Consider the following 72,089-nt stretch of genomic DNA (forward strand, 5'->3'; position numbering starts at 1 on the left):
CGATAATCCGGTCCTGCTAAAGCTATACTACTGTTCGATAGGTACACTTGCCTTCATCGTGATAATAGTTAGTTTCAAGAACGATTCATTATAAATACTTAAACCTATCACGAATATCATGTATCAAGTTTTTGGCGTCGTTGTCGAGGATCTAAGATATTAGGAACACTCGATTTTTATTACTTTAGCCATTTACTTTTATTGCAATTTAAATTTTATTCTAATTTTTATTACTAATTCTTCTTTTTCCCTTTTTCTAGCAGGTTCTTATAGTTTATTACTTGAAGAAACCCGTCCAGACCATTACTTTTTGACAGTGAGATCGATCGCACAGTTTGTAGGAACCAAAGAGAAATAAGGCGAAGTTTAAGATACACAGAGAACGGGTAAGAGGATGATATTCAAACCACAACCAAGGAGATGGTTGAAAATCAGGAAAACCTGATACCTCCGCGCACTATGTATGATTATGCTAAACCTTCTTTAACAGGAACTGAATCGAGCATAGTTAGATCGGTTGTTGCTGCAAATAATTTTGAACTGAAACCTAACACAATATAAATGATACAGCAGTTTGTTCAGTTTGATGTTTTAAAGGACGAGGATCCCAACACTCACTTGGCAAATTTCCTAGAATTTTGCAATACCTTTAAAATTAATGGTGTTTCTGATGACGCCATTCGCCTTCGGTTGTTTCCCTTTTCGTTAAAGAATAAGGCTAAACAATGGTTGAACTCGTTACCACAAGGGTCAATCACTACTTGGGAACAAATGATCGAAAATTTTTTATTAAAATATTTTCCACCGGCTAAAACAACCAAATTACGTAATGATATCTCTTCTTTTGTGCAGATGGATTTAGAAACACTCTACGATACATGGGAGAGATACAAGGACCTTTTGAGAAGGTGCCCTAATCATGGGTTACCGCTTTGGCTATAGGTTCAAACGTTCCATAATGGCCTGAATCCTTCGACTTGGCAAATGGTTGACGCAGCTGCTGGCGGAACCATCAATAATAAAACACATGAAGATGCCTATGAATTTATAGAGGAGATGTCACTGAATAAATATCAGTGGCAAGTCATGAGGACAAAGCCAACGAAAACAGCCAGTGTTTATAACATCGATTCTATCACCATGCTCTCTAATCAGGTAGAACTCTTGAATAAGAAAATTGATGGTTTTTTTAGTTCTTCACAAGTTCACCCAGTAATGCAGTACGAAGCAAATGGAGGTGGATCGAGCAATTTAGAATTCCCACATTTTGGCCACAACATGGAGAATGAGGAGTTAAATTACATGGGTAATAATCCTCGATCTCAAAACAATCCTTATAGCAATACTTACAATGCAGGTTGGAGGAATCACCCAAATTTTTCATGGGGAGGCCAAGGAAATCAGAAACCACCACCCCCTCCAGGCTTTCAGCAACCACCATACCAACAGGAGAAAAAGCAGAGCCTTGAGGAGATGCTAACCAAATTCATCTCGGTGTCAGAGATTCGTTTTCAGAATATCGAGACGGCACTCAAAAATCAACAAGTATTGATCCAAGGGCTCGAAACTCAAATTGGATAGCTGGCTAAGATGATTTCTGAAAGAGCACCAGGAAATCTACCTAGTAACACCGAACCCAATCCAAAAGCACATGTAAAAGCAATTACACTAAAGAGTGGGAAAGTGTTAGCTGAATCGGAAAGGAAGCCACAACAAGAAGCTGACAGAAGTAAAAGAGAGGAGGTAAAACCCGAAAGCAATTACAATCCAATGCCGAAGGAATATAAACCACCAATTCCATACCCAAAAAAGTTGAACAAAGACTGCATGGATTCACAATTCGGTAAATTCCTTGAACTTTTTAAACAACTACATATTAACTTACCTTTTGTTGAAGCTATATCGCAGATGCCTACATACGCAAAAATTTTAAAAGAGCTCCTAACAAACAAAACGAAATTTGAAGACTTATCTATAATGGAACTTAACGAGGAATGCTCGGCTATACTCCAAAACAAACTGCCAACCAAACTAAAAGATCCAGGAAGTCTTACTATACCCTGCTTAATTGGTAGTTTTAACGTTGATAAGGCACTAGCTGATTTAGGTGCTAGCGTTAATGTGATGCTATATAAAACGTTTAAACAACTTGGTCTTAGAGAACCTAAACCCACTAGGATGAGTATTCAACTAGCTGATAGATCTGTTAAATATCCTAGGGATATTACAGAGGACATACTTGTAAAAGTAAATAAATTTATATTCCCTATTGACTTCGTTGTGCTTGATATGGATGAAGATGTTGAAGTGCCTTTAATCTTAGGGCATCTATTTTTAGCCATTGCTAGGGCTATTATTGATGTGGGTGATGGTAAAATGGTACTTAGAGTAGGTGACGAAAAAATCATTTTTAAAATTTATGATGCCATGAGATTTTCTAGGGAACAGGATGACTCATGTTATTTTATTGACTCTATTGATCATGCTGCTCAAGATTCTTTTCAGGAAATCATACATAAGATAACGTTGAAACTATGCCATGCCCAATGAGAGGAGATAGATGACGATGATTCCGAGACAGGTAAAATAAAAGCTAAACTGAACATCAATGAATCTTCCTAAAGACAAGCAGAATATGAGGACATTAAATGGAACGATAATTTTAAGCAAAAACCCTCTATTGAAGAACCTCCTAAACTAGAACTCAAACAATTACCAAATCACTTGGAAATAATTCTATATTACCAGTTATTATTGCATCTAACTTGCAACCCAAGGAGAAAGAGGAATTAATCCAAGTATTAAAAGAACATAAAAATGCCATAGCTTAGAAAATTTTTGACATTAAAGGGATCAGCCCTTCTTTTTGGACCCACAAAATTTTAATGGAAGATTAATATAAACCATGTGTGCAAGCTCAAAGACGACTGAACCCCAACATGAAGGAAGTTTTTAAAGCCGAGGTAATTAAACTTCTAGATGCTGGAATTAGTTATCCTATTTCTGACAGTTATTGGGCAAGTCCAGTGCAGGTTGTTCCTAAGAAAGGAGGCATGATTGTGGTAGCCAATGAGAAGAATGAACTAATTCCAACTAGGACAACCACAGGTTGGAGAGTTTGCATTGACTATAGAAAGCTAAATGATGCCACGAGAAAAGATCACTTCCCCTTGCCATTCATTGACCAAATGTTGGAAAGACTATCAGGGCACATGTACTACTGCTTCTTAGACGGACTATCTGGCTATTTTCAAATCCCAATAGCTCCTGAAGACAAGGAAAAAATGACATTCACATTTCCATACGGTACATTTGCTTATCGAAGAATGCCCTCTGGATTATGTAATGCTCCTGCTACGTTCCAGCGCTACATGATGGCCATCTTTGACGAACTCGTAGAAGATATCATGGAGGTATTTATGAATGATTTCTCAGTATTTGGTAACTTTTTCCATCTTTTCCTTAAAAATTTAAAACGATTTTTAATAAGATGTGAGGAAACAAACCTTGTACTTAACTGGGAAAAATGTCACTTTATGGTTCAAGAAGGTATTGTGCTAGGACATAAAATTTCTAGTAAAGGGATTGAGGTTGATAAATTTAAAGTTGAAATCATTGAAAAATTACCTCCTCTTAGTTCGGTTAAGGCTATTAGAAGTTTTCTAGGACATGCTAGGTTTTATAGAAGATTTATTAAAGATTTTTCTAAAATAGCTAAGTCTTTGACCAAATTACTAGAAAAAGATATGCACTTTAATTTTGATCATAAATGTTTAGAAGCATTTAATACTCTAAAGGATAAATTGATTAATGTTCCAATTATAATAGCACCTGATTGGAATTTACCTTTTGAACTAATGTGTGATGTGAGTGACTTTGCAGTAAGTGCAGTTTTGGGACAGCAAAGGGACAAGCACTTTCAACCTATTTATTATGCTAGCAAAACTTTGACAGCCGCATAGGAGAACTACACCACCATGGAGAAAGAATTGTTAGTTGTGGTTTTTGCATTCGATAAATTTAGGCCATATCTAATATTGTCTAAATTTGTCGTTTATACTAACCATTCTGCCCTTCGCTACCTGTTAACTAAGACTGATGCAAAACCTTGACTTATTCGATGGATTTTGTTATTGCAGGAATTCGACTTGGAAATACAAGATAAGAAATGAGCAGAAAATCTTGCAGCTGATCATTTATCCAAGCTTGAAAATTCAAATACTAAAGAGCTAGATGAAGTGGAAATAAATGATTTGTTCCCTGAAGAACAATTTTTTGCTATTTCTGACTTGGAGGTACCTTAGTTTGCAGACATCGCGAATTTTTTAGCCACTAACGTTATCCCAAAAGGGTTGACACATCAGCAAAAAAAACGATTCTTTACTGATGTGAAAAATTACTTTTGGGAAGATCCTTTTCTTTTCTATATATGTGCAAATCAAGTCATTCGTCGATGCGTTACAAGAACAGAAGCACTAAAAATCTTAGAACATTGCCACTCAGGGCCAGCTGGAGGACATTACGGTGGAAATAAGACCGCGCATAAAATACTTGAATCAGGTTTTTTTTGGCCCACCTTATTCAAAGATGCCAACAAGTATGTTATTTCTTGTGACAAATGCCAAAGGACATGTAATATCTCTAACCGTGATGAAATGCCTTAGACATATATGCTTTCATGTGAAATATTTGATGTTTGGGGTATCGACTTCATGGGTCCATTCCCTAGTTCATTTGTAAATAAATACATCTTAGTAGCTGTCGATTATATGTCTAAATGGGTTGAAGTCCAAGCTCTGCCTACAAATGATGCTAGAGTAGTGGTACGTTTCCTTAAAAAACATTTCTCTTGATTTGGAACACCTAGATTAATTATCAGCGATAGGGGGACTCATTTCTGTAATGCCCAATTTGAAAAGACCCTCAAGAAATATAGAGTTTACCACCGAACAGCTACCTCTTACCACTTTCAAACTAGTGGCCAAGTCGAAGTGGCAAATCAAGAACTTAAATGTATCCTAGAAAAGACGGTAGGATAAAACAAGAAAGATTAGGCAATGAAAGTAGATGTCGCATTATGGGCTTATAGAACTGCTTTTAAAACCCCCATAGGAACATCACCATACAAACTCGTTTATGGAAAAAGTTGTCATCTACCATTTGAGTTAGAATACAAAGAATTCTAGGCTATAAAATTTCTAAACTTTGATCCCAAACTTGCAGGTGAAAACAGGTTGATGCAGTTAAACGAGTTAGACGAATGGCGAACCTATGCATATGAAAATTTAAGACTATACAAGGAAGCAACGAAACGATGCCACGATGCTCGGTTAAAACAAAATAAACAATTTGAAGTTGGAGATCTTGTCCTATTATATAACTCGAAACTCAAATTGTTCCCTGGGAAGCTTAAATCACGATGGTCAGGTTCGTTCGTAGTCAAAACAGTTTTCCCATACGGTACCGTAGAAATAAGTCACCCATCGCAAGGTACTTTCAAAGTAAATGGACATCGCCTCAAACCTTACAACAGTAAGAAATTTAAAGATGATAGGGAGGATTTACGGCTCCATGAATCTCCTTAAGTATACTCACACGGTAAAGTCTAGCTTAGACTTTAAATAAGTGCTTCTCGGGAGGCAACCTGAGCACTAACAATATTACTTCTTCTAAATTTTAGTTTTTAAAATCTAACATACTAACCAAATCATTGAACACAGGCTTTTCAGAACCACACGGCCAAGTACACGGGAGTGTCGTAGCCCGCGCACATACCACGGGATGCAACAAGGTCGTGTGATACGGCCGTGTAAAAATAGGGCAAATTTTTTTCCTAAACACGGGATGCGATAAGTAGCCACGGCCGTGCGACATAGCCGTGGGCGAAACTGCCAAAATAACACGGGCGTGCAACATGCCCGTGTTTTGAAACCGTGGGTAAACCTGTTAATTTAACATGGGCGTGCGCCTGTATACACGGGTGTGGGAGAATCGAACGAAGATCGATACGGCCGTGCAACATGGACATGTACACCAATACGCCTAATTTCAAAAATTACGAAACGCACGGGCTGAGCTTAGAGCACACGGGCGTGCCCTACAGCCGTGTGCCCCAATTTTTTTATAAACACCCACTATTTATTTTATTTTATTTTTATCTCTATATTTTGAAATTATTATTTTTTATTTCCTTTTAATACTATTTCATCCTGAGTTTTTACAATTTTTATTCTTTGGCTATTTCATTACAAGTAATTATGCTTCAGTATACCTCTTAAAGAGTTCCTGATTTTATCACAGTCAGAAAGAGCTCCAAAGCTCATCCTCGCATAGGAACTAAAAACTCTACCGGGAAAGGTTCTCCACGACTGCCATGTCCTGCTCGACCACAACCATAGCTACCACCAGATATAATATTCTTTTGGCACAATACTTATGGACTAATGAACCTCTACTACCACCGGAGTATCCTCCTCCACTTTCACGCTGATTATCCTCCAAAATTCCAGTTCAAGGAATTCATTCATCATTCAAGAAGTTTCACTTCTCTCCCTATCTTATGATTATGAATCTATCATTTTCAATATATCTATCTTTGTACATTAAGGGCAATGTACATCTTAAGTGTGGGGGGTCTTTTATATTAGAAAAATCCCTGAATTTTGTTTTATTCTCATACGATCTTCTCATATCATTATTAGAATAAATTCCAATTAGTCTATAATGTTTATTGATATATCTTGAATTAAAACATAGGCATTTATGCATTGATTGTTTAAACTTTAAGAAATTAGGGAATTAAGCATGATAAGTTGATTTTTGAAAAATTAAAAAATTTTAGGTTATTTCCCTAAGTTTAGGTATTATTTTAAGTTGGAATTCACAAGTTTAAACATCAAAAAGCCATAATTTTTGTGAGATCTTGAGCCTTTAGAGCATCTATTATTTCTTTCATGCTCACTTTCATTATGAGTGCGTCAGTATTGAATTGTTATTCTAGAACTTGCTTGATTATGCATGTCAAGACCACACCATTTGATTTGATATGTCAAAATGATAAAGGCATTTAGGTTTAACCCACTAACTCCATAAAAAGCCTACATTCACAATTAACCCTTAGAGAACCCCCTTGAGCCTAACAACTCATTCATTAATTTACCCTCAATATTAAGCCATAACTCATTATTGTTGAAATCCCCTAAATTAATTTGATCCCTATTTTTGTCGAGATTTGAGTTGGAATAGTTACTTAGCTATGTTTTATTCTATTTTGTAATTTGACTTGTTCCTAAATATATATGTATATATATACATGAATACATATTAGTAGTAGTGATCTTTTGAGCTAAAGAAGTTAAATTCCATATTCTGAGAAAAAGCTCTTTTGTACGCAATTGATGACTAGTCATTTTTCTAGTTAGACAATTTTTCAATTCAATCTCGATTCTAACCCTTTCTTTCAGCTTGTAACACACCCTCTAACCAAAGCCACGTTACAACCTTCTAAAGACCTTTTGATTGATATTTCATCTCAATTTATAGTGGTGGAGATTTGATTTTCATGCAAGCCTATGGTAGTGACTTTTCATTAGTGACTATTGAGTGCTTCATTTATTGTCCTTAAACACCTCGAGTGATTTGAGTGAATCTTTAGTGAGAATGTGAAACTCTGTGATATTTTGAATCAAAGGTAATTACTTAGATGAGGGGAGACACCTATGTTTTCATAATAAAATGCTCAACTTGGAATGTTTGAAACTTTGATGTTCTTTCAGTTGAATTTTCAATGTATGATTACCTATGAATTATTTTGAGATATTATCGATTGAAATTATAAGTTGAGAAGAATTTATTTTGATTATGAGTTGAGGATTTTGCTTGAGGACAAGCAAATGCTTAAGTGTAGGGGTATTTGATAAACCATAATTTATACATATTTCTATCCCATGCTTAGCACATTTTATGGATAATTTTTCCTTAAAATTGGTGAATTTGATGCTCCTAATGCCTTAATTTCATGTTTTATACTTAGGTGACCATAAGAGAGTGAAAGGAACGAGAAACGGGCCAAAAACATAGAAAATGGGCCAACGTACGAAATTAACACGGCATGGACTTCCTCACACAGGCAGACCACACGCCTATGTCCCTTTGGCAAGGTCAAAGCACGATTTACACTGGTAAACCACACGCCCGTGCCCATTTAACAGCATTAACCACGGCCTTAAGCAATTGCACACGGACGTGTCACACAGGCGTGTCCCTACCAAGCCCAAGTTTAGTCTAATCCTGAAAAGGCTAATTTTGAGGGCTCTTAGGCATTCCAAAGCCTATAAATACACCCTAGAAGAGGAGAAGAGGGGGACGCACAGGAGGGAGCAAGGAATTGCTCAAGAAAAGCCGATCGATCCATCTCAGAAGGCAGATTCACCATCAAGATTGAAGATCTCCTTTCAAATTCCCTCAGGAGTTTTGGGTTTTCTTATGTTTTGTTATTTTTATTCTTTTGAGATGTTTTATTACATTAGTATGAACTAAAACCCCTAAATACCTAAGGGGAATGAAACCTAAGGGATCTTGTTATTATTATCTGAATTGTATGATAAATATTTGACTTGTTCTTAATTCTTGTTTTGATATTCTAGGATATTGATTCAAGTTAAGCTTTTATTCAGAGGAGGAATAGACCCTGTCTAAGAGTAAATTTGTCATAATTAAGCGGAGTTGATTACGCGCCTAGAGATAGGGTGACAAGATTTTGCTGATTAGGGTGAAACCTAATAAGGGGATCCATAGATAGAGTTAATGCAACCCTAGGGCGTTAATTAGAAAGAGATTTCAATTATTCAATCTAGGGTTAGACGTTGTTAGTCTCAAGAGAGATAATAATATAACTTAGGGATCTCTACGGAACAAGTTGAATGAATAAATCATCCGATTCAGAGTCAAATAACAAGTGAAGTCTAGGTGGATTTTTCCTTAGGTATTGTCTTAATCAATCGAGTTTTCCAAAAAGTATTTTCCCCAAATTTCTTTGCTGTGATTTCTTAGTTTAATTAATTAGTTAAATAAACAAAACCCTTTTTATTTTTTTTAGGCTAGATAATAAAAAGAAAGTTGATACTAGTACTTTTAGTTCCTTTGGGTTCGATAATCCAGTCCTACTAAAGCTATACTACTGGTCGATAGGTACACTTGCCTTCATCGTGATAATAGTTAGTTTCAAGAACGATTCATTATAAATATTTAAAACCTATCACGAATATCACGTATCAACTGCCCAACTTATCTCTTAAAGACTCTTCAAATAAAGAACAAAAAAAGTAGGTGGAGCTTCATATTTATCTAGTATCTACAACAAAGTCGACTAGTCAAGTTAGTACAAAAATTCAAAACAAAGTCACTTCTTCGCCATAATATTCTATTACTAAAAATAAAACTAAAAGAGAAATTAAACCTCCAAATAAGTATGTTGAGGCTAATCTAGTTTCTTATACTTTAAATATGGTTGAAGATATAGATGCAAATCAAGAGCCATCTACTTATTTTAAGGTAGTTAGATTGTGAAGATTCAGAAAAGTGGATGTTTTTCATGTAAAAAGAGATAGAATCACTCCACAAGTATAGAACATGAGATCTTGTGAAGCTTCCTAAATGTTAGAAGGTTGTTTGTTGTAAATGGGTGTTCAAGAGGAAAGAATAGACTTCAGGAGTTGAAGAACCCAAATATAAAGCAAGACTTGTTGAAAAGGGTCACAGTCAGATTCTAGGTGTGGACTTTACAGATGTGTTTTCTCTAATTGTGAAGCACAATTTGATTTGAGCCTTACTTGGTATTGTGGCCATGTATGATTTGGACCTTGTACAGTTAGATGTAAAAATAATGTTCTTGCATGGAGAACTTGATGAAGATATTTACATGCAACAACTAGAGGGGTTTATAGTCTCAGAAAAAAAAGACTATGTTTGCTTGCTGAAAAAATCCCTTTATTGCTAAAAAAGTCTTTTTATGGGTTGAAACAGTCACTGGGGTAGTGGTACAAGAGGTTTGATTATTTTATGACTACTCATGATTTTAAAAAAAGTAGCTTTGACAGTTGTGTTTATTTTAAGAAAAACTGTGATGGTTCTTTTGTGTATCTACTCCTTTATGTTGATGACACGTTGATAGTAACCAAAGATAAATGAGAGATAAAAATGTCAAAGCCAGTTTAGTAAAGAATTTTATATAAAGGATTTGGGAGCAACAAAGAATATACTTGGGATAGAGATTCTCAGATATGGAAAAGCATGTAAATTGTACCTAAGTCAGAAAGTGTACATTAAGAAAGTTCTTTGTAGGTTCCATATGCAGAATGTCAAGCCTGTTGTACTCCATTAGTAGCCCACTTCAGACTTTCATCGACTTTGTCTCTGCAATCAGATGATGAGATTGACTACATGTCACGTATTCCATATTCTAGTGCAGTGGGATCTCTTTTGTATGCTACGGTTTGTTCACATCAAATTTATCATATTTAGTCAGTACAATTAGTAAATACATGGAAAATCCCGGTAAAGAATACTGGAAAGTAGTTCAATGGATTTTGAAATACTTATGAGGTACTACTGATGTTTGCTTATAGTTTGGAAGAAATAGAGATGGAGCCATTGGGTATGTTGATGCTGATTTTTTTGGAGGCCTTGATAAAAGAAGATCTCTTACATGTTATATCTTTACAATTGGGGGTTGTACAATTAGTTGGAAAGCCACTTTGCAAACTACCATCATTTTGTCTACCACTGAAGCTGAGTACATGGAAATTACTAAGACTTGTAAAGAAGCTATTTTGTTAAAGGGGCTCTTTAGTAAACTCAATGAAGACCTTCAAATTAGTACAATATTTTGTGACAGTCAAAGTGACATCTTCCTTACAAAGGATCAATTGTTTCATGAGAGAACAAAGCAAATTGATTTTCTGTATTATTTTATTCGTGATATTCTTACTTGTAGTGATATTGTTGTGAGCAAAAATAGTACTCATGATAATCCTACAGATATGATGACTAAGCCATTTCCTATAACCTAGTTTGAGATTGCTTAGACTTGGTTGGTGTTCATTGTTGAAGATAAACCTTTAAAGGATTTCATGGAAGAGGTGGTGAACTTTTTCGTTGAGAATTCGAGACAAGGTGGAGATTGTTAGAAGTTGTGTGACCAAAATTCCTTTTAAAAATAATATACAAGTGACAAGATAGGGAGATCTCTAGGGAGAAGGCCGCAGCCCATCATAGATCCCCAATAAGCAAAATACTGGACTGAGGTCGCAACCGGAGGCCTCTGACCCCCGCGATACAGTACAGGCTACACAAGCAAAATCCTTATAGAAGTTTACTTCCTCTATTTGATGTTGATTAGAATAAAGTATTTTAATCTTATTGCATTACTTCTATTTGAATTTGATTAGAATAAGGTTTTTAAACCTATAAATAGACATAATCGTCTTTCTGCTTGTAATCATTCGAATTCGACATAGTGAATTTTCTTTTCCTTTGCCCGTGTTTTTTTTCCCGAAAGGGTTTCTACGTAAAATTTTGTGTGTTCTATTTTTTTTCTTTTCTTTATGATACATTGCCATTATCGATGTTCAATTTCTCACATTTTCAAGCAGCCAAACAGGCAACACCATACCCAAAACTATTGTCGTGGATGGAAACCACCACCATTGATTATCTCCTTCCATGGTAGTCACTTAGGTCTACTGCTTCTTTTTCTCTGTTCAAATTCCAAATCAATAGCCCATTCTTAAAATCGCCATCAAGCCATCGCGTCGAGCACTATTGTTGGTATCCACTAGTGAACAACTATTGTTGGTGTTTGATGGTTTTGTTGCATGTTAAATGAGAGTATGCTAAAGTTTGATTTGAGTTTACGATGATGAGGGTGGATCCCGGTTGAACTAAGGGCTTGTGGTGATGGTGTTCTTCGGGTGTTGTTGATAGTAAGTGATGGTTGTTGGATGTCAATTTTCATAAAAAAAAATGTCAAGTTTTTTAGCAAATAATTTGTTTCATTGTGTTCATGGATGTCAAAGGTAGAATAGAGAGTATTATAATCTGATTTTAATATATTTTAAAAGTTTTCTCAATGATGGAAAAGATAGATATGCTTACTTTGAAGAACATTGCTACAGTTGAATGGCAAATAGATTAGATTTTTAGGCAAAGAACATAGTGGTTTTGGGGTTTTGGAATGTGTAGATTCAAATAAGTTACTGAAAAATACTTGTTCTTTATGCTTAAATTTTTAAGTTTGTGATTAAATCAGTGATTTGATTTTTACTGGGTTCTAATTTTGCATTTTGTTTTGTTATTGTTTAATTATTTTGTTCAATCTTGTATGGGGGTTGTTCAATTACTTTGTTTATTATATTAAATTTTAGGCTTTAGAAATTAAATGGTAAAATTGTTACCATATCCCTAAGTTTAACAGGTTGACTTTTTTTCAAAAAAGTGCTATGTGGTGGTATTTTAGTGATCCACATGTATTGCCATATGATGTGGTAGTATTTTAGTGATCCACATGTATTGCCACATCATGCTTTAACGCCATTAGACCCAAGTATTTTTTTGGAAGATGGAAGCAAAGAATAGGGACACGCTAGATATTTAGGGCTAGTTTAACAATGCTTTTAAAAAGTGCTGTGAAAAAATCTTTTGAAAATTTTGGTTTAAGATTTGAGTGTTCAGTACTGTTGTCAAAAAGTGCTTTTAAGAAATAAAATGTCCATCTTAGACATGATATTATCAAGTAACAAATATGCATTTAAATAATGTTTAAATTGGTTAATATTATTATATTTTAGTAAGCATATAAAAATAATTTATTATAACTTGTTGTTAATATTTTAATATATGAATATAAATTTTAAATATTTTTAAGCAATAAATATTAATTATTTATAAAATTTAATTAGAATATATAAACTATATTTTAAATATTTAAATATAATCATTAAATATTTATAATTAGATATTAACATATTTGCATTATTTTAAAAATACTTTTTTATTTTTAATTAATGATTTTAGTACATTTATAATTAAGCCTCAAGAAAAAACAGGGAAGGGAAAGTACTATGTTGTCGGTGGGGTAAAAAAATAATTAAGCACCAAAAGTACTTTTAGAAGAGGAAAAGCTAAAAATTTTAGTTTCTCGTTTCCAAAAATGTTTTTCATAAGTGTATTTGAAAAGGAAAAAAATTTCAACTAAAAACAGTTTGTTTAACACTTTTTTTATTTCAAAAGTATTTTTCAAGCCGAAAGTGTTTTTTTTTAGACATTACTAAATAAGCCCTTAGAAACTTTAGGTACACATGGAAAGTTTTACAAAAATATAGAGGGCAGGTTTGCCATTATCCCTTAATGTTATATTGTTTGAACTCTTAAGCTTATATAAATAAAGTGAAGAAATGTAAGTATTTTTTGAGGCCTAAAGAAAAGTTAAAAATAAAACAAAACAATTGGATTGATTAGTAGATTTTGATTCGGACTAAAAATGTGTTGTGCCTTAGTTGGAGGAATTAATTCTTCTTTAATTTACAAATCTATAATACTTAATCGTTTAGGTTACCTAAAGTATTAACATAAGTAAAAGTTTTAATTAAAAGTATTGAAATAGTTTACTTGAAGGGAAAAATATAAAATTGGTATCTAAATTTGTCCATTTATTTTAGATTGGTATTTTATATTTTCATTTTTCAAGTTGGTATCTGAAATTTTTTTGTCAAATAAATTAGTACTTTTTTATAACACCGTTAAGTTCAGGACATGTGACAAAATAATATTGTCACATGTTGTATTAATGACATCATGATGTTATAATTAATAAAAATATATTAAATATTTTTTTTACAAACTGCTCATGGTCGTCATCCCAAGCGATGGTGCAAAGATGCTGTCGGTCGTCTGCAAGCGTTTCAGTAACTGCCAAGGTTGCCTCTGTTTCGAGTATGACCACATTGTTTCTTTCCACAAAGGCCTATTTCTCACAACCCATTCACTTTTTCACCAATTCTCTTCTCCTTGCTTTGTTTTTTCATTTTTCTTTCTTTCTTGAGATTTTAATTTTAGCTGATTTGGAATGGGTTTAGTGTGATAGCGTTAATTTGAGCTTAATGAACAATTGAATCAAAAGAGGAGCCAAAGAGTAATGATTCATGTATTGGTAGGGTCTTGTACAGTGTAAGGCTTGAGACAAATACAATAACTGTCTTCGACACCGTTGTTAAGTACTCCTTCGATAGAAGATGTCAACGTCGAACATGAAGTTGTTGTTAACGCAATCGACTTTTCGAACAAAGAACAAGCAGCAACAACAATAGAAAATGGTGAAGGAGAGGAAATGAAATCAACCATTGAAAACAAACATGTTTAGTAGAGCAAAAAAGAACAAAGGAAACTGGGAGAATAAAGGAATACTGAGAAAAAGAAGGAAAAAATGGAAAGAAAATAGAATAGTTGTTAAAATATATTATTTAGATTACGACATTATTATAAGGTCATTAATGTCATGTGTCATAATATTATTCTGTCATCTATCTTGAACATAACGACGTTATAAAAAAGTACCGACTTAGTTGACGGAAAAAAAGTTTGGATACCAACCTATGACAATAAAATCATAAAGTATTAATTTGGGAGAAGTGAATAAATTTAGATACCAATTTTATATTTTTTCCTTAACATAAAAGATAAAGTAGTAAAAATTTAAATTAAAAATTAAAAAAGGTAAAATTTTGATAAAAATAAAATTTCTTCCAAATAAGTATAAATTTTTTTTACGCGAGTGATTAAAATTATCAAACAAAATTAATTTATTACTAACTTATGTATTATGAAGTGTTGAAAAACAATACCCTTATTATGAAATATAATAAATTTTTTTGAATATTTACCATTCTGTCCGTAATTAATCTCCTTGCTTGAATATTTTTTCCACTATATTTTTTCTTCTTGGCCTCTTTCAGTCTTTCTTCTTCTTTTCTAGTGAAGTTAAAAACTGGTGTTCAATGTCATCAATATACCTCACATTTCTATTAACATATACTTGGTCTTTCTTGACAAAATCGGAGTTTTAGGCACACTGGAAATTTCACAACTCTTTCTTCTCCCGCTTCCCTCACCGTTTACCCTTTCACTCTCAACCTGTAGCAACCCTTGAGGCCTCGTTTCTTCATTAAGCCCAGCTTCAACCACCTCATTCGCATTTATAGAATCAAGGCCCATCTCCCTCATCAGCCCAAGTTCTTCACTTGAATCATTCATTCTTTCTTTGGTAAATAAACATATAAGAAAATGGAGGATTCTTATCCATATATGAACTTAACAATTGGGGCAGAATGTTCAATTTTAAGAGTTTTTTTCCCTAAATTTGGGTCCGCATTTTTGGTAACAAATGATATCATTAATACAACAGATAGGTTCTTGTCATTTAATTTTTCATTATACCAAGTAGTATCATCAATCAATAATTGTATTGTATATAAACACCAATGGCACAATCGTATGGTAGCCATACTTTTTCTTTTCAAAAATGCCTTCAACCCTTGGTTTTATCAATTCTAAATTGCTGTTTTGCCTCTTGGTAACGTCAATTCTATACCATTCTGCATTTGTTACTTCAAAACCTACTGGTTTCAGTCTAAGGGCTGTCATAGATGATTCTCCAGAGTCTCCATTATATCTTATTGAAAACTTGACTATAGCCGAAAGGCTAGAAAGATTGATCAAAATTTCCTATGCTAGGGTTAATTATTTGAATCTAGTTTCAAGTGGTGATGCAAAGCTAGTTCCTGATAATATTCGGATACCCATGCTCCGAGATGCTGTCTACTATGCGGTAGCGTTTACAATAGGAAGCCAAGGACATCCAGTGAAGTTGTTGATGGACACTGGAGGTGGTTTAATTTGGACCCAATGTCTGCCTTGCACAAATTGTTTCCCACAAAAGCTTCCAATTTATAATCCCGCTGCTTCCACCAGTTATGCCACGGCGACCGGAGACTCTACAATTTTGAACATGGTCGTTATTGTGTGTACAATGCTCAATACAGTGGTGGAGCCTCTACCAGTGCCATTGCGTCCACGGAAGCATTTCATTTCTTTGTCGACCAACATAGTACGCACCCGTTCAACGTCATCTTTGGGTGCTCGTATGATAGTCGGGATATTGCTTTTATGAACACTGACATTTTAGGGATCTTCGGGTTAAGCTTCTCACCGGATTCAATGGCATCCCAGTTTTCGGCTTTGATTCAACATCGATTCTCGTACTGTTTAGCCCCTTTTGATGATGTAACCCCTCGTCCTTTGGTTTTAAGGTTTGGAGAAGACATTCCACAACTGCCTCCACAAAGTGTTGGATCAACACAGTTGATAGCCTCTCCCACATCTTATTTTTTCTACTTGGGATTGAAAGACATATCTGTTGCAGGTCATCGTATAGGATTTCCACCATCTATTTTTCAGATTAAGCCAAATGCAGGGGCAGAAAATAATTTTTGGGGGCCGAAGGAAATTTAATTTTTTACAGTTTATATATTTATAATTTTTAAAGGATTAAATTGAATTTTTATAATTTTAAGGAGGGCTAAAGTGCAATTTTACCTTTACTAATTTAAAATTTTAAAAAAATTTAAAGGGCCTAAATGAAAATTTCCCATTTTAGGGGGGGCCGGGGCCCATGCCTCCCCCCCCGTTTCGCCCCTGGCCAAATGGGTTGGGGGGTTTCTTCATAGACTCTGGAGCTTTGTTCACTCATATTGATGCTGATGCACTGGGAGGGAATGCATATGCTGAAGTACTAAAGGTGTTTGCTGCTTACTATGGGTCAAAATATCTTAAACAAACAGGGGCAAGTCCAGAAGGATTTGAACTATGTAGAGCGTCCACCAAATTTTGATGAATTTGCAACTTTAACGTTCCATTTTGATGAATCTGTTTACACCGTCAATGGGCAATATATGCATGTTATTGCCCCTAATTTTTTCTGCGTAGGAATATTAAAAGGAAGTTCGGTTTCTGTTCTTGGAGCATGGCAGCAACAAAATAAACGTATCATTTACGATGGGGGAAGGGGTGTACTCGAATTTGCTGATGAAAATTGTATGAATGATATTGCATGATTGAATCCAGACAAACAAGTTTATTTATTTTTAATCATTCGGAAAGTTTTCACTAAATTCAAAATTTTCTTTCTGCCAATTTCATTATAGTTTCTCTTACATGTATTCTTGAGCCTTTACATATTAATTATAATAAGAGTATTAAAGTTTTGTTCAAGGTCAAAGTCTTTTTCTTTTCCTTGAATGGAGAGAGCCTAAAATTTAAACATCACAAACAGAATTGCACACACGACTATCAAGTACTCTTTTAGGTGGGTGGTGATTGTGGTACAGATATATCTTTTACCTCTATCATTATTTTCAATTTTATCGGATATAAATGCACTGCCTTTTCAAAATCATTCTAAAACTATTTAGGAATTTTTATAGGTGATTTTCCAAATTTATAAAAGTAGAAGTCATAGGTAGTGCTCATTTTTACCATGTGATATTCACAACCTTATTAGCGTCTCAGAAAATGTGCTTGAACTTCACTTGCCAATCTCCAACGCACCAAAATGCGTCGAGCTTCAAGACCATTGTTGTCGCCCATAATGAATTCTATGGAAGTAAAACAATCACTATCCAGCTGTACCACGCGGAAACCAGCTTACTAAGCAACAGTGAGACTATCGACCATAACCCTTAATTTTGCACAGAAAATTGAGTTAATGTTGATCTAACCACTGAATCCAATAATCCACTTGCCGTCGCTTCTTTGCAACCCCTGATGGATGCCAAGTGCGAATTATTCTTGACCGAATCAGCTATATTAATTTTTTTTCTACCCATCTAATAAAGGGGTTCACTCAATTCTTTTAATTTTTAAGTAATGGAAAGAAATCAGATGTATCACCATATGTAATGAATGTATTTTTCGTTAAATATAAAAGATCATTTAGAAATTAATTTAATTTTTGAATTATTATTTAATTAATTATAATTAAATAATTGAGTTTAAAGTGAGAATTAAATTAATAAGTCAATAAATTTATTGAATAAGACAATTAAATTAATTTCCTTTTGAATTCTAATACAGTAAAGTTGTTATAACTTTAACCAAATTGGATATGGATTGAGAGAATAATTTAATTGAGAAATTAATATAATTAATTAATATTTTGGAAAATAAAAAATAATTATTGGGTTAGATAAATTATAAATGTTGGATAAAAGTCCAAATAACACATATAGTTGTACTAAATACATGAAAGACTCAAATTACGCCTAGTTAATTGATAGATGAGACAAACCCTAGTATTTACAAGGGAGTGTTGTAGCTCCTCCTAGATTCTACTTAGAGTAAAATTTGTATTTTCTATGAATTATTATTATTTAATTAGACCTTATTCGAACAGAACTCTTGTATTGGTTCTATATAAATAAGAACTACGAGTTAACTTAGATACACACGTTATATAGTACTGATATTATGTCGAAATATAATGGAAATTAATTTTTAAGGATAAATTTTATTTTTTGGAAAAAAATACTCATAGTTTTCAATTTATTGGGAGAATTAACTTTCCCATTGAAAATTAAGAAAAAAAAATATTTTGTGCACTTGTTTCAATTTGTTTGAATCCCCACTCAAAAAAATTTGGGATTTGAGGATAACTAGTAAGATCGACCAGTTGAAAGTTGGGAAATGACCTAGACCATTTTCAGTTTATAGAGAGAATTAACTTTCTCGTTGAAAGTTAAGAAAAAAATATTTTGTGCACTTGGTTCAATTTGTTTGAATCCCCACTCAAAGAAATTTGGGATTCGAGGATAACGACTAAGATCGACCAGTTGAAAGTTGGGAAATGACCAGACCATTTTCTTACTAAACATCGATATAATTTCAATAAAAAAGTTTATGGATATAAATATTTCAAAGCTTGGTTTTAAGAAAATTATAAATTTTGATTGTGCCTAAAAATATTGTTTTTTACCTCGACTTTTTCAACATAGAGTGAGTCAAAAGACTTCCTTTTGAAAGGCAGCCAAAGAAATTGCCTTATTTGTTGAGGCCCCATAAATCTCCAAAAAAAATAAAAAATTCCAAACCTTGCTATCTTAATCCCAATTCGATTTAGTGAGGTTTTTATAGGTAGAAGCAATGGTGCAATTATTATTGCTACTCCATCTCCTCCAACAAAAATCACAACTTGCTTAATCATTAGGACGATTAATTCTCGCAATAGTGAGGACCACTAAATGGCTTAATTGGAAAGTAAAGTTTTACCAACCCCGATTACCAGTATCATCAAGCATAGATGCCATCGCATTGTTTTCATTAATTTCAGAAGGAAACTAATAATGATTTCGAAGGGGACCTAATTTCGGGATCCAATTATCAATCTAGAATTTGATGTTCTTACCATTGCCAAGGCTCCAACATATGCTATTATGAACTTTATCCCAAACTTCAGAGATAGATTTCCAGGTTTAAGAAAAATTAGCATGAGTAATATGAATAGGACACTCCTCTTTAACTTTGTACTTGCTTCGTAAAATTTTAACCAACAAGGCCTCTAATTTACTAATTATTTATAAACTGAGGTTCATAATGAAAGAAAATTTTTGCTCATTGAGTTTTCAAAACATGAGACCCTAGTCCTTAGTGGGTTGACATAAAAAATATCCTAACAAACCGAAGAGTTTCTTCGAGCAACTTCCGTCGAGCCTCAAATGAAATTCCTAGTGAGCTTCTCAATCTTGTTACAATCACATATGAGAATACTAGAAGATTGCATAAAATAGGTTAGAATTGTAATGCCCGATTTCCATGATGTTAGAAACAGTAGTTTTGGGACCACAATCTGGTGAGTAAATTATTATTTTAAGGTCTATGGGATTATAGTAAAGTCGTATTATAATTTCGTTAAGAATTTTTTATGTTTGCATGATTAATTAAGTGAAAATGGCTAAATTGTAAAAAAAAAAAGTTGAGTTCTATTTGCTAAAGGGGTTTGATAGCTATGAAAACATTAAACTGGAAGGACTTAAATGGTAATTATACCAATCATAAGTTTATTGGACAAATTTGGACATGATTTAGTGGATTTTAAATGTTAATGATAAAGGTTAAATTAGTAATTTGATAAATAAAATTAAAATTAAAATAAAGTAAAGATGGTATCATCTTTCTAATTGGTTTTTCCCTCACCGAAATATTGAAGAAGAAACACCATTGATGGGGCTTTGAAGTTTCGACTATCATTGTTCATGCATGTTTGTATTTTTGAGGTTAGGTTTTAATGATTTTTATATTTTTAAGCTCGTTTTATCTTAATCTAGCTAGCCCGAGGGTCAATTAGTAAAACTCTTAGAGGTTGAGGGTTATGTCATTAATGCTTTTGAATGATTTTTTTTGTTAGTTGATAAATTATGAATCTTGGTTGAAAAATAAACAATTTTTGTAAAGTGATTTTGATGAAAATGACATTTAGGCTTTAAATTGTTAAAGGTATAAATTCTAGGGTTTTATTGTGAAACTATGGTTGATATGGGTTGTTTCAAAGTCCTTTGGATCTATGGTTAAAATCGATTTAGGTTGAAATGGCAAGATTTTGAGTTATAAGCTTAATGACTAAATTGTGAAAAGTTAAACTGTTAAGGGTAAATTGGTAATTTTGCAAAAATATGAAATTTGGATTAAATTGAATATTGGAAGTAGTTAATTGATTGAAATTATCTATTTAGATAAAGATAAACCACATTCGGACCTAGATCGAGGAAAAGAAAAAGCCTTGGATTAACTCAACTTTACTTCTACGCCCTTGTCATCGAGGTAAGTTCGTATGAACTGTAACCATTTTTATGTTGGTTAAATTTGAATATTAGATATGTTTTTGAGATATAATGAATTGAATTATAAACATAACAATGCTATGATGAATTAACGGTTATTGAGTCACGGTTGAACCTTAAGAATTCTTAGGACACAAATGACATGTCATTAGGGATTTCATTTTTTGGGTGCTAGTCTTGATTGTCCTACCGATGACTAAGGTTTTACATTTGTTTTGGATTCTCTACAACTATTGTGAGCAACATTATCTAGCTTACATTTCGACCTATAACTCGTGTGAGCAGGCCCATTTCACAGCTCGTGTAAGTAATGATATAAAGGAAATGTTACGGTTATATGTACAGGCGCACTTTGTATGAGCTTTCCCGTGTATCCGATGCAATTCTAGATGGTTTAACGTGCAAGAAAAGGGAACGAAAAGGTAAGTATGCAATAGGATTGAATCATGACTTTATGAATGGAAATATGATCTACATGATGTTGTACATATGGTTGATTTCATATTATCATGGAAAACTTACTAACTTGTGAGTTGATGGTGTTGGATAGGCATTTCTAAGCTTATGGAATTCGTGTTGAATTGTAATTTTTTTAACTATGTATTATGGAAATGGTAAGTTGTGTTTTGGTTTATACGAACTTACTAAGAATTGTTGCTTACATAGTTTCTTTTATTTGTCTTATAGATCTTCAGAAGCTCGATTTGGTTGGAAGTTTGTCGGAGACCTATTACACTATCTGATAAGCTATAAAAGTAACATATTTTAATCTCATTCTTAATGCATTTTGGATGATTAATGATGTAAATTAGTGAATTTGATGCTCCTAACCCTTTAAATTCATGTTTCTATACTTAGAAGAGCATTTGGGAGCAAAATGAGAAAAAAACAAGACAAAATCAGACGAATAGAGTTGTTTCCAGGATCCACACGGCTGGGCATTTGCACACGGGCTAGCCATACGCTTGTGTGAGCCACGCGGGCTGGCCATACGCCTGTGTGCCTACCCGTGTCGATATCACACCCTATTTCCAAATACGCAAAAAACTCAATTTTTAGACTTTATGAGCATTCTAAAGTCTCTAAATACCAATTAAAAGAATATCTAAGGGAGTACGCAGAGAAGATAGAAGAAATTACTCAAAGAAAACCACCGGAGCCAACTTAGAAGCAGATCTCCTTCAAGATTTAAGATCTTCTTTTAACTTCTTTCGAAGCTTATTTGAATTTCTTTATGTCTTGTAGTGTTTCTGACTTCGAGATGTTTTCTTTTTAGATTATGAACTAAATTCCCTAGATACCTAAGGAAGATGAAACCTAAGTTGAATCTTATTATTTGATTTTTGAATTACATGATAAATACTTGATTCTTGTTCTTAATTATGTATGCTTATTTCGTGCTTTAATATTTTAGGGATATTAAATCATGTTTAATGTTCTTAATTTAGTGGAGAAAAAGTCCTTGTTTAAGAGTAGATCTAGCATAATTGAGTGGAGTTGCATGCAATCCTAGAAATAGGACAACATAAATCTACCAGATTAGAGTCAAATCTAATAGGGGAATCCATAGATCGAGTTAATGCGACAATAGGGGTTTTAATTAGAAAGAGATTTCGATTAATCAACCTAGAGTCAGTTGTTCTTACTCTCAAAAGAGATATTAACATAATTTAGGGATTTCTATGGATCAAAACACAAGTGAATAAATTATTTAATTCAGATTCGGAATAATAAGTGAAGTCTAGGTGGATTCTTTCCTAGGTGTTGTCTTTCTCTTTGCTTATCTTCAAATATTTTCCTCATTTATTCTCTGCCACATTCTTAGTTAATTTAGAGTAGTAAATTTAGATTAAAATAATCATCCCAATTTATCGGCTAAATAATAGAAAAAATAGTAATTACTAGTACTTTTAGTCCTCGTGGATACGATATTCCCTACTCACCATAGCTATACTATTGTTCGATAGGTGCGCTTGCCTTTGTCATAATTATAATTAGTTTACTGACCATCAAGTTTTTGGTGTCGTTGCCGGGGACTAAAATATTAGGAACACTCGGTTTTTATTAATTTAGCCATTTATTTTTATTTCATTTTATTTTTGTTTTTAGTTTAATTTTTGTTTTCTAATTTTTCTTTTATTTGCTTCTGGCAGGTTCCTTTAGTTTATGACTAGAAGAAACCTGTCGGGACCATTAGTATTTGATAGTGAAATTGAAAGTATAGCTCGCAAAAGCCGTAGAGAAGTAAGGCAGAATCAACAGAATATAATGGAAGAGCAAGAGGACATTATTATTACTGAAGATATGGTTGATAATTAGAATAATCAACTACCTCCTATGGTTGCTGGGAATCCTGCAAGTCTGAATCCTACTCTTCGTACTATGTATTATTATTCTAAGCCCACTCTAACTGGGGCTGAATCGAGTATTGTAAGACCCACCATTGTTGGGAATAATTTCGAAATGAAGCTGAACACTATTCAGATGATTCAACAGTTTGTTCAGTTCGATGGTTTGCAAGACGAAGATCCAAATACTCATTTGGCTAATTTTCTGGAAGTCTACAACACTTTCAAGATAAATGGCATTTCTGACGATGCCATTCGCCTACTGTTGTTCCTTTTCTTGTTGAGGAACAAAGCTAAACAATGGTTGAACTCTTTACCACGAGGTTCTATCACTACATGGGACCAAATAACCGAGAAATTTCTATTGAAATACTTTCCACCAGCTAAAACAGCAAAGTTTAGGTATGATATTTCTTTCTTCGTGCAGATTGACTTAGAGACTCCATATGATGCATGAGAGAGTTATAAAGATTTATTGAGAAGATGCCTTCACCATGGGTTATCTCTGTGGCTACAGGTTCAAACCTTCTACAATGGTTTGAATCTTTCAACTAGGCAATTGATCGATGTAGCCGTACTCTGAATAATAAAACACCTGAAGCGGCTTATGAATTTATAAAGGAGATGACACCAAATAATTATTAGTGGCAAGTCATGTGGACGAAGCTTAATAGAGCAGCCAATGTTTTCAATCGTATCAGTGAATATTGCCATCATGCATCGTTGAGATGTTGCAGGTGCATTACATAAACCAAAAGGTGTTCGCCTAAAAGCAAACGTACCGTATGGACAAGTAAAGGTTGTTTTATGTTGGTCCTCCAGAGCTACAATTATTTGGTTATATCCTGAATAGCCATCTAAAAAACAATAGAATTCATTACCTGCCAGTCGATCTAACATCTGATATATAAAAGGCAACTGAAAATGGTCCTTCCGAGTGGCTTTATTCAACTTCCTGTAATCAATATAAATTATCCAACCAGTAACAGTTCTCATTGGAATCAACTCATTATGCTAATTTTCAACAATCGTGATTCCACCTTTCTTCGGCACACATTGCACTGGACTTACCCACGAACTATCTAAAATAGGATAGATGATTCCTGCATCTAACCATTTGATCACTTCCTTTATCACAACTTCTTTCATAATAGGGTTGAGCCTCATTTTCCTATCAATTCGAGCTATTTCATCTTCTTCTAAAATAATTTTATACATGCAAAAAAAGGGCTTACACCTCGAATATCAGTTATGGTCCAACCAATTGCTTATTTAAATTTCTTTAGAACAACAATTAATTGATCCTCTTGATCTTTCGTCAGTTCTGCTAAAATAATCACAGGCAAAGTGGAACAGTCACCTAAATAAATGTATTTCAAATGGGAAGGAAAAACCTTTAGTTCGAGTTTAGGTGGTTCTTCAACTGACAACTTGGGTTGCACAAATGCTCTGACTTCTAACTCTAACGGTTCAAACCGTGTGGATTGAATAAAATTTCTCGGATTGGCTTCCATCAAAGCCATGTTTTCTTCACCTTCTTCATCCTCCAAAGGGTCAAGATCTAAGGCTTTCTCCAATGGATCTTCTTCAAAATTACTTTCCATAGAAACCAAGGTTTCTATCTCTTCCATAACTGAACACTCTTCTGTCGAATTAGGAAATTTCATCACTTTAAGAATGTTAAAGGTTACCTGATCGTCTTGAACTTGCATGGTGAGTTCACCTTTCTGCACACCAATTAATGTTCTTCTCGTGGCTAAGAAAGGTCTCCCAAGGATGATCAGCACTTCCTTATTTGCTTTAACATCTAAGACAACGAAATCAGTAGGAAAAATAAATTTATTAACTCTTACCAAAACATCCTCGATCTTTCCCTCGGGATATGCTAAAGATCAATCCACTAGCTGAAGCGTCATAGTTGTAGGTCTTACTTCACCTATCCCTAGCATCTTGAAAATAGACCTAGGCATCAAGTTGATACTCGCTCCTAAATCACACAAAGCTCTACCACAGTAAGATTCACCAATGTTATAGGGTATAGTAAAGCTTCCTGGGTCTTTCAATTTCAGTGGCAGTTTATTATGCAAAAACGCACTGCACTCCTTTGTCAAGGCAACAGTCTCATACTCATTTAGTCATTTCTTCTTGGACAGTATATCCTTCATAAACTTCACATAATTTGGCATTTGTTCTAAAGCCTCAACCAACAGAATATTGATGTGTAACTACTTCAAAACATTCAAAAACTTCTTAAATTGCACATCATATTTCTACTTGTGTTGTTGCAATCTTTGCAGACATAGAGGTGATAGAACTTTCGGTTGAATCAGATAACTCTTCTGGATAGGTAAATCTGCATCCAAAGAAGATGTTAAAGTATCTGAATTCACTAAGTTAGGATTTTCCTTGTCAGTCTTTGTAGATTCTGACTCTTTTGGTGTAGGAATTTCAATAGCTAGTTGATTCTTCTCAACGGGCTTATCTTTAACATCAATCAATCGGGGTTCCAAAATTTTACCACTTTGCAATACCACTGCCTTGATATGTTCTTTACCCAAATTTCTTGGATTCTTAGTATTACTCTGCAAGGTTCTTTACGGTCTATTACGAAGCTCCGTAGCTAACTGGCCCATTTGATTTTCCAAATTTTTCAATGTTACTACTTGGCTTTGGATCAAAGCGTCATTCTTTGCCATGTATGCTTTCAACAAGTTCTCCAAACTATTTGATGCTTTAGCTTGAGGTGGTTTTGGAGCTTGCTGATTAAACCTTTGAGATTGGTTGGGTCTATGCTACAATAAGTTGTTGTTCGGTCCATTTCTTTGGTTGCTCCAAGAAAAATTAGGATGATTATGCCATGAAGGATTGTAGAAGTTGGATTGGGGTCCTTATCCACTCCTATTTTGATGTTGGTTTCCCACATAGTACACTGACTCGAGATTTGATAGACAATTTTCAAAAGAATGACCTTCCCCACAGTACACATAGGAAACTACTTCAAACGGACTGGTGCAAAATTATTAACACTATTAGCGGTAAACTGTTTTAACATAGAGGAAATAGACGATACCTGAGCTGATAACGAAGTGAGGGCGTCAACTTTATGAACTCCAGCTACACGTATTCCTGAAGCTGTTCGATTTTTTGGCAATTAATAGTTATTACATGATCCTCTTGATGATCTCATAAGCCTCATTATAAGGCTTAGACAAAATTGCACCATTGGGAGAAGCATCTACCATCAATCTTGTATGTGCATTAAGACCATTATAGAATGTCTCCAACTGGATACAGTGAGGAATCCCATGATGAGGACACTTACAAAGTAACTCCTTAAATCGCTCCCAAGCCTCATACAAAGACTCGTCATCCGATTGTTGGAAAGTTGTGATTTTGTTCCTCAACTTAGTGTCTTTGCTAGGTGAGAAATACTTAACGAAAAATCTCTCTGCTAATTCTTGCCATGTAGATATGGAACTTGGTGGCAATGAATTGAGCCATGCTCGTGCTTGATCTCGAAATGAATACAAAAACAACTTCATCCTCAGTGCGTCTTCAGTCACACCGGTTATCTTAAATGAATCACTCACCTCCATAAACAATCGAAGGTGGAGATGTGGATCTTCTGTGGGCATACCACTGAATTGGCCCACCGTTTGGAGCATTTGAAACATCACTGGTTTTAATTCAAATTGGGTTGCCTCAATATTTAGCCTTCTAATACATGGATTTAACTCACTGAAAAGTGGTATAGCATATTGTCAAATGTATCGATCCCTATCATCGGTAATGAGGATGAGATTTCGTACACGATCGGCTTCATTACCTTGGTTTTGATTCTGATTTCCAAGGTCCATCTCGACTTGTCTTTGAGCTGTTCATTCATGTCTTCTTTGTCTGAAAGTTTGCTCAATTTTAAGGTCTATAGGTAGTAAATCGATAATCCGATCTATGCTTATAAATACCTGAAAAGAAAATCACAAAATTAAAAAGAATAAGTTAGTAATGTTAGAAATAAACCAAATTGGAAGTAAATAATTTCACAAAAAAAAAAAAAAAACTATGGCAACAGTTAACAATCCCCGGCAACGGTGCCAAAAACTTGTAATGTGTAGGTTTGTGCAAGTGTACACAATCATTATCAAGTAATAAGTAAGTATCGAGTTATCGTCTTCACAAGGATTGTATTTGTGTTAAATCACTTAATTGTAAAATTATACTAACAACTTGGTAAATAAAATCATAATATGGTTGAGAAGTGATGATTAAAATTAAATATATTAAACTAAATATAATGATCCCTAATGCAAATTATCCCAAGTATGCAAACTATATGAATGAAATAGATTTTAGAAAAATTAAACACAATTGGCAAAAATTATAACATAAATAAACTAGAACAACTACTTTAATTAAACTCAATTTATTATCAACATGCTTAATAACATTCGGAAAAACATTCCATCCACATTAGGTCCTTTCAGAATCTTTTACTTAGTAAGTATGCATTTTACTAATCTTTATTTACTAAGGGTTTCTTAGCATTCATGTGAGGTAACAGGGACGTGTTAGGTTTGAAACAGTTTAATCACACAAATCTAAAAAAATTGTAGATAATAGAGCTTGGTTAGAGTTGTTATCCAACTTGCAATTTAATCGGGTTAGGATCTAAATTGAACATGCACATTTCAATTATAAGTCCACTAGCCATCGTCTGGTTAGGACCGCTCAGCTAATTTAGGTGCATTTCAATCACGTATGAACGAAATACAAACTTGATTTTAATTGAAAACATGATCGATTGAGGCACAAACATTATAAGCATGAATCAAATAAATATTATTTAACCAAAGCAATCATCCTAGCTTAAATAAAATTAAGCTAACATTGTTTTAAACAAGAACAAAGAAAACATAGCAAACATTTTCAGATTAAATTAAAGAAAAGAAAGATTAAACCTAAATCAAAGTGTTTGTCACCCAAGACTCTGACTGACGAGGCTCCTTCGCTCCTTCACTATGCTCCTTTGCTTATGGCTCTCCAAGGTGGCCGACCAAGGGCTCTTTAAGAGGCTTAATTGCTAAAATCTCTATGAAGAGATGATGCTAGGTGTGAGAAATGGAAAATACTAAAGAGAATTGAGAGAAAAGAGAGAATGATAAGGGATGAGGGATGATTAGGAATGGTGAAATTAAGTCTTATTTCTTGGTGAAGAGAGGAGAGTAGTTTGTTAAAAATAAGAGGTTTAGTCTCTTCAAGCTTTTTTAATGAGTGGCCAGCCATACTTAGTGGATTTTAGTTGAATTTTTCTTGATATTTAAGCAATTTAAATGCCACAACAACTCAAGACTGAGACTCAGTCAAATGTAAATCTTCGGGCAAATCTCTAATTTCTTCAACATTGCAAGGACCTTGTGTAATTAAACCAAAAAGTGGTTTATGTGGACAGCCATGTGTAGCCGAAATTAGGTTGAGTTTGTCTTCAATTTGGATGGTTTTTGTAATCCAACAAAGCTATCAAACCTATCCAAAATAAATCAATAAATTAAAGGACCAAAGAATAAAATAATTAATTAATTAAAATCTAAATTATTAATGAAATATTTTAAAATCAATTATTAAATATAATTTTATATTTTATTATTTAATTTAATTATGCATGACCCATTTTATGTCTTAAAAATATAATATGTTCAAATAAATATAAAATAAACCATTTTACGCATGAAAACTATATAATAAAGCATAAAATCACATTTTGATAATTTTTATGTCCTAATTTCATATTTTCACATATTTCATTCATTTATTAAACAATTACTTAGTTTTAACAATGAATTTAAGTAAAAGGTGATAAATTACATAGGAAAAATCCTATATATTTTTCAGTTTGCAGTTTTATAGAGAACGTTTATTATAGTTATTAATCTGGAGTTTTGTAGACATACAATAACTTAGATTTTTAGCTTAATATCTAGCTATCGAAATAGGAAGGTTATAGTGGTAGCTCTCTGAGCAGTTGATTAGACAATATTTTTCCATGGTATTACTTTGATATGAGCATTTCACTTGAATAATTCCAACCCTATTCATTCAGCAACAGAATTTCTCTTACTTTTCTCTGTAATTTGCCACTAAATTTTATTTTCCATATCAATTATTTGTTTTTAGCATTTAATTACATTAATTCATTATACAAACATCCTATTCAATTTAAGAGTATTTCCTATTATTTAGTATAATCAATAGGATTATAATAACTTACTCAATTTCTTACCAATTTCCTATCCCTTTGGGGACAATACTTACTTACCACTTTATTACTTGAATGACGTGTACACTTGCACAATTACATTAGTTATTTAAATGTAACAAGTTTTTGGCGCCATCCTTATGGAACATTTGCTTTCAGAAGAATGTCATTTGGGTTATGTAATGCCCCGACAACCTTTCAGTGTTGCATGTTGGCAATATTTTTCGACATGGTGGAAAAGTTCCTTAAAGTATTCATGGATGATTTCTCGATGTTTGATGACACTTTTTAGATTGCCTAAAAAATTTGGAGTTAGTACTTTACCGATGTCAAGAAACAAATCTAGTGCTGAATTGAGAAAAATGCCACTTAATGGTTTGTGAAGGCATTTTTTTGGGCCACAAGATTTCACAGTGAGGAATTGTCATCGACAAAGCAAAAATAGAAGTCATTGAAAAGTTACCATCACCTACTTCAGTGAAAGGAGTCAAAAGCTTCCTTGGTCATGCTGGATTTTACTATCGCTTTATCAAGGATTTTTTTGTAAGATATCAAAGCCTCTATGTCAATTGTTGGAGCAAAACAGACCATTTCATTTTCGAAGAGTTAAATGAGTGATTAAATATAGCACTTATAGTCACTGCACCAGACTGGACTCTACCATTTGAACTAATGTGTGATGTAAGTGACTTCGTTGTCAGAGCAGTGCTGGGGAAAAAATCCAAGATGTTTCATGTTATATATTATGCCAGTCGCATGCTGACAAATTCACAACTCAATTACACCACCACAGAGAAAGAATAGTTAGCAATGGTGTTTTCTTTCAAAAAATTCAAAGCTTATTTAGTGGGTACCAAAGTCATAGTTTATACAGACCATTCTGCCATCAAATGCTTGGTGACAAAAAAAGAGGCCAAACCTAAACTCATTAGATGGATATTTTTGTTGCATGAATTTGATTTGGAAATCAAAGATAGGAAAGGAACTGAAAATCAAGTGGCTGATCACTTGTTAGGACTGGAAGTAGGGAATAAGTATGGTGATGGTCAAATGATTAAAGACAAATTCCCTGATAAGCAGATATTGTTGGCTATGGCATTGCTATGGTGTGCTGATATTGTTAACTTTTTAGTCGGTGGGTTGCTGCCACCTGTGCTCAATCATCATAGACAAATGAAATTCCTTCACGATGTCAAGAAATATTATTGGGATGAGCCATTTCTATTCAAGCAGTGTGTAGATCAAGTAATTCGGAGATGTATTCTAGATGATGAATTTCAAAGTATCCTGCATCACTGTCATTATGCACCTTATGGTGGACATTTTGGAAGCATGCGAACTGCTGCAAAGGTTCTCCAATCTGGTTTTTATTGGCCCAACATGTTTAAAGATGCTTATGAGTTCTGTCAAAACTGTGATTGCTGTCAAAGAACTGGTAACTTATCAAGAAGACAAGAAATGCCGCTGTAAAATTTTTATAGGTGAAATTATTTGATGTTTGGGGAATTGATTTCATGGGTCTATTCCCACCATTTTGAGGAAAAATTTATATTCTTGTTACGGTGAATTATGTCTCCGAATGGGTTGAAACTGTGGCTTTACCTACAAATGATGCCAAATTAGTTCTGAGATTCCTGCATACAAATATTTTTACCAGGTTTGGTACCCCTCATGCCTTAATTAGTGATGAAGGCTCCATTTCGACTACAGATTAGTTGCCAACGCTATGAACAGATATGGGGTTAAACATTAAATTGCCACAACATATCACCCCCAAACAAATGGACAAGCTAGAATTTTCAACAGAGAAATCAAGCAGATTCTTGATAAAGTTGTCAATCCCAACTGCAAGGATTGGTCAGTAAGGTTGGATGAAGATTTGTGGGCTTATCACACAACTCTTAAGACACTGTTGGGAATGTCACCTTTCAAGCTTGTCTATGGTAAACCATATCATTTGCCAGTTGAGCTAGAACACAAAAAATTTTGGGCAATCAAAAAACTAAACATGGACTGGGGTGCTACTGCCACTCATCGCCTACTAGAGATTAATGAGATAGATGAATTTTGAGCTTAAGCTTATGAGAATGCAAGACTGTACAAAGAAAAGAAAATGCGCTATCATGACAAAAAAATTTTGCCACTATAATTTGTACTTGGACAATAAGTCTTGCTCTTCAATTCTAGACTTAAACTATTTCCTGGCAAATTAAAGTCGAGATGGTTTGGACCATTCAAAGTCAAGCGTATATATCCTTATGGAGTTGTCGATGTTAAAGATGAAAAAATAGGATCCACTTTCAAAGTCAATGGCTAATGCCTGAAACACTATTTTGGAACTCCTATAATGGGTGACAAAAAAATTCATTTCTCTTCGCAATGCTTAATAATTGTTTTTTGTATAAATTTTCTTTGTTTATTACTTTAAGTTTCCTTAATTGTTACCCAATAAATTTATTTAAATTTTTTTTTCTTGTTACAGGTTTTTCTTTGGGCTGAAATAAGCTCAAATTGGAGCCATTAGCCCAAATTATTTTAGTTCTCCCAAATTTGAGCTAATTCCATTTTCTTGTCCCGCTAAATATTAATTGTTTTACTTTTTCAGCACATGATTGAGGTCAATCTTATCGCACAAGTCACAATTTCTTCTCTTCCACGTTTTAGCCTAGTCGATTCAGTTTCCTCCCACATTTTCATCCCGCTTTGTTCTCTGCTTCTACTCTTCGTTTCACTCATAACTGTAATAAAATGTCACCTTTTTCATTTTTCAACTGTCTATATTTTCTTAAATGGCTTCCCAAATAGCTTTTGCTTCAACCTTTGCCTCTCTAGGCACTTTCTTCAGTAAACTTGATGAAGAGCAATACCATAAAAATATTTCCAAACGACTATTCTACATGGAAAAAGGATTCCTTTTTTAGGATGCTCCTTTCATGGGGTATACAGAGGCTATACCATTAGTTGTCAAAAGCATGGGTGGGGAATCTTCTGTCTCCATCCTGATGATGTCCTTCCAAAGGTAGTGAAAGAGTTTTATGCCCACATTACTTCTCCTAACAATGCATTTATATATGTGCGCGGTGCATCAGTTCTATTTGATGAGGACTCCATCAATGCTCAATATGGATTGTCTGAAGGTCCTAATGAGCATGTTGACTTTGTGAAGACAATTTCCCCAAAGCGTTTAGCCCAGGTTCTTATTTATGTTTGTGTGGAAGGTACACAATGGTCAATCTCAAGAAATAATTGTCACACCATCAACAAAGTCTCATTGAAGCCTCAATGCAAGATTTGGTACCATTTCTTGAAAACTTGTCTCATTCCTTCTACACATAATGCTACAATCTCTAAAGATCGATTATTGCTTCCCCACTCCATAATGGTGGGCCAAAAGATTAACGTTGGAAAAATCATCTTTCGTGAGATTTATCGTTGTGCCCAAAAGAATGCCGGCACATTAAATTTCCCCTCACTGATCACTACACTCTGCTAAAGAGTCAAGGTTCCCTAATAAACCATAATTTATACATATTTTTCCCCCATGTTTAACGCATTTTATGGATGATTTTCCATTAGAATTGGTGAATTCAATGCTCCTAATGCTTTAATTTCATGTTTTACACTTAGGAGAGCATAGAAGAACGAAAGGAACGAGAAACGGGCCAAAAACGGAGAAAATGAGCCAAAGTACGAAATTAACACGGTCTGGACCTCCTCACATGGGCAAACCACACGGCCGTGTCAATCTGGCAGAATTGGAGCATGACTCACACGGGCATAGAACACGGCCGTGCCATTCTAATAGGCTCGAACACAGCCTAAAGTAATTGCACAAGGACGTGTCCCTACTGAGCCCAAGTTAAGTCCAATTTGAAAAAGGCCACTTTTGAGGGCTTCTAGGCATTCCAAAGCCTATAAATACACCCTAGAAAAGGAGAAAAAGGGAAACGGAGAATGGAGTAAGGAATGACTTTAAGGAAGCCGATTGATCCATCTCAGAAGCTGGATTCATCGTCAAGATTGAAGTTCTCTCCTAAATTTCCCTTTAGGAGTTTTGGGTTTTCTTTATGTTTTGTATTCTTTATTCTTCGGAGATGTTTTCTTATTTAGTTATGAACTAAATCCCCTAAATACCTAAGGGGAATGAAACCTAAGATGAATCTTGTTATTATTTTCTAAATCGTATGATAAATATTTGACTTGTTCTTAATTATGTGTTCTTAATTCTTGTTTTGATATCCCAGGATACTGATTCAAGACATGCTCTTATTTAGAGGAGGAATAGACCCTGTCTAAGAGTACTTTTGTCATAATTAAGCGGAGTTGATTGCGCGCCTAAAAATAGGGTGACAAGATTTTGTCGGATTAGGGTGAAACCTAATAAGGGGATCCATAGATCGAGTTAATACACACCTAGAGTGGTAATTAGAGAAAAGTCTCGGTTATTCAATCTAGGGATTAAAAATTATTAGTCTTGAATATGGATAATAACATAACTTAGGGATCTCTACGGAACAATTTGAATGAATAAATCGTCCGATTCGGAGCCAGAATAACAAGTAAAATCTAGGTGGATTTTTCCTTAGGTATTGTCTTAAGTCAATCGAATTTTCCCAAAAGCAATTCCCCAATCCTTTTCTCTGTGCGTTCTTAGTTTAGATAATTAGTTAATTAAAACAAAACCCCCTTATTCTTAGGCTAGATAATAAAAAGAAAGTCATTACTAGTACTTTTAGTTCTTTTGGGTTCAACAATCTGGTCTTGCTAAAACTATACTACTGTTCAATAGGTACACTTGCCTACATCGCGATAATAGTTAGTTCAAGAACGAGTAATTATAAATATTTAAAACCTATCATGAAACCACACGATCAAGTTTTTGGTGCCATTGCAGGGGAACTAAGATATTAGGAATGCTTAATTTTTATTACTTTAGCCATTTATTTTTCTTGCAATTAATTTAATTTTATTATTATTATTATTTATTAATTTACTTTTTCCTTCTCTTGGCAGGTTTTTATAGTTTATGACTAGAAGAAACCCATCGGGACTATTACTTTTTGACGAAGAAATCGATCGCACAGTTCGTAGAAACCAAAGAGAAATAAGGCGCAGCTTAAGATACACAGAGAACGAGCAAGAAGATGATACTCAACCCCCAACCGAAGAGATGGTGAAAACCAAGGCAATCACTACCTCCGCAATTGCGGTTAATCAAAATCCTGCTCCACGTACTATGTATGATTATGCTAAACCTTCTTTAACAGGAACTGAATCTAGCATAGTTAGACCTACTGTAGCTGCAAATACTTTTGAATTAAAACCTAACACTATTCAGATGATACAACAATTTGTTCAGTTTGATGGTTTGCAGGATGAAGATCCCAACGTTCACTTAACAAACTTTTTGGAATTTTGTGATACATTTAAAATCAATGGTGTTTCTGATGATGCCATTCGTCTTCGGTTATTTTCTTTTTCATTGAGGAACAAAGCTAAATAGTGGTTGAACTCGTTACCACGAGGGTCAATTACTACTTGGGAACAAATGACCGAAATTTTTTTACTAAATGTAACACCCCAAACCCGGCCTGAATGTTATAACCGGATCTGATGCGCCACATTGATGCGTTCAAAACACTTAGTTTGGAAAAGCTGAGTTGGTGTTGTAAAAGACACTTTTAAAGGTAAGTTAAAGTGAATGGAAGCTGCGCACCAGGTAGGAAACCAAGAAGAAGAGGAGGTGAGTCCGTCGGACTGCTTAAGTACCAAGCTCTCTCTTCGGATCCAATCCTAGACATGCACACCGCCATTGCCACACTCTAACATCTCGTATAATTTTGGGAAAACCGTTTGATTATGACCAGCTTAAGAAAATGATTAAGGTTGCAAATCGTTTGCTTAAAATATTTATTTTTCTTGGGAAAACATTTACTTTGCGGAAACTTTGCATGTCATCGTGATCTTTTCAAAAACAAGTAGATTTTATAAAACGAACCCTAGTGCTAACCAGTTTAATAATCCCCAAAATAAAATCAATTAAAAAAAGCGGCCTTATTACAACTTTAAGCATAATAAAAATAATCCAAATTAAATGCTAAACTTATTTAAATTCGGCAATCAATCTTCATGGCCACTCTGAATCCCGCCCAGCTCCAAGTCCACCAAGTCTAGGGCTCACCTGTAAGGATGGAAGAGGAAGGGGGTGAGTTTGGGAAAACTTAGTGTATCTGTAAACCCATCCAAAGCCCAAATTAGCTCGAGCCCATTGGGCCTAAGCCCTATTCAGATAACAAGATTACAGAGGTCAAGCCCTTTTCGAATCTGATAGCAGCAAGGCCTTAGCCCTTTTTACATAACAATGTGGCCCATAGGCCCGATTCAAGAGCATGAGTAACAACAAGAATAATGAATGCAAGCCCATCCTGGGAGACTACTCAACCCACCAACCGCTACACCGCCTGCACCAACCCTACACACCATGTGGGAATATCTCAACCCACCCAAATTTACACACACACAGCTTGCAAAGAACGCACTCAAATTTCAGTCATTGAGACAAAGCCTCCAAAGACGTGGATGAACCACTTTCAGTACTTCCTCCATTAATATCCCAACCCCATGCAACAGATATTAATAAAAGCATATCATGTAAAATACAACATTGATCAATCATGCAGTTCAGCCAATTTAAAACTCTAGGGGTATATCGGTAATTTTGCTCTTTAGGGGTAATTTCAGTAATTTTGCTCTTTAGGGGTAATTTCGTGATCTACGCTACTACACAAGCTAATTCAGTAATTTTTATCAGTTTTATGCAATTTGATTCCACCATCTACCTAACAGGCTAATTTGCCCATCTCTTACCCATATTGGTCCGTAAGCCCATTGGGCCCAGTTTTGGCCCATCGAGCCCCTTTTTCCGAAATACGCTAAAACGTCACGCGAACGTGCTTACTACCTTACGGTGCCAGATCTAACAATTACTCTATGACTTGAGAGCATTCGCATACTCACTTGACCATGAAATGCCGGAATTTCGACATTTCGACTTTTGCCGAATTGAACTAAGAAAGGGTGTTCGGTACACACCTGATTCGCGACGACTGCTACTGAGATCTCTTTCGATATCCTACAATTGATTAGCACAATTCTTATTTACAAACCATAATCACTAAATTCCAAAACTTACTCACCCATGATCGAACCATGTCCCTAAAAGCCTTTGAAACGTTACCTTTTTGCCACAGTCGATAGCTAACTCCGAATCTGATTGTTCCAATGATTCACGCTTTCAATCTAACACTTAAGAAGACACTAATCATTGACAGAAAACGTCAGTTAAAAACCTTTAGAGCCACATGCCCAATTCGACAGCCTCTCTATATTTTAGGGACTTTGCTTTTCCTAACTTTGTAAAATATAACCAGATCCGAGATGATGAACACTTACCCTTACTCCTTTTTGATCTCCATGCAATGCAGTGCGATTTATCTTTCAAACAATGGTAAAAACTCGACTCCGGAGTTCAAGTTTCGCTATAAGCCCCCAATTCTATGGTTTTCGGCTTTTGTGTGATGAAGGAGATGATAATGCGGGCTACAACCTTGAAGTAGAATTGCGGTCAGAATCCGAGATTAAGAAAAGATAATTTGTAAATTAATAAAAGCAAAAGAACATAGGAGAACCTGGCTTTGAAGAAATCGGCACAAGCAGTGATCACAGGATTTCGGCTTTTATGGATTCGGCAAAAGTGTTGATGAATAGTAGGTATGATGAATAGTTTGAAGAAGAAAAAATAGAAGAAGAAGAGTAGGGGAGGTGGTAGTTTCGGCTAGAGAGGAAAAAGAGAGAAAAGAACAATCCTAAGGTGTAAAAGCAGAAGAAAACGGCACCAACAATACCCTAAGTGCCGAAATACTACCCTCATAATCCCCCCTGCCGATTTTCCCTCTACAATTCCCCCCATTCGGCTAACTCCTAGCCTCGTCCCAATCCCTTAAATCTCTCCCCTTATCACTCCTTAATCCAAGCAGCTTAAACCGATCCAACTCTCCCTAGCGTAATCCACCGAACTCCAACACTTACCCTCCCGCACTAAAAAATAAATGCATCTATTTGCCAACAAAGGAATCGAACCTGTGTCTTCCCCAACACTTACACGCCACCTTCATAGCTCCCTAGTGGCGCCACTTAGCCACTTTACCAAAGGCTCATTTGTGATGCAATTTACCCATCACTCCACTTAAGGCCACTTAGCGTAACCCCTAACTCCTAACCACCGGGCAGACTCCTCCTTATGTCTAATTTTAGCCTAACTTATTAATAAACCTTAATGTCCAGATCCCTAAAGAAGCAAAAATAATAATTTTTTGCTAGAGTCTTGGTCCAATTTTTCCCACACTTTAAATCCAATGTAATTTATTTAAAACTAAAACAATAATAATAATAACCATAATAATGAAAATTTCAAATACGATAATATATATATATTTTTTCCTAATAATAATTATAATTTCCATAAATCAATAAAAATAGATACAAGAAAATTTTCTAATAATAATAATACTAATTAAAATTTCATAAAATTTAAAATATCCGTAATAATAAATACAAGAAAATTTTCTAGTGGTAATTTAATAAAATAATTTTTTTTTTCTAAACGATAATATTTAAAACTTCCTAATTATTCAGGTTTTCTTCTATTCGAATCCCAAACTCAAAACCCAACTCTTCTAGGCCCCAAATTCAGGATGTTACACTAAAATACTTCCCGTCGGCTAAAACGGCTAAATTACGTAATGATATCTCTTCTTTTGTATAGATGGATTTAGAAACACTTTACGATGCATGGGAGAGATACAAGGACTTACTGAGAAGGTGCCCTCACCATGGGTTACCGCTTTGGCTTTAAGTAAAAACATTCCATAATGGTCTGAATCCCTCGACTCGGCAAATGGTTGACGCAGCTGCTGGCGGAACCATCAACAACAAAACACCTGAAGAGGCTTATGAATTCATTGAAGAAATGTTACTGAATAACTATCAGTGGCAAGTCATGAGGACTAAGCCAACAAAAATAGCCGGCGTTTATAACGTCGACTCAGTTACTATGCTGTCAAATCAGGTAGAACTTCTCAATAAAAAGATTGATGGTTTACTTGGTTCTACGCAAGTACATCGAGAAATAAGGTGTGACTCAAGTGGAGGAGGTGTGCATACAGAATATCAATCCTTCAATCCCACAACCGAAGAGGAACAAGTCAACTATATGGGTAACAATAACTTTAGATCTCAAAATAACCCATACAGTAATACTTATAATGCAGGTTGGAGGAACTACCCAAATTTCTCCTCGGTGGTCAAGGGAATCAAAAGCCACAAAATCCTCAGGGTTTTCAACAGCCACCTTATCAACAAGAGAAGAAACCGAACCTTGAGGAGATGCTCTCAAAATTCATATCAATGTCAGAAACCCATCTCCAAAATACCGAGACAACACTTAAAAATCAACAAGCATCGATTCAAGGACTCGAAACTCAGATAGGCCAGCTATCCAAATTAATCTCCGAACGACCACAAGGTAGCCTACCAAGTAATCCTGAACCTAACCCAAGAGAACACCTTAACACAATTAGTACTCAAGATAAGGAAGGATTCATTGTGCCTGAGCCAGAATTGATGCAAGAAACTGTAGCGAGCAAAGGTGAAAGTGATGTAAGCCATAACAAAATGGTGAATGAAGAATATAGACCTCGTGTCCCATACTCTAACTCGACAAGGAAAGACCGCTTAGACAAACAATTCGGTAAATTCCTCAAACTTTTGAAAAAAATACATATTAACTTACCATTTATTGAAGCTTTGTCGCAGATTTCAAATGCAATGAAATTTTTAAAAGAGCTTTTAGTAAATAAGAGAAAGTTGGACGAAGCATCACATGTGGAGCTAAACGCAGTCTGCTCAGTTATTCTACAGAATAAGCTACCCCACAAGTTGAAATATCTAGGGAGTTTTACAATTCCTTGCTTAATTGGTAGTTTAGATATAAGTCAGGCATTAGTTGATTTAGGGGCTAGTATTAACGTCATGCCTTACAAAATGTTTAATCAACTAGGTCTTGGGAAACCTAAACAAACTAGGATGAGCATTCAATTGGAAAATAAAACTATAAGATTTCCTAGTGGTATTGTTGAAGATATACTGGTGAAAGTAGATAAGGTCATATTTCCCGTTGATTTCGTTGTTCTAGACATAGAGGAGGATAATAAAACCCTTTTGATTTTAGGGAGGCCCTTTTTAGCAACTGCTAAAACAATTATTGATGTTGGTACAGGTGAGCTCACGCTTCGCGTAGGAGACAACACGATCACTCTTCAAGCTCATAATTTTGGCATCACATCAAACATTGAAGGTAATAGTCCACACCAATCTACTAAAACTGACAATATGACTTTGTAGAAATTGATCTTCAAAGAAGTTCACGAGCCATGTTCCAGAAATGATAGAGGACACATTTATGAAGAACGAAGGCTACGGATATAGAAGCTAGACGAATGGCGAGCACACAAACTGAGAACACATGAAACCCAAAACTACGTCAAAACGAGCCCGATACCTCTCCAAATCAACTTAAAGTTGGTGATAAGGTCTTATTAGATGCTGCAGATCCCTACATTGTCACTACCACACCGAATAAGGAAATCTCTCTTACAGTACTCAGTATTTTTCCATTCGATACGATGGAGGTGGGTCATCCCAAGTTCGACACTTTTAAGGTAAACAACAACCATTTAAAACCTTATTTTGTCAGGACTGATAACAGGAATGAGGAGTACGAACTCCTTGAACCACCATGACCATACAACGGAGAGGTAAGTCGAGCTTAGACTATAAATAAGTGCTTCTCGGGAGGCAACCCGAGCACTATCATTATTTATTTCTTTAAATTTTGATATATAACTCCTAACCTACTAATAGAAATCTTGAATACAGGTGTTTCCACAGAGACACGGCCAATCACACGGGCGTGCTTAAGGCCGTGTGAAAATAGGGCAAAAGATGTCCCCAACATAGGCTACAATAAAACGCCACGGCCATGCTACATGACCGTGGTCGAACCTGCCAAAACAACACGGGCGTGCGACACGCCCGTGTTGAGGAACGATGGACAAACCTGTTAAAACAGCATGGGCGTGCGACAAGCCCGTGTCTAAAACCCGTGGTCGAACCTGTCAAATTAACACGGGCGTGGGGCTTGAACACACGGGCATGGGAGAAGCGAACGAAGCTAAACACAGTCGTGCGACACGGCCGTGTGAACCAACACGCTGAGGCACACGGACGTGTGTCAAATTTGAGATGCACCAAAATAGGAAAAACGCGAAACACACAGGCTAAAATTGGGGCACACGGGCGTGTCCCATGGCCGTGTGTCCTAAAATCTATAAATAGGCTGCACTATACATTGTCTTCCCCACTCAAAAACTCTATCCCTAGCCGCTGCAAGTCCATAAGGCCTTCTTCCCACGCCCGTGTGCCGCTTCTCACTCCATTTTTGACGCCCAATCTCTCTCCCTTAGTGCTTGTTCACTGTTTTCACCTCTATTCTACTTATTTTTAATGCTTATTCTTAAAATAATTATTATTTTTATCATACTATGTTCATTTTGTTCATTATTTCCTGTATTAGTAGATTATTTATCATGCATTTTATGTTAATGTAGGTTGTTAGAAAAGCTTCATTCTTTTGTCATTCACATGCCATTATTATGCCCATCATTCACATGCCATTATTATGCCCATCCTCATGCCCTTACAATGTCACGAAATTATGCTGTCAAAAAGAATTTTGTTGGTTGAGTAGAATTTTGTTGGTTGAGTTTGGTTCATATTTTGGCTGAAATTAGTAGTTTAAATTCACGGCTTTCCAAATTCATGTATTTACTATTATTCTTCTTTACAAATTATAGGTATACGATGTCGTCTTCATGAGGAAAGAAATTCGTTGTCCCCCCTTTAAAAAAAAAAGAAGGATGCGTCATCTTCCTCGGGTCCTACCGCAGAAATTCGTCACCCTTTCCTCTAATTCTCCAATGGGCCCCAAGAAGAACTGTTTCAAATACTACAGGCCCGACATTTTAACAGCGGGCCACTGCATTGACTGGGCTGCTGTCGAACAAGTCCAGTTGGCTGACGCGATCTGGGCTCTTCGTACCACCGACCCTTGGGAGCTATTCTTCAGGATTATCAAGCTGACATACCTCAAGCTCACGATGGAACTATGCTCAACGTTCTATTGTCAAACCGTAATGACAAGGGAGGCGAGAGAGCACTGGCGCTGTCAACACTCATGACTTCTACTTCTTATGGTGTTTGTTGCAAGGGCACGTCATCGACCTTGCCCATTTCATCGCCCTTGCGATTCAGCACTAGACAGAGCGGCATCGGAAGGGGGTCATCTCCATTGGCCCTTACGTGACCCGGCTAGCGTGACACTTTGGGCTCCTCAACACCGTGGCCCAAGAATCATCCCTCACCCTCATCGGCCAGATGTCTCCACAAGCCATCTCAAGCATGCTTAGCATAAGGATGATCGCGAGGCACCGAGGAACCTACCTTCCCCAGTATTGTCTCACACAATCTATCGAGAAGGAGACCTACGAGGACATTCCTGATGATATCCCGCCACAACACGAGGACCCATCGACTTAACCACCACCACCCTCTCGTCCAGTTCATGCGGCGGCTTCATATGCTGACATCTCTAAGCGCCTCACTCGATTCGAGCATCAGTGTTTTCAACGATTTGACAACATTGATGCTACTCTACAGCAGATTTGTCAGCACCTCCACATCTCATCGCCAGTCCCACCTCGCGAACCATCTAGCGATGAAGATGTTTAGAAATATTTATTTTACTATTTTATGTTTTTAATTTTTATTCAAACTACTTTTTATTTTTATTTTTATTTTTTAGCAGATTTAGAATTTTATTATAAATTTTGGTTATTTCTTTTCGAGTACTTATTCTTCCTAATATCCCCTAAAAAGTTCCTAATTTTATCACAGTTATATAGAGCTCTTAAGCTCATCATCATAGAGGAACTAAAACTCCACCGGGAAAGGTTCTCTACGACTGCCATGTCCTGCTCGACCACGACCATAGCTACCACTAGATATAATATTATTTTGGTGCAAGACTTATGGCCAAATGAACCTCTACGACCGCTGGAGTATCCTCATCCACTCTCGAACCGATTACTCTCTAAAACTCTAGTTTGAGGAATTCATCATACAGGAAATTTCACTTCTCTCCCTATCTTATTTTTATTTTATAATACCTATCTTTGTACATTGAGGGCAATGTACATCTTAAGTGTGGGGGGAGGCATTCATTTCATTATTAGAAAAATCCCTGAATAATTACCTTGTTCTCTTGAAAAGCTCTCATATCATATTTAGGATAAATTTTAATTGATTTATGATTTTAATTGATATATCTTGAATTAAAACATAGGGATTTATGCATTGATTGTTTAAACTTTAAGACATTAGAGAATCAAGCATGATAAGTTGATTTTTAAGAATTTAAAATTATAGGTTGTTTCCCCAAGTCTAGGTATTGCTTTGAATTGGAATTCATGAGTCTAAACATTAAAAAGCCATAATTTTTGTGAGATTTTTGAGCCTTTTGAGCATCTATTCATCATTTCATGCTCACTTTTATTATTGCTTTGAGTGCGTCAATATTGAACTGTTATTCTAGAACTTGCTTGATTATGCATGTCGAGACCACACCATTTGATTTGATATGTCAAACTGATTAAGGCACTTAGGATTAACCCACTCATGCCATGAAAAGCCTACCTCCACGATTAACCCCTAGTAAACCCCCTTGAGCCTAACAAGCCATTTCTTGTATTACCCTTAATATTAAACTTTAACCCATTATTGTTGAAATCCCCTAAATTAATCCTTATTTTTGTTGAGATTTGAGTTGAATGGAGTGCCTAGCTATGTTTTGTTCTTAATAGTTAGTCTATATTAATTTAACTTGTTCTTAAAAAAAATATATGTATACATATTTGTACTTTCATATTCTAAGAGAAGCTCTGTTGTACGCAAGTTAAAGTTAACTATTTTTCTAGTTAGCCAATTTTTCAATTCAATCTCGATTCTAACCCTTTCTTTCGGCTTGTGACCACACCCACCTAACCAAGCCTCACTACAACCCTCTAAAGACCTTTTGATTGATGTATCAACTTAAATTATAGTGGTGGAGATTTAATTTTCATGCAAGCCTATGGTAATGACTTTTCATTATTGACTATTAAGTGCTTCATTTGTTGTCCTTAAACACCTTGAGTGATTTGAGTGAATCTTTAGTAAGGATATGAAACTCTGTGATATTCTAAATCAAAGGTAATTACTTAAATGCGGAGAGACACCTATGTTTTCAGAATAAAATGCTCAACTTGGAATGTTTGAAACTTTTATGTTCTTTTAGTTGAATTCTCAATGTATGATTACCTATGGATTAATTTGAGATATTATTGATAGAAATTATAAGTTGAGAAGAATTTATTTTGATTATAAGTTGAAGATTTTTGCTTGAGGACAAGCAACTGCTTAAGTGTGGGGGTATTTGATAAACCATAATTTATACATATTTTTCCTCCATGTTTAACACATTTTATGGATGATTTTCCATTCTAATTGGTGAATCCGATGCTCCTAATGCTTTAATTTCATGTTTTACTCTTAGGAGAGCATAGAAGAGCGAAAGGAACGAGAAACGGGCCAAAAACGGAGAAAATGGGCCAAAGTACGAAATCAACATGGCCTGGACGTCCTCACACGGCAGTGTCAATTTGGCAGAATTGGAGCACGACTCACACGGGTATAGCACACGGCCGTTCCATTCTAATAGGCTCAAACACGGCCTAAAGTAATCGTACACGGACGTATCCCTGCCGAGCCCAAGTTAAGTCCAATTCGGAAAAGGCCACTTTTGAGGGCGTCTAGGCATTCCAAAGCCTATAAATACACCCTAGAAGAGAAGAAAAAGGGCTCCAAGGAAGCCGATTGATCCATCTCAGAAGCCAGATTCATCGTCAAGACTGAAGTTCTCTCCTCAATTTCCCTTCAGGAGTTTTGGGTTTTCTTTATGTTTTGTATTCTTTATTCTTCGGAGATGTTTTCTTATTTAGTTATGAACTAAATCCCCTAAATACCTAAGGGGAATGAAACCTAAGACGAATCTTGTTATTATTTTCTGAATCGTATGATAAATATTTGACTTGTTCTTAATTATGTGTTCTTAATTCTTGTTTTGATATCCCTGGATACTAATTCAAGACATGCTCTTATTCAGAAGAGGAGTAGACCCTATCCAAGAGTACTTTTGTCATGATTAAGTGGAGTTGATTGCGCTCCTAGAAATAGAGTGACAAGATTTTGCCGGATTAAGGTGAAACCTAATAAGGGGATCCATAGATCGAGTTAATGCAACTCTAGAGTGGTAATTAGAGAAAAGTCTCGGTTATTCAATCTAGAGATTAAACATTATTAATCTTGAATAGGGATAATAACGTAACTTAGGGATCTCTATGGAACAAGTTGAATGAATAAATCATCCAATTCGGAGCCAGAATAACAAGTAAAGTCTAGGTAGATTTTTCCTTAGGTATTTTCTTAAGTCAATCGAATTTTCCCAAAAGCAATTCTCCAATTCTTTTCTCTGTGCGTTCTTAATTTAGATAATTAGTTAATTAAAATAAAACCCCATTATTCTTAGGCTAGATAATAAAAAGAAAATCATTACTAGTACTTTTTGTTCCTTTGGGTTCGATAATCCGGTCTTGCTAAAACTATATTATTGTTCGATAGGTACACTTGCCTACATCGCGATAATAGTTAGTTCAAGAACGAGTAATTATAAATATTTAAAACCTATCACGAAACCACGTGATCATTCCCTTGTCATAAAATAAAAACCACCTTCCTAACAAAGGGGCTATTACTATGCACATTGCACAGAAACTGGTTGGTGAGGAAATGCCAAGGCAAACTGGCACACCTCTATCTTCTCCTCCTAGGACTGCTTCTGCTACCCCCTCAAATTTTTATATTGAGTTTGAGCAGTGAATGATTGAAGCTATAGAAGGTTTGCAACACCAATTTTGTGTGTTGGAAAAACATCAGAAAATGCTTGTCTGACTTTTGCAAAGCTCAAGAGGAAATGGCCTTTTTTTGGGGATATGTCTGCCAACGTGATATTGCCATTCGCAAATCATTGTAAAATAATTTCTTGTGCCCAATGCCACCATTTCATGTTTTTCATAAGGAACTGCTATTGAATCCTGAAACAGAAAATGAAGAACCTACTACTACCCCTATGCACGACCACGACCTAGAGAAAGATGAAGTCAGGATAGAATTTGTCCACATTGAATCTGATGATGATGGAAGGGATACCATTCAGACTACTGCACCTGCACCACAATCCAAGGCCTCTATGACTACCCAAGAACGTGTAGATCATCAACTGATTGATGAAATCCAAAGTCCGATACCGAAAATGATAAAAAAGAAGTGCCCATCAACCAACTTAAGAGAAAAAGATTCAAGAATGTTGCTCGTAAAACTGTTCATGCTAATAGTGATGACCAGGGCAGGCCACAATGTTACAAAGGAGCTGCAAGGAAATCCACACAACCCAAGTAAAGTCATTTCTTTCCCCTCCAAGCTTTGAATTTTATATTTTCATGATCATTTATTTTGGTTTTTTTTTATCTATTTATGCATTCATGTAACTTTTATTCACTTTACTTTGTTATGTTCATGTATTAAGGACAATGCATCCCTTAGGTTTGAAGGTGTATTGTGCATATATACTGCATTGTTAATTGTTCATACAATCTTTTTGCCATAACGTTCAATTTCCATTCAACTACTTGATTATGTGAGTATATGGTTATCAATCATGTTCAATAAGGATAATAACTTTTCTTTCTAAAATTAGAAAATATGGTGATAGTTGTTTAGGCATGTTTAGCATAGGACAGCTTTTGAAATGAATTTCTAAAAGTAGAATAATTGAAATATAAATGCAATTAGGCTATAATAGCATTCTTTGAATAAATTTAGGACTTCTACACTTAATTTCAGTATAGTAATAGGGTATAATTTTTGTCATGGTTAAATAATATGAATACTCCAATGTTTGAACCTGTTGAGTAGGTCTGTAACACCCCTAACACGTATCTGTCGTTGGAATAGGGTTACAAAGTATTACCGTCAAATCATAACTTTAAAACATACACTTAACATGGAAAAATTCAATTATAAACATGCATATCATCCCTTATTCTAGCCCCTGAAGCCTTAGAATCACTTTAGGAATGATTCGGGACTAAATCAAAAACATTTGAAACATTGAAGAAAAAGTTGGAAAATTTAAACTGCAGGGGTCACATGGCTATGTGACTCACACGACTTAGACACACGCTTATGTCTCAGGCCTTTTATCATTTGAAATAAGGACACATGGCCATGTCCCAGCTCGTGTTCGTGCCTCTTGAAATGGCCTCACACGCTCGTGTGCCAGGCCGTGTGTTAGGCTGTGTAACTACCTGAGTAGAAACTTTTGAAATCTACAAGGGACACACAGTAGTGTTCCATGGCCGTGTGTGACACATGGGCCTGTGTCTTAGGCCGTGTGGACAAGAAATTGGCCAAAATCAAGCTGTTTCCCTCACCCACTTTAAGCATGTGCCTAAACACATTTTGAACATATGACCAAGACATCAAAACCTACCCAAACATGCATAAAAATGACCAATTCACCATATCATTTATTCATTCAACCAATATGCTAATAGGGCACCTCAATCACAATCAATCAAACATAATTAAACATATGCATATTTGGTCATATTTCAACCAACTTATTTCCATACCAAAACATATCACAATTGACACATTTCAATCGTACCATACTAAATTCATGCCATATCAAAATAACCTTACCATTTGGACCTCTTCTCCCATGCATCAAAACCATCTATATGAAACAAATCTAGTATTTCCAAATGGTACTAACAACCAACATATATGCATATTATATTTCAATCATGTACATTTGTTCAAAACCTTTCTAAAGCATACCATAACTTGACCATGTTGTGGTCAATTCATCACCTACCACTTTGGCCATTCAAACATGTATTAACACATTGTCAAAATAACACACATCAATAAGGCATCAAAGATTCAAGGTTACATCAACCAAAATGACAAATACATGCCAAACTCATCAACTAACATAAACCACAAGTCCACCTATACATGTCATTATAACCTTGATCAAAACATCAAATCCACCAATATAATCGTTGGATAGTGTGATAATTCTCTGAAAACTTTCCAAACTGATCGAGCTTTTGATAATCTATAAAGTAAAGGAAAAATAACTACGTAAGCAATGAATTCTTAGTAAGCTCGTATAAACTTTAAACATAACATTTCATTTCAATAATAAACTTTATAGGTTAATAATAAACCTATATAATGTCTCAAGATTTAACAACTATATAATATCAACTAAAAATTGAGTAAGTCTATCAATATCATATGTATTTTTCATTCCTAACATAATAGAATTTTATAAGACATTTCACACTATCATTAACCTTTTCATAATACTATGAACTACTTTCTTTACTTACTTGCCATTCTATTTACTGAGCATAAACTTAGATAACATCATCAATTCACTAATTATTATACTTGTTCATGAACTAGGTAAATTCATCCATAGCATACTTAAATTTCTTGTATAAGTACATCATTCAACTCATCAATCCCTTTTCAATCATACTACATCTCAACTTTGAACTTACCATTTCATTACCTTTTCTTACCTAATGCATTTGCATAATACAAGACATAATCATAAACATAACCCACATGATAAACCATTTCATTAGAAAATACATACTTTGATTATTACTACCATTTCATGAACATAAGCATATTTTCATTTGGATACTTACCATTTCAATGCATAACTTTAAAAGTAAACATAATACAACCCAACCAATAGCTTGGCACAAGCCTAAGCATCATGAACAACAAATGTTGGTGCATCAATTCATAATTCACTTGAATTAACATAAGATAAGTCATTAAACATGATTAACCTCACTTGAAATCATCAATTTCATGAACATAGACATACTTTCATCTAACACTTCATTTTCATAGTTTTCATGGTATAAGTCATTTGAATACTTACCGTTTCTTCCCTTTTCATGCATGTTGAACCACTTAGAATAATATTAGATACACTAGAAAGCTCACACAAAGTGTGCTAAACATATGGTCGAAACCATTCCTTATCATCGATGCTCACTCGAGCCATAAATGGGTCTACTCACACAAGCTGACGATTGGAATGTAGCTATACGGTGCCGCTCACACAAGATGATGAGTATCCGCAACAAATGCTGAAACTTAGCCATCGGTAAGACATTTAGGACCAGCACTCGAAACATGGTAACCTGAGTCTGCTCACACAAGCTGACAAGTATTCGTAACAAATGCCGAAACTTAGCCATTAGTAGGACATTCAAGACCAGCACCCGAAACATGGTAACCTGGGTTTGCTCACACAAGTTGACGGTCAAAATGTAAGCTATACGATACTGCTCACACAAGCTAATGAGTATCAGCAAAAAATGCCAGACCTCAGCTATCGGTAGAAAATTTAGGACCAGTGCTCGAAACATGAAAGCCCTAATGACATGTCATTTGTATCCTACATATTCCTAAGGTTCAAACGGGGCTCAGTAATCGTCGAAATGTCATTGGGTTTCCATCGTTTCTTTACATGATAAATTGCATAATAAGATATATATATTGATTCATTTACATTAGAACAACACATTTTTAATCAACATTTAAGTGATTATAGTTCATACGAACTTACCTAGTTAAATTGCAGAAGTGTCAAAGTACAGAGGCTATTTGGTAATTTTCCTTTCTTCTCGATTTTCTACTCATTCTTTATCTATATTAATAATTTCATTAAATTCATTAATTCAGAAAAAAAACTAATTCATTTATGCAATTTAGTTCTTTTTGACATTTTTACACAATTGCCTCCAATATTTTACTTTTATTCAATTTATTCCTTGCGCTAAAACATGCAAATTAATCATTTTTATTGAAAATTTGATCGTGTGGTTTCGTGATAGGTTTTAAATATTTATAATTACTCATTCTTGAACTAACTATTATCGCGATGTAGGAAAGTGTACCTATCGAATAGTAGTATAGTTTTAGCAAGATCGGATTGTCGAACCCAAAGGAACTAAAAGTACTAGTAATGATTGTCTTTTTATTATCTAGCCTAAGAATAATAGGGTTTTGTTTTAATTAACTAATTATCTAAACTAAGAATGCACAGAGAAAAGAATTGGGGAATTGCTTTTGGGAAAATTCGATTAACTTAAGGCAGTACCTAAGGAAAAATCCACCAAGACTTTACTTGTTATTCTGGCTCCGAATCGGATGATTTATTCATTCAACTTGTTCCGTAGAGATCCCTAAGTTATGCTATTATCCCTATTCAAGACTAATAACGTCTAATCCCTAGATTGAATAATCGAGACTTTTCTCTAATTACCACTCTAGGGTTGCATTAACTCGATCTATGGATCCCCTTATTAGGTTTCACCCTAATCCGGAAAAATCTTGTCACCCTATTTCTAGGTGCGCAATCAACTCTGCTTAATTATGACAAAAGTACTCTTAGACAGGGTCTATTCCTCCTCTGAATAAGAGCATGTCTTGAATCAGTATCCTGGGATATCAAAACAAGAATTAAGAACACATAATTAAGAACAAGTCAAATATTTATCATACGATTTAGAAAATAATAACAAGATTCGTCTTAGGTTTCATTCTGCTTAGGTATTTAGGGGATTCAGTTCATAACTAAATAAGAAAACATCTCTGAAGAATAAAGCATACAAAACATAAAGAAAACCTAAAACTCCTGAAGGGAAATTGAGGAGAGAAGTTCAGTCTTGACGATGAATCCGGCTTCTAAGGTGGATCAATCGGCTTCCTTGGAGTAATTCCTTACCCTCTTCTCCATCTCCCCTTTTTTTCCTCTTCTAAGGTGTATTTATAGGCTTTGGAATGCCTAGAAGCCCTAAAAAGTGGCCTTTTTAAAATTGGACTTAACTTGGGCTCGGCTAGGACACGCCCGTGTGACACACCCGTGTGCGATTACTTTAGGCCGTGTGCTATGCTCGTGTGAGTCGTGCTCCAATTTTGCCAGATTGACACGGCTGTGTGATCTGCCCGTGTGAGGAGGTCCAAGCCGTGTTGATTTCGTACTTTGGCCCATTTTCTCCGTTTTTGGCCCGTTTCTCATTTCTTTCGCTCTTCTATGCTCTCCTAAGTGTAAAACATGAAATTAAAGCATTAGGAGCATCGAAGTCACAAATTCTAATGGAAAATCATCCATAAAATACGTTAAACATGGGGGAAAAATATGTATAAATTACAGTTTATCAAATACCCCCACACTTAAGCATTTGCTTGTCCTCAAGCAAAATCCACAACTCATAATCAAAATAAATTCTTCTCAACTTATAATTTCTATCAATAATATCTCAAATTAATCCATTGGTAATCATACATTGAGAATTCAACTAAAAGAACATAAAAGTTTCAAACATTCCAAGTTGAGCATTTTATTCCGTTAAACATAGGTGTCTCTCCGCATCTAAGTAATTACCTTTGATTTAGAATATCACAGAGTTTCACATCCTTACTAAAGATTCACTCAAATCACTCGAGGTGTTTAAGGACAATAAATGAAGTATTCTATAGTCAATAATGAAAAGTCATTACCCTAGGCTTGCATGAAAATCAAATCTCCACCATTATAATTTAAGATGATACATCAATCAAAAGGTCTTTAGAGGGTTGTAGTGAGGCTTGGTTAGGGGGGTGTGGTCACAAGCTAAAAGAAAGGATTAGAATCAAGATTGAATTGAAAAATTGCCTAACTAGAAAAAGAGTTAATCTTCACTTGCGTACATCAGAGCTTCTCTCAGAATATGAAAGTACAAATATGTATAAATAGTTTTTTTTTATTTTTGTTTTTAAGAACAAGTTAGATTAATATAGACTAACTATTAAGAATAAAACATATCTAGGCAGTCCATTCAACTCAAATCTTGACAAAATTAGGGATTAATTTAGGGGATTTCAACAATAATGGGTTAAAGGTTAATATTAAGGGTAATACAAGAAATGGCTTTCTAGGCTCAAGGGGGTTTACTATGGGTTAATCGTGGAGGTAGGCTTTTCATGGCATGAGTGGGTTAATCCTAAGTGCCTTAATCATTTTGACATATCAAATCAAATGGTGTGGTCTCGACATGCATAATCAAACAAGTTCTAGAATAACAATTCAATACTGACGCACTCAGAGCAATAATAAAAGTGAGCATGAAAGGATGAATAGATGCTCAAAAGGCTCAAAAATCTCACAAAAATTATGGCTTTTTGATATTTAGACTTGTGAATTCCAATTCAAAGTAATACCTAGACTTGAGGAAGCAACCTATAATTTTAAATTCTTAAAAATCAACTTATCATGCTTGATTCTCTAATGTCTTAAAGTTTAAACAATCAATGCATAAATCCCTACGTTTTAATTCCAGATATATCAATCAAAATCATAAATCAATTAAATTTATCCTAAATATGATATGAGAGCTTTTCAAGAGAACAAGGTAATTATTCAGGGATTTTTCTGATAATGAAATGAATGCATCCCCCCACACTTAAGATGTACATTGTCCTTAATGTACAAAGATAGGTATTATAAAATAAAAATAAGATAGGGAGAGAAGTGAAATTTCCTGTATGATGAATTCCTCGAACTAGAGTTTTGGAGAGTAATCGGTTCGAGAGTGGAGGAGGATACTCCAGTTGTCGTAGAGGTTCATTAGGCCATAAGTCTTGCTCCAAAAGAATATTTTATCTAGTGGTAGCTATGGTCATGGTCGAGCAGGACATGGCAGTCGTGGAGAACCTTTCCCGGTGGAGTTTTAGTTCCTCTGTGATGATGAGCTTAAGAGCTCTGTATAACTATGATAAAATTAGGAACTTTTTAGGGGATATTAGGAAGAATAAGTACTCGAAAAGAAATAACCAAAATTTATAATAAAATTCTAATTCTGTTAAAAAAATAAAATAAAAAGTAGTTTGAATAAAAATTAAAAACATAAAATAATAAAATAAATATTTCTAAACATCTTCATCGCTGGATGGTTCACGAGGTGGGACTGGCGATGAGATGTGGAGGTGCTGAAAAATCTACTGTAGAGTAGCATCAATGTTGTCAAATCGTTGAAAACACTGATGCTCGAATTGGGTGAGGCGCTCAGAGATGTCAGCATATGAAGCCGCTGCATAAACTGGACGAGAGGGTGGTGGTGGCTGAGTCGGTGGGTCCTCGTGTATGGGGGGACATCATCAGGAATGTCCTCGTAGGACTCCTCCTCGGAAAATTGTGCGAGACGATATTGGGGAGGGTAGGTTCCTCGGCGCCTCGCGATCATCCTCATGCTAAGCATGCTCGAGATGCCTTGTGGAGACATCTGGCCGATGAGGGTGAGGGAAGATTCTTGGGCTGCGGTGTTGAGGAGCTCGAAGTGTCGTGCTAGCCGGGTCATGTAAGGGCCAATGGAGATGACCCCCTTCCGATGCCACTCCGTCTGGTGCTAAATCGCAAGGGTGATGAAATAGGCAAGGTCGATGACATACCCTTGCGACATGCACCATAAGAAGTAGACGTCATGGGTGTTGACGACGCCAGTGCTCTCTCGCCTCCCTATAAACGTGTGAGCTAAAACATCATGTAAGTACCTCAAGGATTGTGGGAGAACTGATGCCTTGGAGCGGCTAGGATTGCACCAGGCCGTGATAGGGGCCAAAGTGTGCTAGCACTTCCAGGGAGAGAAATGTATGTGGCGACTGAGAGCATGTAGTTCATTCTCCTCCCTGAACTTCTCCTTATATAAGCCTAGTGCAACACCAAACTCTGGGATGCTTAGCTGGCGGATTAATCAGCTTAGGCAAAATTGAACCGTACCAGGTTCATCGTACCTTGTTATTACGGTTTGAAAATAGAACGTTGAGCATAATTCCATCGTGAGCTCGAGGTATGTTGGCTCGATAATCCCGAAGAATAGCTCCCAAGGGTATGTGGTAAGAAGAGCCTAGATCACGTCTGCCAACTGGACTTGTTCGACAGCAGCCCGGTCGATGCAGCGGCCCGCTGCTAAAGGTTGGGCCCGTAGTATTTGAAACAATTCTTCTTGGGGCCCATTGGGGAATTGGAGGAAAGGGTGACGAATTTTCGCCCTAAGACCCGAGGAAGATGACACTCCCTTCCTTTTCTTTGAAGCGGGGACAACAAATTTCTTTCCTCGTGAAGACATCATATACCACTAATTTGTAAAGAAGAATAATAGTAAATACATGAATTTGGAAAGCCATGAATTTAAACTACTAATTTCAGCCAAAATATGAACCAAACTCAACCAACAAAATTCTTTTTGACAGCATAATTTCGTGACATTATAAGGGCATGAGGATGGGCATAATAATGGCATGTGAATGACAAAAGAATGAAGCTTTTCTAACAACCTACATTAACATAAAATGCATGATAAATAATCTAATAATGCAGGAAATAATGAACAAAATGAACATACTATGATAAAAATAATAATTATTTTAAGAATAAGCATTAAAAATAAGTAGAATAAAGGTGAAAAGAGTGAAAAAATGCTAAGGGAGAGAGATTGGGCGTCAAAAATGGAGTGAGAAGCGGTGCATGGGTGTGGCAAGGAGGCTGTGTGGACTTGCAGCGGCTAGGGATAGGGTTTTTGAGTGGGGAAGACAAAGAATAGTGCAGCCTATTTATAGATTTTGGGACACACGACCATGGGACAAGCCCATGTGCCCCAATTTTAGATCGTGTGTTTCGCGTTTTTTCCTATTTTGGCACGTCTGAAATTTGACACATGCCCTTGTGCCTCGGGCTTGTTGGTTCACACAGCCGTGTCGCACGACTGTGTTTAACTTTGTTCACTTCTCCCACGCCCGTGTGTTCAAGCCCCACGCCCCTGTTAATTTGACAGGTTCGACTATTGGTGTTAGACACGGGCGTGTCGCACACCTGTGTTGTTTTGGTAGGCTCGACGATGACCATGTCGCACGGCCGTGGCGTTTTATCGTAGCCCATGTTAGGGAAATCTTTTGCCCTGTTTTCACACGGCCTTAAGCACGCCTATGTGATTGGCCGTGTCTCTGTGGAAACACTTGTATTCAAGATTTCTATTTGTAGGTTAGGAGTTAAATATCAAAATTTAAAGAAATAAATAATGTTAGTGCTTGGGTTGCCTTCCGAGAAGCGCTTATTTATAGTCTAAGCTCGACTTACCTCTCCGTTGTATGGTCATCGTGGTTTAAGGAGTTTGTACTCCTCGTTCCTATTATCAGTCTTGACAAAATAAGGTTTAATCGGGTGTTGTTTACCTTAAAAGTGTAGAACTTGGGATGACTCACCTCCATCGTATCGAATGGAAAAATACTGAGTACCGTAAGAGAGATTTCCTTATTCGGTGTGGTAGTGACAATGTGGGGATCTGCGGCATCTAATAAGACCTTATCACCAACCTTAAGTTGATTTGGAGAGGTATCAGGCTCGTTTTGACGTAGTTTCGGGTTATCATATGTTCTCGATTTGTGTGCTCGCCATTCGTCTAGCTCCTTTATCTGTAGCCTTCATTCTTCATGAATGTATCCTCTATCATTTCTGGAACATGGCTCGTGAACTTCTTTGAAGCTCAATTTCTGCAAAGTCATGTTGTCAGTTTTAGTAGATTGGTGTGGACTATTACCTTTAATGTTTGATGTGATGCCAGAATTACGAGCTTGAAGGGTGATCGTGTCGTTTCCTACGCGAAGCGTGAGCTCACCTATACCAACATCAATAATTGTTTTAGCAGTTGCTAAAAAGGGCCTCCCTAAAATCAAGGGGTGTTATTATCCTTCCCTATGTCTTAGAACAACGAAATCAACGGGAAATATGAACTTATCTACTTTCACTAGTACATCTTCAACAATACCCCTAGGAAATCTTATAGTTTCATCTGCCAATTGAATGCTCATCCTAGTTTGTTTAGGTTTCCCAAGACCTAGTTGCTTAAACATTTTGTAAGGCATGACGTTAATACTAGTCCTTAAATCAGCTAATGCCTGACTTATATCTAAACTACCAATTAAGAAAGGAATTGTAAAACTCCCTAGATCTTTCAACTTGTGGGGTAGCTTATTCTGTAGAATAGCTGAGCAGACTGCGTTTAGCTCCACATACGACGCTTTGTCCAACTTCCGCTTATTTACTAAAAGTTCTTTTAAAAATTTCATTGCATTTGGCATCTGCGACAAAGCTTCAATAAACGGTAAGTTAATATGTAATTTTTTCAAAAGTTTGAGGAATTTACCGAATTGTTCGTCTGAGCGGTCTTTCCTTGTCACGTTAGGGTATGGGACATGAGTCTATATTCTTCATTCACTGTTTTGTTATGACTTACCTCACTTTCACTTCTACTCGCCACAGTTTCTTGCATCAATTATGGCTCAGGCGCAATGAATCCTTCCTTATCTTGAGTACTAATTGCGTTGAGATGTTCCCTTGGGTTAGATTCAGTATTACTTGGTAAGCTACCTTGTGGTCATTCGGAGATTAATTTGGATAGCTGACCTATCTGAGTTTCGAGTCCTTGGATCGATGCTTGTTGATTTTTAAGTGTTATCTCGGTATTTTGGAAACGGGTTTCTGACATTGATATGAATTTTGAGAGCATCTACTCAAGGTTCGGTTTCTTCTCTTGTTGATAAGGTGGCTGTTGAAAACCTTAAGGATTTTGTGGCTTTTGATTCCTTTGACCACCCCAGGAGAAATTTCGGTGGTTCCTCCAACCTGCATTATAAGTATTACTATATGGGTTCTTTTGATATCTAAAGTTATTGTTACCCATATAGTTGACTTGTTGCTCTTCTGTTGTGGGATTCAAGGATTGATATTCTGTATGCACACCTCTTCCACTTGAGTCACACCTCATTACTAGATGTACCTGTATAGAACCAAGTAAACCATCAATCTTTTTATTAAGAAGTTCTACCTGATTTGACAGCATAGTAACTGAGTCGACGTTATAAACGTCGGCTATTTTTGTTGGCTTAGTCCTCATGACTTTCCACTGATAGTTATTCAGTGACATTTCTTCAATGAAGTCATAAGCCTCTTCAGGTGTTTTGTTGTTGATGGTTCCGCCAGTAGCTGCGTCAACCATTTGCCGAGTCGAGGGATTCAGACCATTGTGGAATGTTTGTACTTGAAGCCAAAGGGGTAACCCAAGGTGAGGGCACCTTCACAGTAAGTCCTTGTATCTCTCCCATGCATCGTAAAGTGTTTCTAAATCCATCTGCACAAAAGAAAAGATATCATTACGTAATTTAGCCATTTTAGCCGGCGAGAAATATTTTAGTAAAAATTTTTCGGTCATTTGTTCCCAAGTAGTAATTGACCCTCGTGGTAACAAGTTCAACCACTGTTTAGCTTTGTTCCTCAATGAAAAAGGAAATAACTAAAGACGAATGACATTATCAGAAACGCCATTGATTTTAAATGTATCGTAAAATTCTAGAAAGTTTACTTAGTGAGCGTTGGGATCTTCATCCTGCAAACCATCAAACTGAACAAATTGCTGTATCATCTGAATAGTGTTAGGTTTTAATTCAAAAATATTTGCAGCTACAGCAGGTCTAACTATGCTAGATTCAGTTCCTGTTAAAGAAGGTTTAGCATAATCATACATAGTATGTGGAGCAGGATTTTGATTAACTGCAATTGCAGGAGGTAGCTGATTGCCTTGGTTTTCAGCCATCTCTTCAGTTTGGAGTTGAGTATCGTCTTCTTGCTTGTTCTCTGTGTATCTTAAGCTGCGCCTTGTTTCTCTTTGGTTTCTACGAACTGTGCGATCGATTTCTTTGTCAAAAAGTAATGGTCCCGACGGGTTTCTTCTAGTCATAAACTATAAAAACCTGCCAAGAGAAGGAAAAAGTAAATTAATAAATAATAATAATAATAATAATAAAATTAATTAAATTGCAAGAAAAATAAATGGCTAAAGTAATAAAAATTGAGTGTTCCTAATATCTTAGTTCCCCGGCAACGGCGCCAAAAACTTGATCACATGGTTTCGTGATAGGTTTTAAATATTTATAATTACTTGTTCTTGAACTAACTATTATCGCGATGTAGGCAAGTGTACCTATCAAACAGTAGTATAGTTTTAGGAAGACCGGATTATCGAACCCAAAGGAACTAAAAGTACTAATAATGACTGTCTTTTTATTATTTAGCCTAAGAATAATAGGGTTTTGTTTTAATTAACTAATTATCTAAACTAAGAACGCACAGAGAAAAGAATTGGGGAATTGCTTTTGGGAAAATTCGATTGACTTAAGACAATACCTAAGGAAAAATCCACCTAGACTTTACTTGTTATTTTGGCTCCGAATCGGACGATTTATTCATTCAACTTGTTCCGTAGAGAACCCTAAGTTATGTTATTATCCCTATTCAAGACTAATAACGTCTAATTTCTAAATTGAATAACCGAGACTTTTCTCTAATTACCATTCTAGGGTTGCATTAACTCGATCTATGGATCCCCTTATTAGGTTTCACCCTAATCCGGCAAAATCTTGTCACCCTATTTCTAGGCGCGCAATCAACTCCGCTTAATTATGAAAAAAGTACTCTTAGACAGGGTCTATTCCTCCTCTAAATAAGAGCATGTCTTGAATCAGTATCCTGGGATATCAAAACAAGAATTAAGAACACATAATTAAGAACAAGTCAAATATTTATCATACGATTTAGAAAATAATAACAAGATTAATATTAGGTTTCATTCCCCTTAGGTATTTAGGGGATTCAGTTCATAACTAAATAAGAAAACATCTCCGAAGAATAAAGAATACAAAACATAAAGAAAACCCAAAACTCCTGAAGGGAAATTGAGGAGAGAACTTCAGTCTTAACGATGAATCTGGCTTCTGAGATGGATCAATTGGCTTCCTTGGAGTAATTCCTTACCCTCCTTCTCCGTCTCCCATTTTTTCCTCTTCTAAGGTGTATTTATAGGCTTTGGAATGCCTAGAAGCCATCAAAAGTGGCCTTTTCCGAATTGGACTTAACTTGGGCTCAGCAGGGACACGCCCGTGTGACACACCAGTGTGTGATTACTTTAGGCCGTGTTCGAGCCTGTTAGAATGGCACGGCCGTGTGCTATGCCCATGTGAGTCGTGCTCTAATTCTGCCAGATTGACATGGCCGTGTGGTCTGCCTGTGTGAGGAGGTTCAGGCCGTGTTGATTTCGTACTTTGACCCATTTTCTTCGTTTTTGGCCCGTTTCTCGTTCCTTTCACTCTCTTATGCTTTCCTAAGTGTAAAACATGAAATTAAAGCATTAGGAGCATAGAATTCGCCAATTCTAATAGAAAATCATCCATAAAATGCGTCAAACATGGGGGGAAAATATGTATAAATTACGGTTTATCAAAATTCATGCCAGTCGAACATTGATAGCTTCAATTTCAGCCTATTTTTGCAACAATTTCAAATCAAGTCCTTGAACTAATACGATTTCAACAACTTCGCCTCTAATCGATAAATTCGTCAAAAATCACTTAATAAAATACTTATACATAACAACTAATACTTCCAATTCATCATTTAACATCTAAAATCACAAAGATTTATCAATAGTGACATTCAAAATCTTTAACAGTTTCAAAAACGAAGGTATTAGCTAGTTAGACCTAATTGTAACGATCTCAAAAACATAAAAATTAAAAGAAATGAGTAAAAAATGGACTCACATGCATCTAATGAATCTTGGCCGAAGCTTGAATATGCTTCCATGGAGGTTCTGTGATGAACCAAACAATTGAAGAAGAAAACAAGATGTTTTCTTATTTTATTAACTTATTATTCTTTTTTATCTTTATCTTTAATAATAATATTATAATATATAAAACACTTATAAAACTAAAAGAAAAATAAAGTTTTAACCGTCTACCAACTTAAGGATGGATAATTTACCCATTAAGACCATTCAATTATAATTATTTAATCAATTTAATACCTTTAAACTAATAGCGATTGACTTTTTAACTTTTACGATTTAGTCCTTTTGTTTAATTAACTATTGAAACATTAAAATTTATTAATGAAACTTTAATACAACCTTAATAACACTCCGTAATATTTATAAAAATATTTGTGGTTTGGTTTATAGAAATGATGTCCCGATACCTTATTTTCTAAAAGCATTTGACTTTAAAGTCTTACCACTTTAACTTAATTAATCATTCATATAACATAAATTATCATATCAAAACCTTTTAAAACTATATTTGAATTGCAAATATTAAATAATAATATTTACGAATTTACTTGTCAGATTTAAGACCCTGAAACCATTATTTCTAACACCACTAAAAAACGGGCTGCTACAAGGTGAAATAATAGTTTTATTATTTATTTACCCATGCCCCCTTAAGGAACATGTTTGCAACCATACTGCCCAAAGATTTTGCAGTATATAAGCATTGTTCCATTTAATCCAAACCACCTTGACTTCGGATCACACACCCCAACCCCAATTAAGTTTAGTAGTACTTAGAAAAGAAAATAATCGTCAAAAATATACCCACAATTTGGTCTGAAAGCAGCAAGTCCAATATTTTACTAAATTTTTTGAATTTTTTATTTTGTTTAAATAATCATCTGCTGTAAACTTTAGTATATTAGCATTAGTATCCCAACACACAATGTTTGCAATGGCTTGATGCACAAGGTAAAAGCATAAGTAAAAAAAAAAGGTCTTGGATACAAACTCATCACTACATACACCATTTGCCAATAAATTTGGAGAAATATAGAGTAACCACAAACAAGTTTGTAAACTTGTAAAACCTAATATCTCAAGTCTTGCCCATAAACTTTCTATTATCCTGAAACTATCTAAAAATTAATTAAGTGAAAAGTAATAAAAAGAAAGTGGTTGGACAGAGTAAGATGGACTTCATGAAAGGACTGGACAACAACTAAGCCAATTCTTCTGTAGCAAACTAGATTTTGCTGCATTATTGCATATTGCACCAAAACATTCAACCAACACATGATATTCATCAGTTATAAATGGAACTTACTTTCATGCAGTTTTCACCTCATCAATCACATTTCTTTATGTATAAGACAGCTAACAACTTTTATGGTAAAATTTTTTTCCAAGTTATTCGGTGGCAATCTTTGAGTAGACAACTTAGTGTGTAGCAGTTGGATGAAATTCAGAGCCATTTATAACAGCTTCCTTCAAGCTTTACAATATTCCAAATAGTCATTCTGTGCCATAACATCAACAGTTACATATAAAACGTCAGAAGCTAATGATTTTCAAGTGCCTTCAAACAGGATTTTATTTCTTCAAAAATCAAAACTGGTACAGAGAAATTTTGTATACATTTGTCAATAAGCAGGCAGCATCAGTGACCCCTAATATCAGCCTTTTCTATAATATAGTTGACATTTAAATATATTAATCAACAAGTATAATCCCTATGTCAACCAAGATAATAAGTATATGGCATTTCTTTGAAGCTTTTGGCAGTGCACATATATTTTTACTCATCACTCTCAACTCTCTCTTTGTCACGTATGTGATCTCTACCGTCAAACTCTCTAAAACCCTTGCCTTCTTCAAGAGATACTTGACCAGTTGAAACTCTACATGCTTTCTTTTCAATACAAAAATCTTGATTGCCTTGATATGATGTTGTAAACAAGAGGGATCTTTCTTCGGTATACGTTAGTTCCGGGACCAAAGTCCTGAAAAACAAGACCAAAACATTTACAGCTACAATTAAACTAGTTCAACACTGCAATAATATGTATATATGCAATTTCATTCCTTAATTCATACCTCCAGTTCAAAAGCAAGGGTTTCAAAACATGGACATCTAACAAGCATGTTTTCCCATCCAGCATAGTAGGCACCCATCTTCAAAGAAGTCAGGTTTGGAAATTCAGGAATTAGGCTGGGCCTCATTAGCATAGCTTGAATCTGAAAAAGGAAGGTTGGTTATAGTTAAGTCACTCAGTCATTGTTTGTTCTTTTTTAGTAGAAAATGAAATCCAGAAGGATTTTTTTTGTACCTCTGAGCAAATACCGGTTAAATGAAATGATCGAACACAACTGAGTGCTCTCATCAAATCAAGCACTGAAGTAGTGTCATTGCAGTAGTTTGAAGACCTGTTGGCTATAAATCCAATACAAATGCATGCTTCTTAAAGAGAGTTTAGGTTTCTGAGTGAGAGTCTTGTTTCTTCACAGTAGATGTAGCAGAAATCAAAGCAGACTAGATTCGGGGTGTTAATCTCCAGTTCACAACTAGGGGAAATATCACCACCACTTATGGTTAGCCTCTGCAGGGTAGGATGGCAAACATTGAGTTTGTTTAGGTTGCTGAGTTTACATGATTGAACAAGCAATTCCTCTAGCGAAATGCAGCTCGAAAGTAGCCTTCTAATGGATTCATCATCAGAGAATTTTAGAAAATTAAGATTGAGAACTTTGAGTTTCGGCAGACAACAATGGGTGCGAATAGTCAGGATGAGACTTGGAAGGTTGAATAATCTCAATGTGAGTAATGTTTTACAAGTGAAAACCGCGAATTCCAGCTCAGTGAAGTGTCTTGTTTCGAAGGATCTACTTTGAAAGATCAAATCAAGTTCTCTAATGCCATGCCTTACTGCATACAATATCCATTCATTGATCTTGCGATGATCAATTCTGGGTGCACAGCAGAGACGAAATCTATCCACATTGATATACTTACGTAAGGACAGAAATCCATCCAAAAATTTCATGAATCTATTACGTAAAGCCTTATTCCGTAGAACTCCATCAAGCTCAATATTAGATATGGAAGTAAAAAGATCCTTCCATCTGGTTGACAGAAGGCATTGTTGGTGTTAGAACAAAGAACAAGCAAGGTTCAGCTAAAACTTGAGCAGCCAGGCTCGATACTTGCTGAAGAATCAAAACAAAATTCAAAGCAAAAACAAAGAAAGATGGAGAGTGTATTGAATGAAAAATAATAATGGTTTTCATTAACATGAACAATGGCATAAAGCCAATACAAATACAAAACATTTTCTGATCAAGGTAAGGCTAACATCACCTAAAAACTACCTAACACCACTAATTACATTGAAAACAAAAAGATAATACAAAAAGATAATGTCGAAACCATTTTCAAATCGAGTTTTGAAAAATGAGAATCGATTTTAAAAAACGAAAACGGGAGTCACCACCAATCTTTTTAGGTGTGATTGGATCACCTTTAAAACATTTTGTTTTAAAATCATTAGTTTTGGTCCACGAAATAAAAGAATGGGTTCGGGAGTCGGTTACGTACGAGGAAGGATTAGCACCCTCGTAACGCCCAAAAATTGGTACCTAATTGATTATCAAATGTCTTTCATGTCGGAAATTTAAAAAATTTTAAGATATAATCCTCTTTAAAATACTTTGATTTTGAAAATTTGGGTTCACTCGTATCAAAACATTGACACTAAGTTAACCTTTTGGAAATCTCTATCTCAAACGACAAATCGCCACATCCAATAAGTTAGGACACAACGCTTTGAAATTCCAAGACAGGTTGCTCGTATTTTGAAAATCTTAAAAACTTAGAAGGGTACTTGACTATTCGAACTCAACGAGAAAAGTTGCAACCCAATAAGTTAGGGCACTACTTTTCTTGAAGCTTTCAAATACTAAGCATTGCCTTTTTATTTTTATAAAACTTTTAAATATTGTTTTAAATGACCTTTTAGAGTGACAATTCTATATTACGAAACATAGATATTCAAATAGCATATATTATAAAGTATTATAACACTTTATATAAATGCAATCACTATATAGAGGTAAAATAGAATAATAAAAATAATCATGCTAAGCAAATAGGAATATACCAAAAGAAAGCATAATAAATGCACTAATTATATACAATATATCATAAATAAAACATTAAATAACATAAAAAACATGGTAAATATTAATGTGTAAAATATGTATGAGTAAAAATAGATGACATGCATAGCAAATGGATAAATAGAATCTACATAAAATATAAAATCCAATAATTTAATGTACACATGAATGGATTAATAAATAAAATGATGCATATAATACAATATATCAATGTACATATATAAAAATATGCATTTGAAAGTAAATTATAAAAGTCTAAGATATTACATAACATATGAAATACATAACATAACAATAATACATTAATGCTAAAGTAAAACAAATATTGTATAATAATAAAAAACATAAGTTTTAAAAATATATGTATAATATAAACAATTGATAAATAGAATGAGCATATAAAAAAATGTGATATTTAATAATAAATTTAAAATATAATATATAATAAAAATATATTTATAGGAATAATAATTATATAAAAATATAAAATATATTGGTTTAGAAAAATAATGTATAAAATATCAAATATGTAAAATAATTTATATTTATAATGAAATGATTATATAATATATATACATGCATAGAAAATATATATTTGAAAATAAACTATATAAAAGGTTAAATATTATGATATATAAAATACATAATCAAATGTATAAAAGATAGGAAAAAATATACATATTTGAAAAATGAAGAAATTAAAATAAAAAGAGTTGAAAAACTAAGATAGACGAAGAATAAAATAAGAACAAACCACAGAGAGTAAGAACGCAAGAGGGAGAGAAATTTGAGTGAATGCTCTTCAAGAATTCTTATTGCTTCCCAAAACTCAAGTGATTTACAATGAAGGGAGAGGCCTCTATTTATAGTTGAGCCTCCCCAAATCCAACGGTACAGATTAATTACATCAACGGTTAAGATTAAAGGATATCTACAAATTAAATCTCCAAGATTACAAAATCATATCTTCTAAGATTGTATATCATATCTAAGATTGCAATCATATCTAAGATTGTATCATATCTAAGATTGCAATCATATCTAAGATTGTATCATATCTAAGATTGCAATCATATTTAAGATTGTATCATATCTAAGATTACATATCATTGAAGATTATATTTTCATATGAGTCAAGCTTGTAGATGGACCTTAAATCTTTTCAAGTAATGGGCCATTCCGATTGGGCCAAATTATATTTGTAATTCTGGACTGAACTTGGACTTCATTTTTTTTTGGGGGGGTTTATTATTTTAAATACTGAAATGGGCCGGGCAAAATTGAGTGTCTACAGCTGCCCCTCTTTGCTCATTGCTATGTAATAGGAATTGAGCAAAGACCATAAAGGACCAAATTTGCCCGGCCTAGCCCAATCTTTGCGATCTTTTCCTCGAATGGTCTTCTACCTTCTCCCTACGACCTCAAGAATGCTATGTTGATATCTTTGATCTGTTTTCTGCCGAACACAGAGACACTGAGTCTGCTTCTTCGATTTGTAAGGATGTCAAATCATCTTGAGTCTGTTTGAGAACATTTGAGAATCATATCTGCAAGGTCCTCGACTTGTTCCTTGTAAGCACAAAGATGCCTAAACCATCTTGAGTCTGTTTGAGAACATTTGAGAGTCATGTCTGCAAGGTCCTCGATTTGTTCCTTGTAAGCACAAGGATGCCAAACCATCTTGAGTCTGTTTGAGAACATTTGAGAGTCATATCTGCAATGTCCTCGATTTGTTCCTTGTAAGCACAAGGATGCCAAACCATCTTGAGTCTGTTTGAGAACATTTGAGAGTCATATCTGCAATGTCCTCGATTTGTTCCTTGTAAGCACAAGAATGCCAAACCATCTTGGATCTGCTTCAGTATAAACATCTGAAGGTTAGATCTGCTATATTTGAGAACGTCTGAGAGTCAAATCTGCTATGTCCTCGATTTGTTTCTTGTAAACACAAGAATACCAAATCATCTTGGATCTTCTTCAGTATAAACATCTGAAGGTTAGATCTGTTATATTTGAGAACGTCTGAGAGTCAAATCTACTATGTCCTCGATTTGTTCCTTGTAAACACAAGAATGCCAAATCATCTTGGATCTGCTTCAATATAAACATCTGAAGGTTAGATCTGCTATATTTGAGAACGTTTGAGAGTCAAATCTGCTATGTCCTCTCTTTGTTCCTTGTAAACACAAGAATGCCAAATCATCTTGGATCTGCTTCAGTATAAACATCTGAAGGTTAGATCTGCTATCTTTGAGAACGTCTGAGAGTCAAATCTACTATGTCCTCGATTTGTTCCTTGTAAACACAAGAATGCCAAATCATCTTGGATCTGCTTCAGTATAAACATCTGAAGGTTAGATCTGCTATCTTCGATCTGTTCCCTATAAACACAGGGATGCCAAATCTGCTATCTTCAACTTGTTCCCTATAAACACAGGGATGCCATGCTGAAATCTTCAATCTGCTTCGCTGTAAGCACAGGAATGTCAGATCTACTATCTTTGATCTGTTCCCTATAAACATAGGGATGCCAAATCTTATTTCTTTGATCTACATTGTCCCATAAAAGACATAACCTGTAGAATGCGTATGAGTTCATGCCTATGATCGAAGTGAGTCAAATTCTCCTAATTAGACATGTTATAATGCAAAATGTTATGAATATGACCCTTATTTCAGCGTCATCACTCATTCTCTCATCGAAGTTTTAACTTTATACTTCTTGATGTATCAATCTTACTCTGCTTGTATGCTTTGAATCAACTTAGTCCTATTGTGCCATTCTCTAAATGTTGTGACCCGCTGGAGATGTTTATGAAATGATCCTTTCTTAAGATCAATTTAAAATGTCCCACCACCTTTTGGACTGAAGAAGAAATTTCCCCGAGTATATCCGACCCTCAAATATGGAAATTCTTTAAACAATTGTCTTGTTTCAGTTTCTTGTATTATCTAGAAATTTCCAGAGTAATATGCAAAACTTCGTTTGTAAAGATATTTAGTTCATCAATCATTATTTCTATGCAACACACTTTATGAATAATGGGACGAATAAATTGATCTTGAGGATAATGATTTATCAAAAAGACAAAGGAGGTTAATCTAAGAATCTATCTTTGAGAAGAAAGAGAATCCAAAGATAGTAAACAGGATAAAAAATCAGATGCCCTAGATATCGCCGCTTGAGCGTCTATACACCAGCTCCATGAAGACTTTCTTGAGTTCAACATGTGTTTAAAAGATCCAAAGTAATTCGTTGATGCCTCGATATGTAACATACTTCACTTTTCGTCGAATTCGGTATAGCAAGGTCCTTTGCATGACTTTCCAAATTTAAGTCGCCCTTTCGGTTTTCAACTCAAAACCCTTTGGTCTCAAAGCGCCTTTGGGTTTTCACCTTGGCCTCTCCATCTTTTTCTTTTTTCTCTTTATTTTTTTCACTTTTTCTTTTCTTTTTTTATTTTTTTTTTGAAATAGAAGTCCCAAAGTGCCATTTGTGGGTTTTCACCTTGGCTTCCCTTCTCCTTTAGACAAAGTACTTTTTGACTGAGTCCGAATTCACTGGATCAGATAAAGTCTTCCTATCCATTTCTTGTCAAAATCAATGCACCTCTAGAGAAAGCCCTCTTCGTAACATATGGCCCTTCCCAATTCGGCATCCTTTTACAAGGTTTCTTTTATGAGATTCTTTTGGACGAACCTTCTTTGTCATAAGTCTGTGTCATCCATTCTTGGTACATTTGCTTAGGATGAATACTAAGTTAAGTTTACTAGAGGTATTCAATTCTTGACTCCATCAAAGCTTGGAGGAAAAATCTTGATTCATAAACCCATGAGAAAGGGATTACCCCAGCAGCCGTCCTGGCTATTGTTTGTCAAACCCTAAAAAAAGATGGTTCAGTGATTCTCAGCAAACAAGAATGAAGTTGCTGACTTTATCCTTCAACCTGGAAAGCTGAGGTACAGAGATTACTCTTGGAGCATACATCCCACCATGACTCGATGATGTTTCTGAAGCATCCCTAATTTTCATAAATTGCCCGCAACTGTGAAGCTGCCAAATGAGCGTAGCAAATAGGAGGCACAACAAATATGGCTGTAGTGCTCCTTTGATACATATAGGATAGAGAATGAACAAACTCTTGCAGATCATCAGCCAAAAACCCAACCTGGTCTAAGAGAACATAATAGTGGGTCTGCCTCGTGATTCCAATCATTCCAGCATAGGTACCAAGGTAAGAAGCATTGTTCTTTGGATGGCATACTTTGTTGTCAATGACAATACCATGTAGCACATTGTCAGGAGATCCCTGCTGAAAAAAAAACTTGGTATGATGGTTTTTCATACAATAATAACCACAATCTTTAGGGTTCCACTACTCGCCAAGGAACTTGCAAGCCTCAATAACTTGATCAAAACTTGATTGAATTGAGACTCGCTAACCTTCTCCCTGAAAATAATGATTTGATCAGGTTTCCTCTTCTCTGAACTTGTATAGAAGTCTAAGAGAGCTTCCTTCATGATACCGTCGTCAACTTTGTCAGAAACTGGTTTTGAAGAAAGAATCTATCATTTTAAGCTTCAGAGATTGTGTACGGCCTGATGCCCCATAGTTGAAAATCAATGGCCACCGCCTGGAGCTAACCATCGCAGCTATTGACGGCACATCAGACTGCTCAGGAAAGCCAAACAATGCACCCATTCCAAGGATGATGGTTGGAACCTTTGAAACAACTAGAATTGAAGGTGTTTTCCCCAGCGTAAGCATAGAGAGTAGGCGGTAGTTTCTTATGCCAATTTTTACCAATCTCGGTCATCTTTTGTAATTTGTTTTTTTTTTCCTTCTTTTTCTTTACTTTTGGCAACCTTTGTTGTACTGTGGTATGGCGCATTATCTTTGAAAAAACTGTAAACTTTTGGCATTGTGCAGTTATATATAATCTTTTTGTTTTTTTTTTTTTGAAATAGATGACTTTTAACTTTGTAATATTGGCATATGAAACTATCTCCCCCTCTTAATGGAGTAGTTGACGTCTACAAAGATGAGTCATTGTTAGCTTGAAACTTTTGATGAGCTCGGGCCCATAACATACATGCTTCATAAGTCTTTACTCCTTTAAATTTGGCATTCATTGTACAACTGATGCAATCCCTTTCCATGGTGGACCAATAGTGCCCCAAAACCTCATGTTTATCCTGGCAATTGCAAATCCTCCTGCATGCGTCTTTGGACCATATTTTTGAATTCCCATAATAGTCTCAACAAGGTCTTGTTTTGTCTCCTCAGCTAATTCCAATTTCGCAATCTTTCCTTCCTCTAAGGCTATATTTCCTACCACCACTTCATGGGGTAAAAACCATTTTCAACAAATTCAGAAACAAGTCACACTTTTTGTCACCTTCAAAGTACTGAGATTCCTCTAAACACATATCGCACTCAAAAGGAACTCTGAATCTATAGTATCGTTGCCCGTGTCATTGATATTTAGGGATCTATGATAGGCACAAAAAAGAATATAAAAGGAATAAATAAATTCAAAAAGGACTATTTACATGAAATGAAAATTTATAAAGAATGTCAAAGGTCAAAAGAATCAGAATGAAAGAATATTTACTCAGATAAATAATAAAAGTATGTTTTATTGAAAATAAAAATGTCTGAACATGAGCCCACTTCTCAAAAGAAATCTCATTACTCCTAGGCTTTAGAGCAACAAGAGTGTTCTGAATATTACTCCGTAAAATTCCTAAAGATTACAGGAAGTTCTTCTGCAGTCTAATTGTTTAAAGAACTTCCCGGTTCGTAAGGGCGAATGCCCTCAAGGTTTCTTTGTTCAGTCCCTTCTTCATGTATGACATTGGTGGGATTATTTTCATTTCCAAACACCTCCTTCTCCGGGTAAGCTATCCCTCTTGACACAAAAGTCAGGGATATGTAAGGGAACGTCTCTTTTTCACTTAGCCGTAACCCTCTTCTCTCTCTCTCTTTTTCTTTCTTTTTTAATAACTTTAACTAATTATGGTCTTTTTATAATTTAAATGCATATAATGCGATGTGATGTAATACAAATGCATGAATGCAAAAAGGTATCGATCTCGACTTAATTTCATTTAGAAAACTTTATTTAGAAAAAGAATATCTTTACATATGAATGGATTACAAATACGCCTTCGTCCCATGACCCAAAGTTTTAACTCAACAAAGCTAACTCTTGACAATGATCTGACTGTGCTCAATGTATCAGCTTGTACCTTTATGGTCCGTAAATGATCTACTACCATCCCGAATTTGAGCTGTAGCTTCACCCATAAGATAATCCCTACATCTATGGACACCTCTTCCAATGTCTGTGAAGTTGTTCTGATTATTTTGAAAGAAAGATTGGCAAACAAGTGGACATTCCTGCTTAACATGCTACCTTAAAATGATATCCAACACCTTTAGGGTTTCTTGAGAACTTTCAGATTCCTGTCCACGCAAAGCATTTTGAAATGCTTAGATGGGTATCTTCTCAGTATAGTTAATCTCTACTTTAAAGGTCTTTTAAATGATATGGACTTCTTTAATCTCATTCTTTTGCGTCCATTTTGACAGATCATCAGGGCTTGCATTTCCATTATCTCTGATAAGTGCAACATAGTGAACTCATGCTTGTTGTTTGGTTCTATAATAAATAAGCCTTTTACCATCATAAGCACAATTCTTTCCATCCAACTCACCTTTGTAGGTCCATGCATTCTGTCAATCACTTTTCTTCCAACACTCTTACCATCGACCATCTTCCTATGAAAGAGAAATGTTGTAATGGTGGAAATGTCCATCCATACTCTTCTTGTTCACCTTAAAATGATTGGTGAGTACATTACCTTTTGCCCTGCAGCACGCCTTGCCATAGAGTGTTGAACAATCTTCTTCGTATCCAATTCTGCTTTGATTGGAAACAACATTAAGATGCACTAGTGGCGGAAGAGGCAGGAATTCCAAGACTACCCATTTTCCTTTCTGTTCTTTCCATTTTATCTCACTCCCTCTCCCTATGACATTCATCAACTTCCTCACAAAAGTTGGAATACAGTTAGCCCTTGAGTAAACTTTATCAACTTGAGTCATAGGACAACGCCACAAAATTGAATATTCCTCCACTACGGGTACCATATAGGCTTTTCCAAACGTAAAGCAACTGTATACAAGATTCCAATACTGAGTGATGGCCCAAAACAAATTCTCGTCTATTCCCAAGTCAAGCAAGTACTGCAAGTCCCCATGGTTGTTGTAGAACAACTGCTTGGCTTCACTACCCCATTGATCCCATATTTCCTTTAACCATGCTGATTATCCTGTGTGATACGAATGTAGTCTGACAGCTCTGACACATATCCCATGGCTAGACTATTTTCCTTTACTAACTGAGTTTGCTCTGACCATATATGGACGTTAGCGTTGTCTTCCACTCCATCAAGAAGTCCGTTCTCCATAATAAAACTCTCTAACTTAGAAAGTGACCGAAAATCGATATCTTTGAAATGCGAAATGATATGCAACAAAAGAAAGGAGATAGTTAGTATCACATGATAATAATAAACTCAAAGATAACCTGCAAGGGTAATAATTACGGTATAATTCTATCTAGGTTGAGCTCTTACGGTCCTTCTATATGTGGTTTAGTTCTAAAGTTGAGGTACCTGAACCAGTAGATTCCTCGATCCTCACCCATTATAGGCTCATTTGAATCGAGTTCAGTTCAGGGGGACACATTTCCCTATGGCTACGGAGATGAAAATCTCACAAAACCATAGGTACGGATGTATCCCAAAGTGATCCACTATCCCGCACGGAGGCAAAAACCTCACGAAGGCGTAGCTTCTCACTCCCACTTAAGGGTGTGACCACAACAGTCATGCAAATGCAATGCGTATTAGAATATAGCAACACATGCAATAACACAAACACATGTAATGCAAAGAAGATTAAATTTTAAAATTTTAATTTTCGACATTAAGACAAGAGATAATCAATTACAGACTTGACTCTCTTATTAGTCCCCAGTGGAGTCGCCAAGCTGTCGAAACCATTTTCAAATCGAGTTTTGGAAAATGGGAATCGATTTTAAAAAAAAAACAACGGAGTCGCCACCAATCTTTTTAGGTGTGATTGGATCACCTTTAAAACATTTTGTTTTAAAATCATTAGTTTTGGTCCACGAAATAAAAGAATGGGTTCGGGAGTCGGTTACGTACGAGGAAGGATTAGCACCCTCGTAACGCCCAAAAATTGGTACCTAATTGATTATCAAATGTCTTTCATGT

General features: G+C 35.3%; 2 protein-coding genes and 5 non-coding genes across 7 annotated transcripts; 4 read left to right on the plus strand and 3 right to left on the minus strand.

Annotated features, from left to right (window-relative positions):
• Positions 1-819: 819 nt before the first annotated feature.
• On the minus strand, positions 820-926 carry LOC128287050 (small nucleolar RNA R71). The gene has a single exon (XR_008277749.1). It is a non-coding gene; the product is annotated as a small nucleolar RNA R71 (small nucleolar RNA).
• A 14,628-nt stretch (positions 927-15,554) lies between these two features.
• On the plus strand, positions 15,555-16,604 carry LOC128286646 (aspartic proteinase nepenthesin-1-like). The gene has a single exon (XM_053023972.1). It carries the CDS (start codon positions 15,575-15,577, stop codon positions 16,220-16,222), a length of 648 nt encoding a protein of 215 aa, XP_052879932.1. The 5' UTR covers positions 15,555-15,574; the 3' UTR covers positions 16,223-16,604.
• On the plus strand, positions 16,270-17,165 carry LOC108462670 (uncharacterized). The gene is made up of 3 exons (XM_017762590.2): positions 16,270-16,474; positions 16,779-16,849; positions 16,893-17,165. Exons 1-3 carry the CDS (start codon positions 16,270-16,272, stop codon positions 17,163-17,165), a joined length of 549 nt encoding a protein of 182 aa, XP_017618079.2.
• Positions 17,166-23,684: 6,519 nt separating this feature from the next.
• Positions 23,685-23,791, minus strand: LOC128287474 (small nucleolar RNA R71). The gene has a single exon (XR_008278174.1). It is a non-coding gene; the product is annotated as a small nucleolar RNA R71 (small nucleolar RNA).
• Positions 23,792-26,590: 2,799 nt separating this feature from the next.
• Positions 26,591-26,697, plus strand: LOC128287339 (small nucleolar RNA R71). The gene has a single exon (XR_008278039.1). It is a non-coding gene; the product is annotated as a small nucleolar RNA R71 (small nucleolar RNA).
• Positions 26,698-38,334: 11,637 nt separating this feature from the next.
• Positions 38,335-38,441, minus strand: LOC128287533 (small nucleolar RNA R71). Its single transcript, XR_008278233.1, has one exon. It is a non-coding gene; the product is annotated as a small nucleolar RNA R71 (small nucleolar RNA).
• An 18,618-nt stretch (positions 38,442-57,059) lies between these two features.
• LOC128287149 (small nucleolar RNA R71) lies at positions 57,060-57,166 on the plus strand. Its single transcript, XR_008277845.1, has one exon. It is a non-coding gene; the product is annotated as a small nucleolar RNA R71 (small nucleolar RNA).
• Positions 57,167-72,089: the final 14,923 nt, after the last annotated feature.

Source organism: Gossypium arboreum, chromosome 13, assembly GCF_025698485.1.
Source record: "Gossypium arboreum isolate Shixiya-1 chromosome 13, ASM2569848v2, whole genome shotgun sequence".
Lineage (NCBI taxonomy): Eukaryota > Viridiplantae > Streptophyta > Magnoliopsida > Malvales > Malvaceae > Gossypium > Gossypium arboreum.

Coding starts and splice junctions, on each gene's coding strand:
- LOC128286646 (XM_053023972.1), top strand. CDS start 15,575: ATGCCTTCAACCCTTGGTTTTATCAATTCTAAATTGCTGTTTTGCCTC.
- LOC108462670 (XM_017762590.2), top strand. CDS start 16,270: ATGGCATCCCAGTTTTCGGCTTTGATTCAACATCGATTCTCGTACTGT. Junction 16,475..16,778: donor GAAAGACATATCTGTTGCAG/GTCATCGTATAG, acceptor GTTTCTTCATAG/ACTCTGGAGCTTTGTTCACT. Junction 16,850..16,892: donor CATATGCTGAAGTACTAAAG/GTGTTTGCTGCT, acceptor TTAAACAAACAG/GGGCAAGTCCAGAAGGATTT.